At 50.3% G+C, this 60,948-nt stretch overlaps 4 protein-coding genes across 5 annotated transcripts; 3 read left to right on the forward strand and 1 right to left on the reverse strand.

Annotated features, from left to right (window-relative positions):
• Positions 1-21,516: 21,516 nt before the first annotated feature.
• LOC4349186 (LRR receptor-like serine/threonine-protein kinase FLS2) lies at positions 21,517-24,455 on the reverse strand. The gene has a single exon (XM_026020698.2). The coding sequence runs from the start codon at positions 24,397-24,399 to the stop codon at positions 22,096-22,098; it is 2,304 nt and encodes a 767-aa protein (XP_025876483.2). The 5' UTR covers positions 24,400-24,455; the 3' UTR covers positions 21,517-22,095.
• A 10,736-nt stretch (positions 24,456-35,191) lies between these two features.
• On the forward strand, positions 35,192-38,736 carry LOC4349188 (uncharacterized). Its single transcript, XM_015758236.3, has 4 exons — positions 35,192-35,594; positions 35,682-36,050; positions 37,682-38,017; positions 38,145-38,736. Exons 1-4 carry the CDS (start codon positions 35,268-35,270, stop codon positions 38,523-38,525), a joined length of 1,413 nt encoding a protein of 470 aa, XP_015613722.1. The 5' UTR covers positions 35,192-35,267; the 3' UTR covers positions 38,526-38,736.
• A 1,642-nt stretch (positions 38,737-40,378) lies between these two features.
• LOC4349190 (uncharacterized) lies at positions 40,379-44,596 on the forward strand. The gene is made up of 4 exons (XM_015758237.3): positions 40,379-40,790; positions 41,019-41,402; positions 43,585-43,965; positions 44,063-44,596. Exons 1-4 carry the CDS (start codon positions 40,458-40,460, stop codon positions 44,435-44,437), a joined length of 1,473 nt encoding a protein of 490 aa, XP_015613723.1. The 5' UTR covers positions 40,379-40,457; the 3' UTR covers positions 44,438-44,596.
• A 14,173-nt stretch (positions 44,597-58,769) lies between these two features.
• LOC4349191 (probable glutathione S-transferase GSTU6) lies at positions 58,770-60,037 on the forward strand. Of its 2 annotated transcripts, none has more exons than XM_015758597.3 (2): positions 58,770-59,234; positions 59,326-60,037. In XM_015758597.3, exons 1-2 carry the CDS (start codon positions 58,905-58,907, stop codon positions 59,689-59,691), a joined length of 696 nt encoding a protein of 231 aa, XP_015614083.1. In that variant the 5' UTR covers positions 58,770-58,904; the 3' UTR covers positions 59,692-60,037. The 2 variants fall into 2 exon arrangements, with proteins under 2 accessions (XP_015614083.1, XP_025876545.2); XM_026020760.2 differs by having other exon boundaries at positions 58,789-59,234; positions 59,347-60,037.
• The last annotated feature ends 911 nt before the right edge of the window (positions 60,038-60,948 follow it).

Raw genomic sequence — 60,948 nt, forward strand, 5'->3', positions numbered from 1 at the left:
TGCTGGGCCTTCGCCGCCCATGTAATAAAGTAACTATTTATGCTTCCGCTTGATAAACTCTGAAATGTATCATCTTTTGGTGTACCTTGCCTCCTGGGACAAGGAATAATACACGCACGTAAGGAATGCCCGTTGGGTTATTTCCGGTCGTGACAAGTTGGTATCAGAGCCAGCTTGACCCTAGGACGAGCCTTAGATCCCAAGCCTTAGCAATATTTTCAAAATAAAAATCCTTTCTTATTTGTGAAAATCCTCTAGTCTCTCTCTGTCCTGCTGCTTCATTTATCGTCAAAATCTGACCTTTAAAATGTTGCTTTTCTCTTTTGTTTTTGTTTGTAGATGGCCGGCAGCATCAACCGTCGTGGTCTGGACCTGACTGGTTTCGTTTTGGAGCTGCGGGGCATGTGCGTTGTCTTGGGGTATCCGCATGGAGTGGACTACCAGGGCAAGCAGCTCCTGGAGCAGGAAGGTGACGATGCAGAGCCCCACGCTGCCTAGGAGGTCACTGCAGTGATCCTCACTGGCTCACCCGAGAGGACTTCGTTGGCAGTCACCGCGGGTGGAGATTCCTTCTCCGCCGCTTGCCAGAACGCCGCACTCCTCGCCATCGGCACTCTTCACCAGCGCTACCCGGACGAGTTGCAGCACTCGCCCTACCGCTACCACCCTCGTCGCGGAGGAGCCCGCGACTACGCCACCTTCCAAGATGCTAGCTCGGAGGATGACGCTACCATCATGCACCTGGCGCGCATGGTGGAGGCGTACGACGCGGCCCGTATCGACTTCCACCAGATGGTGCGCCGTGGGTTGGTCAAGAACAACATGAAGATCCTGGAGCTGCGTCAGGAGAATCTGCAGCTGAAGAAGGACCTAGACGCGGTGGAGGCGCAGCTGTGTCAGCTCAAGATCGCCCAGGGAGAGGTCTGTCGCCCCAAGCGCCGTCGCGTCTGCCGCAGCCAGAAGATCACCGCCCGCAAGAGTACCTCCAGGCCCAAGCTTGTTCGTCAGTCCTTGGCATGGACCTGTTTCGTCGAGACCCCTCGTGCCGAGCCCGCGCCCGTGGTTCCTCAGGAGGAGGGAGCCTCTGGCGTTGGTAGCACGGAGGGTGCGCTGCTGCTCACCTTCCGCCCTGGCCCGTCGCAAAAGTAGACGAGCAGTTAGTAGGCTTGCGCGTGTGTTCTTCTCGTTTGTTTTTCTGCTAGAGTCGTGTGGGGCATGGTTATACCGGTGTGTGGTATAACTGTGTCGGAGCCTGTCTTTATTTTATTGGCTTAAGCAACTTGAACCTTAATGAACCAATTTAATAGCAGTATTAAATTCAAGAATTTTGGTAGTCGTGGGTGATTAGCTTTAATAGTCTGTTCTCTCTCTTGGCTGGTTCTGTATGGGATATTTCAGATGGTGACAACCAGGAGAAGTGCTGCTACCGGTGATGGCAACCAACCCGAAGGTAGCAACCCCAACATCCAAGGCGGCCCACCTCCACCTCCTCCCCCGCCTCCACCACCACCACCAGACACCAACTCCATCCTCACCCAAATCCTCGCCCAGCAGGCCAACATGATGGCTGCTTTCCTCCATCACATCCAAAATCCGCCACAGCATAATGCTCCACCTCCACCACCACCCCCACAACACTCTAAACTCGCCGAGCTCCTCCGCATCCGTCCGCCTACCTTCTCTAGCTCCAATAACCCCGTGGATGCTTTGGATTGGTTGCATGCCGTGGGGAAAAAGTTAGACACCGTGCAGTGCAACGATGAGGAGAAAGTCATCTTTGCCGCTCACCAACTGCAAGGGCCCGCATCTCTATGGTGGGACCACTTCCAGGCTACGCAGCCAGAGGGGCAGCCTATTACTTGGGCCCGCTTCACCGCCGCTTTCCGGAGGACCCATGTGCCCGCCGGAGTCATGGCCCTTAAGAAAAGGGAATTCCGAGAGTTGAAGCAAGGCAACCGCTCTGTGATGGAGTATTTGCATGGGTTTAACAACCTGGCCCGGTACGCCCCGGAGGATGTTCGTGAAGATGAGGAGAAGCAAGAGAAGTTCTTGGCAAGAATGGACCCTGAGCTGTCCGTGCGTCTGGTCTCCGGGGACTATCCGGATTTCCAACGTCTGGTGGACAAGAGCATCCGCTTGGAAGCCAAGCACAAGGAACTGGAGTCGCAGAAGCGTCGCTTGGCGAATCTCCGCAATCAACAGGGGGCTAACCAAAGGGTCCGCTACACCAATCCATATCCAGGGGGATCCTCCTCACAGCCGCAGCAACAGCAGAGTCAGCAAGGGACCCGTGTGCCCCGTCCTCCTGCGCCCGTTGTGCAGCCTGGTCAAGGCCGCAGAGAAGTTCAAGGTCAGCAGCGTCTGTGCTTCAACTGCTTCGAGCCCGGGCACTTTGCGGATAAATGCCCAAAGCCGAGGCGCCAGCAAGGCCAAGCGCCTCCCCGCCCCAACAATGGTGGTAAGGATGTCATTCGGGGTCGTGTGAACCACGTGACTGCCGAGGATGTGCTGACAACTCCAGACGTCATCGTTGGTACATTCCTCATTCATTCCATCCCTGCTACCATTTTGTTCGACTCTGGAGCTTCCCACTCGTTTATATCTGTGCCATTCGTGGGGAGAAATCAGTTGGGGGTCGAAAGGCTTAGGAACCCTCTGCTCATCACCACCCCTAGAGGGGTTATGACAGCAAAGTATTATAGCCCTGCCGTCCCAATAGAAATCCAGGGAATTCCTTTTCCCTCGGATCTGATTCTTCTAGACACTAAGAACTTGGATGTGATCCTTGGGATGAATTGGTTGGCTGAATTCCAAGGAGTAGTGGATTGCGCAAGACGCACTGTCACTCTGTACCGAGGGCCGGAACAACCGGTTGTTTTCTTTGCACCCCCAACTTCTATCGGCAGTTCAGAACTTCATCAGATAGGACTGTCAGAAATCCCCATCGTCAGTGAGTTCGGAGATGTGTTTCCGGAAGAACTACCCGGTATGCCGCCCAAGCGAGAGATTGAGTTCCGGATAGATCTTGCTCCAGGAACCACTCCTCTGTACAAGCGACTCTACCGTATGGCAGCAAATGAACTGGCCGAAGTCAAGAAACAGTTGGAAGAGTTGAAAGAAAAGGGGTATATACGGCCGAGCACTTCCCCCTGGGGTGCTCCCGTGATTTTTGTGGAAAAGAAGGACAAGACAAAGAGGATGTGTGTTGACTACAGAGCTCTCAATGAAGTTACTATCAAAAACAAGTACCCTCTTCCCCGGATTGATGATCTGTTCGATCAGCTTAAAGGTGCCACTGTCTTTTCTAAAATCGATCTTCGTTCCGGATATCACCAATTGCGTATTCGTGAAGAGGATATCCCGAAGACCGCATTCACCACGCGATACGGACTGTATGAATTCACGGTAATGTCGTTCGGTCTGACCAATGCTCCTGCCTTCTTCATGAACTTAATGAACAAAGTGTTCATGGAATACTTGGATAAGTTTGTTGTGGTTTTCATTGATGACATTTTGGTGTACTCACAATCAGAGGAAGACCATCAGCAGCATCTCCGTCTGGTGTTGGGAAAGTTGCGGGAACATCAATTGTATGCCAAGCTTAGCAAGTGTGAGTTCTGGTTGTCCGAAGTCAAATTCTTAGGGCACGTGATATCTGCTAAAGGAGTTGCTGTGGACCCCGAAACAGTGACCGCCGTCACTGATTGGAAGCAACCCAAGACAGTCACTCAGGTTCGCAGCTTTTTGGGTTTGGCAGGATACTACCGGAGGTTCATCGAGAACTTCTCCAAAATCGCTCGACCCATGACACAGTTGTTGAAGAAAGAAAAAAAATTTGTGTGGAGCCCGCAATGCGAGAAGGCGTTCCAAACTCTCAAGGAAAAGCTGGTTTCCTCGCCAGTTTTAATCTTACCGGATACTCGCAAGGACTTCATGGTGTGCTGTGATGCTTCGCGCCAAGGATTGGGGTGCGTGCTCATGCAGGAAGGTCATGTGGTAGCCTATGCCTCACGCCAGCTACGACATCATGAAGGCAACTACCCTACCCATGATTTGGAGTTGGCCGCTGTGGTTCATGCTCTAAAAATCTGGCGGCATTATCTCATTGGGAATCGCTGCGAAATATATACCGATCATAAGAGTTTGAAATACATCTTCACCCAGTCGGATCTGAATCTTCGGCAGAGAAGATGGTTAGAACTCATCAAGGATTATGATGTGGGAATCCTTTATCACCCTGGTAAGGCCAACGTGGTCGCCGACGCTCTAAGTCGAAAAAGCCGTTGCAACACTCTTGGCGTCCGTGGCATTCCACCGGAACTTCATCAACAGATGGAAGCCCTGAACCTAAGCATAGTTGGTCGTGGATTCTTGGCTACACTGGAAGCCAAGCCTACCTTGCTCGATCAAATCCGCGAGGCTCAGAAGAATGATCCAGATATGCATGGGATCCTCAAGAATATGAAACAAGGTAAAGCCGCTGGTTTCACAGAAGATGAACATGGAACCCTATGGAACGGAAGTCGTGTATGCGTTCCGGACGACAAGGAACTTAAACAGCTGATAGTTCAGGAAGCTCACGAAAGTCCTTATTCCATCCACCCTGGCAGTACGAAGATGTACTTAGACTTGAAAGGGACATACTGGTGGGTTAGTATGAAGTGGGAAATTGCAGAGTTCGTGGCCCTTTGTGATGTGTGCCAGCGTGTCAAGGCAGAAAACGGCCGGCCGGACTTCTCCAACCTCTACAAGTACCAGAATGGAAATGGGATGAAATTGGGATGGATTTCATCACCGGACTTCCAAAAACCCAAGGCGGTTATGATTCTATATGGGTAGTCGTGGATCGACTAACCAAGGTAGCTCGGTTTATTCCTGTGAAGACCACCTATGGAGGGAACAAACTAGCTGAACTCTACTTCGCTAGGATCGTGAGTCTCCATGGCGTTCCTAAGAAAATTGTATCTGATCGGGGAAGCCAGTTCACCTCTCATTTCTGGAAGAAGCTCCAAGAAGAGTTGGGTACCCGCTTAAATTTCAGCACCGCGTATCACCCGCAGACAGATGGACAGACCGAGCGTCTAAATCAGATCCTAGAAGATATGCTCCGCGCATGTGTCCAAGATTTTAGGAAGACATGGGATAAGAGTCTCCCCTACGCCGAGTTCTCCTACAATAACAGCTACCAAGCCAGCATACAGATGGCACTGTACGAAGCGTTGTATGGCCGCAAATGCCGGACACCACTATTGTGGGACCAAGTTGGGGAAAGCCAAGTGTTCGGGACCGATATCTTGAGAGAAGCTGAAGCGAAGGTCAGGACCATTAGGGAGAATTTAAAGGTGGCCCAGTCTCGGCAGAAGAGTTATGCAGACAACCGACGCCGTGACCTGGAATTCGCAGTGGATGACTTTGTGTATCTCCGGGTCACGCCGTTGCGAGGCGTACACCGGTTTCAGACGAAAGGGAAGCTCGCACCTCGGTTTGTGGGTCCTTTCCGTATCATTGCTCGACACGGAGAAGTCGCTAACCAGCTGGAGCTGCCTGCCTCCTTGGGCAACGTGCATGATGTGTTCCATGTGTCGCAACTCAAGAAATGCCTTCGAGTGCTGTCCGAGCAGGCCGACTCAGAGCAGATTGAAGTTCGCGAATACTTGACCTACGTGGAGAGGCCAGTGAAAATCCTGGACGCCATGGAGCGCAGGACCAGGAAACGGGTAATCCGTTTTTGCAAGGTCCAATGGAGCAACCACGCCGAGGAAGAAGCTACTTGGGAGCGTGAAGACGAGCTGAAGGCAGCCCATCCCGATCTCTTCGCCAGTTCTTCCGAATCTCGGGGTCGAGATTCCGTTTAAGGGGGGTAGGTTTGTCACGTCCCATAACGACTCTAAAATACATCCTCTAAATTATGCCTAGAATAATTAAAATCCGTGTGAAAGCCTGCAAAAATTAAAATGTGCAAAGTTAAAAGTCAAATAAGGCTTAGAGGATTTTTGTATATTTCCTAAAAGCCTAAAATGTGTAAATAAATTTTAGTGGAATTTTCAGAGCACAAATAGTAATTATTAAGAAATAAACAAAGTTGAAAAGGTTTTATAAAAAGAAAAACCCTAAAAATCCCCCTTCCCTCTCTTGGGCCGAATCCGGCCCATCTCCCTCCCCCTCTCTCCTCTCCCCCGCGGCCCATCCGGCCTTCCCCCGCGCGCGCGCCGCTGACGGGTGGGCCCGCCCACCACCCTCGCTAACGGGTGGGGCCTACCCGTCATTCCCTTCCTCCCGCCGCTCCCGCCGCTCCGCCCGCGCCAAGCGCCGCCGCCGCCGCCGAATCCGCCGCATCCCGTCCTCCCCGCGTGCAATCAATAGGGGGGAATTATTCCCCGTGATTCCCTCTATCTTTCCCCCCAATTTTCCCTCCCTCTCTCCCTTGGTTTCGTTTGGAAACCCTCCCCTAATCCCGCCGGCGCCATTGATGGAGCCCGAGAGCGCCGCGCCGGTTTCCTTCCCCTCCGGCCGCCCTCTCCCCCTTCCAACCCTATATAAACCCTCCCCGCGCCTCCCTCGCCCGTTTCCGGCCGGCCTTCTCCGCTCGCCGGGACCGTCTCCCGCCCCGGCGTCGCCTCCTCCGGCTTCGCCGCACCACCGTCGACCCCGTCCACCCCCTCGCCGAGCCCGCGGACCGCCGGAACTCCGTCGACCCCGTCGACCCGAGCCGCGCCGCCGCCTTCCTCCGCTCCGGCCGCCTTTTTCGTCGTCGTCGTCGACCTAGGGTGAGCCGTGGACCACCGCCTCTTTTCCCCCTTCCCTTCCCCTCTCTCGGCAGCCGCTCCGCCGTGCCTATGGCCGCCGCCGGCGACCATAGGGGCGCGGGCGCCGCCTCCCGCCGGCCGCGCCGAGTCGCCGCCTTCGGGCGTGCCGAGTGGCCGCCGCGTGGGGCCCGACCGTCAGCCGCCCGCGCCCTCGGGTGCGGCTGACGCGTGGGGCCCACGGCGCTGGCCGGTGCGAACCCGGGTGCGCCCGGTCCACCGTGGACCGTGAGGCTTCCGCGTGGGCCCCACTCCCGTGGACCCGGTCCGCGCGCCCCCTCCCCTCGGCTGACGCAATAAACCTTTTTTTTAAATTAAAATTTAAATGAAGAAATTCGCAAATATTCATTTAAAGAGCATATAAACTTCAAATGGCCATAACTTGGCCATTTGAACTCGGAATTGGACCGTTCAAGTCTCTAATTTTTCCTTAAGAAGTCAAGAACCCATTTTTATGCTTTGTTCATGCTGTTATATGGAGTTTATTATAGTAAAAGCCCTTTTATTTTCCGTTGGTCGTGTAGACGTTGCAGCTTTGGAAGATCCGCTCTTCGTGGAGGTTGAAGCCGACGTTTGGGAAAGTGAGCAAGGCAAGTCACATCGTCCTTGAACATATTGAATCCTAGTTTATAAAATTATTTTGATTTAAATTATTTCATTATCGCTTTATTTAAATTCCCGCGTTATCACTGTTTTATCTAGCCATGCCTATGTACCTTTGTTATGACCTTATTATTGTTATTGTTATTATTACCTTGTTCACCCTAGAATAAACAAAACACCAACTAGTGGACACTCTACTCATGGTACCACTAGTATGATTTTAGGTAGATGCTTCGCTTGTTAATTAGGCAACATTAGGTGGTTTTACAACTCTAGACTTTGGAAATACTCTTATCACCTGGACACTATGGAATAGTTGGATTATTGTGGAATTGGATTCACACCTCCCCCTCTATTCAAAACCCTCAAAATGGTTTTAGGCTGGGCTCGGGGTGCATGGTTTTGACAGTAGCACCTCGGCCATATAAGGACCGGTCTTCGGGCCTCTGTTGCAAAGCACTACCGTACTTCCACACGTCTAGTGGGTAAGGCTTAGTTTTTGGCTCAGTCAGGTTATAAACAAAAGTACACGGATGGAGATGGACGAAGTCGGGAGTCGATGGACATCTCTAGGGCAAATGAAGGCTACACGAGCTGCGGCCCGGTAGTCGAGATGTCATGGCACAGGGCCGGTGTCCTGCTGCTAGGGGCTCAGTCCTGCCTACCTGTCCCGGGGGTTCCGGCCATAGGTGGGGTTGGGTCGGTACTCTTGTTTATGGCTAGGATGGGTTGGAAACTATGTCATGTCTTCCGTCCGTATACCGTGGTGGTATGTGGCACGTGGTTACACATGAGGAAGATGTGTCTTGTGGGTAAAGATGTACACCTCTGATCAGAGTATAATCTATTCGAATAGCCGCGCCCTCGGTTATGGGCAAGCCGAGCAATGTACCCAAGTTAGTGTTTTTAATTCTTAAAACCTGCTTAACAACTAAAATATGGAATGGTTGGCCTGGGTTGGCTTGGGACGAGTTGGGACCCAGGGTCGGGTTGCCAGTTCGGTCTGAATCATCGTAGGCCTTGGGTTAAGGCAGGTTCGTGTGGGTTCACGGCCTTGTTTAATAATATTGTATAGCTCTAGGACCGTGTTTACAAAATAGCTTTGAGCAACTAAGTGTCTTTTAGTGCTGTTTACTGCAAACCCTAACCCTTTATATTATAACCCCCTTGTACTCCCTTGCATTTATTCTGCACATATGGGTGTGTCTTGTTGAGTACGGTGGTTGTACTCAGTCTTGCTCAATTTTTCCCAAACCCAGAAGAGGACTTCCTGGAAGATGAAGGCATCTAGCTCGTGCCTGCCGTCATGCGCCTGTGGTCGTCGCCCTAGTCTTCCGCTGTTTCCCGTTTGTCTTTGTGTGTGCTGGGCCTTCGCCGCCCATGTAATAAAGTAACTATTTACGCTTCCGCTTGATAAACTCTGAAATGTATCAACTTTTGGTGTACCTTGCCTCCTAGGACAAGGAATAATACACGCACGTAAGGAACGCCCGTTGGGTTATTTCCGGTCGTGACACGCGATCTGGAGAATGGGCCTGGCCACAGTGAAGTGGTGTGGGCGAAGACCAGCTCCGTGTATACCTCCACGAGGGTAAAGGTACACAGAGAGCTCACAGCGAGTGGGAACGCGGTCCACGGAGTACCCCGTGTACTCGGGACACGAGAAGCCAAGGAAGCGGGCGAGGTCACGAAGCTGAGCGACGTGGTGACCCTCACCAAAACCATGGGAACTGAAGCTGGCGTTCACTGCCATCTACAATTTTGAAACAGGGAGAAAAGATCAGTAACCATTTTAGCAACAAACTATTGAAAATAAAGAATCCAAAAGAAAAAAGGGCCTTAGCTTTTCGCAAGTAGTTTTGAACTTAGTATCCTTTGGGTCGTCCTAAACGTAGAGTTTCGCCCTAGGGCCAAGCCTGTGCTCTGATACCATCTCTTGTCACGCCCCGAACTAGCCCCGAGCGGAACTAGCCCGTGATGCTCCAAATTAACCTGTTCATCGATATCAGTCCCAGGAAACAGTGCTGGTATCACAGGAAGACAGAATATCACAGCAACAGAGGTCTCTTTATTATAGAGTAGGGGTACAATCATGTTGGGCTGCGGACAGATCCCGAGCTCACAACTGCATTACAAAAGGGAAGCGAAAGCCAAGACTTGGACCAAACATCATAGGCGCGACTTGGGAACTAGGCCGAAACCCTAAAACTCATCGTAGCCGACTTGCTCCTGGAAGAACTCCTCGTCAGCGGGATCCGCTTCATCTTCTTCAGCAACTGGGAGGGGGATTATTTATATAGAGCAATGGTGAGTACGGGAGTACTCAGCAAGCCATGGGAAATAAGTGTTTAATGCAGGCTTCAAGGAAAGGCTGTTGTTTTTGCAATTGATTTTATTTAAACTCTTTTCTGAAACAACTAAGTGAGTGCTTCTCAAACGACACGGATGAGACAGTGCATCTCGTCCGGTCGGAGTATGTGCAAGGTATCAGTCTTTTGAATTGGTCAAGGTTGGCACCCGGCCAACGGCTTTTAAACGGCCACCCGGGCCTGGCTGATCCCATCAGCCGCAGGTTTTCCAAACATCGAACCCAAACCACATCAGCAAATTTCACAAAACAGTAGTCAAACAAAACTACGCTAGGAATCACCTCACATCCGCCCATGACCGTGGGCACGGCTGTTCGAACAGTTTAATAACCTCTGCAGAGGGGGTACACTTTACCCACACGACATTACTAACCCGGATCATCCAGCCCGTGCAGAATGGCCACGACTAGAGACCTTAAGGTTTTCATGACAAGGCATTTCGAAAGCCGACACAGGTTCACCATATGCCAACGAGAGGGGTCCCAGACCAACACCAGATTAGGTCTCAGACCATACTGTGCCAGGAAACCCGGGGGTTCTCCCCGACACCACCCCGTTGAATCCACATGTCTCTTGGCATCATGGCTCCCCCCGTTTAGCTAGTTACTCAGCCAGGGGTGTCCCATTCCACCCATGTGGTTGCACTTGTCTTATGTTCGGATGAAATTCCAAGGAAACGGTCCTTAAGTGCAAGAGCGGGAAACCGTACACCCGGTACATTCCCCGGTCCGCGATTTTGGAAATTCATTTAGTTCGTAAGCACCGACCCACGTGTCGGGTTTTCCATGTCTTTTGTAAAACCCAAGTTTTACCCAAGGTGTTTCTCAGTTTTTAAGTTTGAAGGCGACCGTTGATACTCGTGCAGAGTGCACGATTACCGAGGCTCAACTAGGTGGTTACAAGGGAACATGATATAACGATTAACAAAGGAAGGATCAGATGCAATAAGCTAGGTAGGCCCATCGGTCTGCCTTGCAGACGGGGCAATCCTATCAATGCATAATATTTTGCAAGCAATATAATTAAGTTCAAATATAGGCTCAATATGTTGAAAGGTGGCTTGCCTTGCTCGAGATCTTGAGCTTGATCCTCGAAATCCACGCACTGCGGGTCTTCGGGCTCCGAAACTACACGTGAAACGGGACAACTCAACAAACGGCGAAAATAAAGCCCTATTATTAACCTCTAAGCGTACCATTAGATAGATCTCGAGATTTGAGGAATTTTGGAAGTTGAACGGAGTCAAACGGTCATACGGTTGAGAAGATATTGAATTTCTAAGATTATTGGATTTTTGATCTAAAGGAAAAGGATTTAATTAAACCCTTTTGGAAAAGAAAAAGAAAGAGGGAGGAGAAATAGACTTCCCTCGGGCGGCTAGGGCGCGTCCCGAGAGAAAAAGGCGCGGCTCGGCTGAGCTTAATGGGCCGGCCGGCCCAAGAAGGCGGCCCAAAGCGCGCGCGCGGGCGGGGAGGAGAGAGAGAGAACCGGTGGGCCGGGTCCATCCCGCGTGGTCCCGGGTGGGACCCGCTTGTCGGCGACTCGGTTCACCGTGAGCGAGGTGCACGCGGGGCGTGCTAGGGATTGGGGAGGGGAGGCGCGGCGCATGCGTGTGGTTCGCGAAGCACGCAGATGCGGCGGGCCCACGCGCAGCCTCATGGCTCACCGTGGACCATGCGCACGGGGGAGGGGGGGAGGGGGGAGGGGGGAAGCGGAGGGGGCGGCTGGCCGGGTCAGCTCGACCCGGTCTTAGCCGAGCTGGCGCCGACGTGGTGCCTACGTGGCTGCCACGCGGGCCGGCGGGAGGTTGAAGAAGACGCCGGCCGGAACGGACGACGGACGGTGGCTGCGAACGGCGGGGCGAACCACGGCGATACAAGCGAAAGCGAGCACACCGGAAGGTTGCACGGGTTGAGGGGAGACGAGCCAACGGCTTGGATTCGCCGGAGGATGCTCGACGGCGGCGGATTGCGGCGGCGGCAACCGGCGGCGAGAGAAGGGGGAAACGGCGACGACGCGACGGGAGACCGATTCGGGCGAGCTAGAGCATCTACGCGGCTCCGGGAGTACGTTGCTAGCGTCGGATTGGGCGGAGCTACGCCGAGCGAGGCCGGCGACGAGCGGGTGCTACGGAGCACGGGCGGCGACGGCGGCGAGCACACAGCGAGCGGCGGCAACGGTCGGGGCGGCGCTAGCTAGCTACGGGGAGGCTACTCGTGCTACTACCCGAGTCTAAGGGGAGGAGATGGAACGAGGAGGGAGAACGAAGGGAGGCACTACCTTGCGGGGGTGATGGGGCGCAGTGACGAGAGGCCGACGGCACGGGAGTGATCTCTCCGGCCTCGGGCCGGGGAAGAGGAGGAAGACGAGCACCCGGAGTCCCCTTTCGCGTCCTAGCGCGCACCGATTCCTCCGGCACACGCGACGGCGGCGGTCGGCGAGAGGGACGGCAATGGCGTGGGTGAAAAATGGGGGAGATTGGGAGGAGAAAAAGGAAGGGAGAGCGCCTAGGTTTATAGAGCGGCAATGTCGATTTGGAAACCGACCTTGGGCGGTCAAGGGAGCGAGCCAGCGCTCGGCGGTCGCGGCCCAAACGGCGACAGGGGGAGGGGAGGATGACGCCGGCGGGAGGAAAAAGGGAAAAAGAGGGAGAGAAAGGGGGCTTGCCCCCTTGCCACTATGGCGAAAAGGAGGAGGGAGAGAGGGCGATGCGGCAGAGGGGGAGGGAGCTCTGCCTCCGTCCCTTGGAAGCACGCGCGAGGAGGGGCGGGGCCAAGTCGATGACGATGGCGATGACGGCCGGGCGGTTTGGAGCGGAGCGACGACACGGGCAGCAGGCGCGGGCAGGCGCTGACGGCGGCGGCAACTGGCCGGTCGGCCACCATGATGCGCGCGCGCGTGGGAAGCAATGGGCGGCGCGGCGATTTGGGCGGCGTCGGCGGGAAACGGCAACGAGGGCAGAGGGCGCTCGGCTCGGCGCGGCTCACGCGCACGCGTGCGCAGCGCACGGGCAGAGCGGGGGAGAGGGAGAAAGAGAGAGAGAGAGAGAGGGAGAGAGAGAGAGAGGGATGGGGAGGGAGGGGGAGATGGGCCGAGAGGGATTCGGCCCAACGAACCTGAGGGAGGCGAAATAGACTTTTGCGGAGGGATTTGATTTGGGAAGGATTTGGATTCGGGATTGAACTTGACGATCGATCGGGGATTTGAGATCCGGAATTGGCACGGATACTAGACAATAAGCAAGGAAACATATTTCGAAATTTGGGTTTTTAGGAATTACATTTTCCCTCTAGGCGCCACGACGGAACGGGCGCTACACGTGGCGAAGTGGCTTATCAGCTTGTGTTACCTGAAGGTCTCGCAGATGTGCACAACGTGTTTCACGTGTCTCAGTTGAAGAAATGTCTTCGTGTTCCAGAAGAACAAGTTCCCCTAGGCAATATCGAGCTGGAAAAGAATCTGACCTACAAAGAAAGGCCGATCAGAGTTCTTGAAAAGGCAGAACGTCAGACTCGACGAAAGACCATCAAGTTCTACAAGGTCCAATGGAGCAACCATTCCGAAGATGAAGCAACCTGGGAACGAGAAGATCATCTTCGCGCCGAGTTTCCGGAGCTGCTCCCTTACGTGCTGAATCTCGGGGTCAAGATTCTTGTTAGGGGGGTTGGTCTGTAGCGCCCGTTCCGTCGTGGCGCCTAGTGGGAAAATTTTAATTCTAAAAACCCTATTTGCGAAGATTGTTTCTTTGCTTGTTGTCAGTTTCCGTGCCAATTCCAAATCTCAAATCCCCAATCCATCGTCAAATTCAAATCCCTAATCTCAATCCTTCCCGAAAAGTCTATTTTGCCTCCCTCAGGTTCTGTGGACCGATTCCCTCTCGGCCCATCTTTCTCTCTCTCTCTCTCTTTCTCTCTCTCCCCTCCCTCGCTCTGCCCGTGCGCCGCACGCGCGTGCGCGTGAGCCGCACCGAGCGCCTCTCCCTCCCTCTCCGCTATCGCCGCCGTTCCCGCCGACGCCGCCCAAATCGCCGCGCTGCCCGTTGCTTCCCGCGCGCGCGCGCACGCTGTGGTGGCCGACCGGCCAGTCGCCGCCGCCGTCAGCCCTCTGCCGCTCCTGAGCCCGCGCCTGCCGCCCGTGTCGCCACTCCGTTCCAAACCGCCCTCGCCGTCATCGCCGTCGTCACGACCCGGCCCCGCCACTCCACGCGCTAGCTTCCAAGGGATGGAGGTAGAGCTCCTCCTCCCTCTGCCGCGTCGCCCTCTCTCCCTCCTCTTTTTCCCAAAGTGGCAAGGGGCAAGCCCCCCTTTCTCTCCTTTTTCCCTTGTCTCTTCCGCCGGCGTCACCCCCCCTGTCACCGTTTTGGCCGCGACCGCCGAGCGCTAGCTCGCTCCCTTGACCGTCCTAGGTCGGTTCCCAAACTGACATCGCCTTCTATTTAACCAAGGCACCCTCCCATCGATTCCTCCTCCCGTTTCGCTCGCCACCACCGCGCCATTGCCGCCCCTCAGTCTCGCCTCCGCCGTTCATCGCCAAGCACCGGGAGAGCCGGTGCGTGCGAAGGACGCGTGAAGGGGACTTCGGGCGCATCGTCTTCCTCCGCTTCCCCGGCCCGAGGCCGGAGAGATCACTCCCGTGCCGTCGGCCCATCATCACTGCGCCCGTCCCTTACGGTAGTGCTTCTCCCCGTTCTCCCTCCTTGTTCCCCCTCTTCCCCTTAGCTTTCGGTAGAAGCTTGTGTAGCCTCCCCGTAGCTAGCTGGCGCCGCCCCAAGCCTTGCCACCGCCCACTGTGTGCTCGCCGCCGTCGCCGCCCGAGCTCGGTAAGCGCCTCTCGTCGCTGGCATCCCTCGGTGCGTTTCCTCCTAATCCGGCGCAAGGAATGGATTCCCGGAGTCGCGTAGATGCTCTAGCTCACCCGAATTGATCTCCCGTCACGCCGTCGCCGTTTCCCTCTTCTCTCGCCGCCGGATGCCGCCGCCGCAATCCGCCGCCGTCGAACTCCCTCCGGCGAATCCGAGCCGTTGGCTTGTCTCCCCTCGTCTCGTGCAACCACCCGGTGTGCTCGCTTTCGCCTGTATCGCCGTGGTTCGCCCCGCCGTTCGCAGCCGCCGTCCCCCGTCCGTTCCGGCCGACGTTGTCTTCTACCTCCCGCCGGCCTGCGTGGCAGCCATGTAGGCGCCACGTCGGCGCCAGCTTGGCCAAGACCGGGTCAAGCCGACCCCGGTCAGCCGCTCCCTCCGGCCCTGCTCGCGGGCGCGGTCCACCGCGAGCCATGAGGCTGCGCGTGGGCCCGCCGCATCCGCGTCCTCCGCGAACCGCGCGCGTGCACCGCGTCTCTCTCCCCGAACCCTAGCGCGCGCCGCGTGCTCCCTCCGCACGGTGAGCCGAGCCACCGACAAGCGGGTCCCACTCGGGACCACGCGAGAAGGACCCAGCCCACCGGCTCCCTCTCTCCTCCCCTCTCGCGCGTGCCTTGGGCCGCCTTCTCGGGCCGGCTGGCCCATTAAGCTCGGCCGAGCCGTGCCTTTTTCTCTCGGGCCGCGCCCTAGCCGCCCGAGGGAAGTCTATTTCCCCTCCCTCTTTCTTTTCTTTTTCCAAAAGGGTTTAATTAAATCCTTTTCCTTTAGAACAAAAGTCCAATAATCTTAGAAATTCAATATCTTCTCAACTGTATGTCCGTTTGACTCCGTTCAACTTCCAAAAAATCCTCAAATCTCGAGATCTATCTAATGGCACGCTTAGAGGTCAATAATAGGGCTTTATTTTCGCCGTTTGTTGAGTTGTCCCGTTTTGCGTGTAGTTTCGGAGCCCTTAGACCCGCAGTGCGAGAATTTCGAGGATCAAGCCCAAGATCTCGAGCAAGGCAAGTCACCTTTGATCATCTTGCACCTATAACTTAAATCTAAGTATTTCTTTTCCGCAAATATTGCATGAATAGGATTAACACGAGTACTTCGGCCACGGCTTGCGAGATAGCCTACTGGCCCCAATCCTAATTGCTGCAATTACCCTCCTTGAATTATTGAACACTTAAACCTCCTTTGTCAACTGTTGTGCTTCGATGCACGGGCCTCCTGGTACGCGCATCGGAACACCTTCCCTCAAATTTAAAATATCCAATGATGGGTAAAACTTGGGGCTTTACAAAAGACTTGAAAAACCCGACACTTGGGTCGGTACTTGCGAATTAAATGAATTTCCAAAACCGCAGACCGGGGAACGTACCGAGAGTACGGTTTTCCGCTCTTGCACTTAAGGACCGTTTTCCTTGGAATTTCATCCGAACATAAGACAAGTGTGATGATTGGTCCAAGTCTTGGCTTCCGCTTTCCCCTTTTGTGATGCAGTTGTGAGCTCGGGATCTGTCCGCAGCCCAACATGACTGTACTCCTACTCTGTAATAAAGAGACCTCTGTTGCTGTGATATTCTGTCTTCCTGTGATACCAGCACTGTTTCCTGGGACTGGTATCGATGAACAGGTTAATTTGGAGCGTCACAGGATAGTTCCGTTCAGGGCTAGTTCGGGGTGTGTCCGGTGGAGCCGGTGCGGGAGGCTGCGGGTGAGGTAGGGGACCGTGAACGGCTCAGCGGGCGACGCAGCGCGTCCACCAGCGGCGCCACCGCCACGTGCTGCAGCGCTGTGGTCTTGCCTCGTGCGAGCAGCGGCCGCGGTGGCCGGCGGTGACATCTCTCCGCCTCAAGTGAAACCGAGATGCTCTCGTTCGCTCTCTCTCTTGGGGTACCACGCTTGGTACTCAGGTACCAAGATTTGATACCTAGGTACCAATTTGACACCAGGGTACCAGGTACCAGGTTTACGTCGGCGCACCTCCCGCTCGTGGAAGCGCCGCCGCTCGTGGACGCGCTGCATGTGATGCGTCGCCCGTCGAGCCGCTTGCGCTCCCCGACCTTGCTCGCCGCCTCCTGCTCCGGCTCCACCGGCGAGGCGTGCTCCACTTCCTCTACTGTAACGCTCCACTTTTCGTGAGACGTTAAAAACTAAATTACAAAAAAATCCTATATGCGAAAATTTCGTTCCTTGAGTGCTGAGTTTAAGTCGTGCCGTGGATCTCAATTTAAATCTCCTTGATCCCTCTGTGTCCATCAATCGATCTATCCACTTATCTAACCTATCTATCCATCTACTTCTCGGAAGAAGTCTATTTTACCTCCCTATATTTTTGGATGGACCGGTTTCCTCCCCCGGCCATCTCCCCTCCCAGCCCATCACCGCCCCCCCTCTAGCACGTGCGTTGCACGCAACCGAGACGAGAGAGAGAGCGCCGCTCGCTCTCTCTGTTTCTCTCTCTCCCTCGTCGAACTCCCTCTCCCCGGCGCCGATTTCCCGCCGCCGCCGTTTGAAATCCGGCCGCGCCCTCGTATTCGCGCGCGCGCTCGCCGACCGCCCGGTCGTCGCCGCGTTAGTCCTGGCCGCCTGCGCCACGCAGCCGCCCATGCCGCCCTGCCACTCGCTCCACCTGTGCGCGCGTGCGTCCAAGACATGGAGGCAGAGCCTCGGCTCCCCTCTCTCACGCTCTCTCCCTCCTCCCTCTGCTCGCCCAAATCGGCAAGGAGCCGAGCTCCTTTCCCCTCCCCTTTTGCTTTTTCCCTCTCAGCCCGGCCACCCGTGACCACCTCCTGCCACTCCTTGACCGCAAGCGCCGCGCCAGCCGAGCTCCCTTGACCACCTAAGTCGGTTTCCTCCCCCCAAAACCGACTTCCCGTGCCTATAAAACCGCAGCCGAGCCCCTCCTCTCAACCCCTCCCGCTTCACTCTCCACGCTGCCGCGCCATTGTCGCCCCTGCCCTGCAGTCGCCCTCGCTGTCCGTCGCCGAAGCTCCAGGAAGACCGATGCGTGCGAAGGACGCAAGAAGAGGACTCCACGTGCCGTCATCTTCCCCTTCCCCGGCCCGAGGCCGGAGAGCTCGCTCCCGCGCCGTCGGTCACCCATCACAGCGCCCGTCTCGACTCGATAGTGCCTCTCTCCGTTCTCCCTTCTCACTCGGCCTCTCCCTCTTTTGGCTCGCACGTAGCTTGGTAGCCTTCCCGAACGCGCGTAGACGAAGCCCCAATTCCCGCCACCGCCCGGCATGGCCTTGTCGCCATTGCCGCCCGTTCCGGGGAGCCGCCGCTCATCGCCGGCCTCCCTCGGGGCCCCTCCGTCCCATCCGGCACCGGAAATGAATTCCTTGCACCCCGGAGATACTCTCGCCACCTTGAATCGACCTTTCATCGCCCCACCGCGATTTTCACTTTTGCTCGCCGCCGGCCGCCGCCGTCGCAATCCACCGCCCTTGACCTCTCCCGGCGAAATCCGAGCCGTTGGCTCGCCTCCTCTCGCGCCTATCTTCGCTCCGGTGGTCTCCCCTCCTTCCGCCGTGCCTCGCGCCGCTCCGCCGACGCGCGCCGCCGTCCGCCGTCCATCCGGCCGGCCTTCGTCTTCCTCCTCTCACCATCCGACGCGGCCGCCACGTAGGCGCCACGTCGGCTAGGCCGAGTCAACCCGTCAGCCTCCCTCCCCCATCCCGGTGCGCGTGGTCCACGGTGCGCTAGCCGCCGACGCGTGGGCCCGCCTCTTCCTAGTCCATCCGGCGCATGCGGCATGAGCCGAGCCCACTAACCCTAGCACCACACCCCGCGTGCACTCCCCCCCACCGTGAACCAGGCCGCCGCCAAGTGGCCCCCGTCCTGGGACCCCCACGCGGTGGATCCGGTCCACCAGACCGCCTCCCTCTCCCCACCCGAGCCCTAATGGGCCAATCTCCTTTGGGCCGCGCCTCACGCTCGGCCTAAAAAGTCTATATTTCCTCCCTCCACCAAATCAATTCTCATACACAAAAGTCCATCTTTCCCCCTTGTTGGACCCACATATCAATGAGTAATTAAAGAATATTCTTGGGAATATTCTTTTCCATAAATTTAATAGATCATTTCTTAAACCATTTCTCCTATTCCAGAAATTCCAATTAAGCTTCCGAAATTCTTATCTTCTCAACCGCTCATCCGATTGACTCCGTTCCACTTCCAATAATTCCGTAAAATTGAGATCTATTTAATGGCACTATTATTTAGTCTAAATAGGGTCTTTTTCTTGGTCTTTTTTTCTAGGTTTTCGATTGTTTGCGTATAGTTGCGGTTACCGGATTTTCGTCGATCGTGGATTTCTCGAAGATTCGTGAAGCTCAGTGAAGACCTTGAGCAAGGCAAGTCACCCTTTGACCAATTGCTCCTATAATTGAAAAATCATTATTATTTTGTTTGCAACTTGCATTATTAGAATCACACACTTAACTTGCTTGGCCTCGGTTTGCATGCTAAACCGACGGACCTATCCAGTAGTCGCACTACTTCCTGTAGGCTGACATACCCTGATCCCTTGTCGCTCCACCATTGTGGTACTTCAGTATCCGTGCTCTCTAAGCCTGTATGCCAATTATCCCACATACACCGTTGTTTGTCGAAAATTTGGGCAATGGGTTTGAGAAGCCTTGAAAACCCGACATGTGGTGTCGGTGTGATTGAAAATAAAATGAATTGTGAAAACTCGCGATGCGGGGGTTGTGCCTATGTGGCACTGTCCCGTATTCGCATATAAGGACCGATTCCTGTGGGAAACTCATCGAACATGATCAAAGTGCAACCACAAGGTGGAATGGGACACCCTAGCTAAGTAACTAGTCGGTTCAGGGAAACCTCGCATGCCAATAGTTGGGAACGCCGGGGCGGGGTCGGACAAACCGGGTTCCTGGTAAGGCAAGGACGAGAAGCTTGCTCACTTACCGATCAAGGTGGTTGGAGTTGATTTGTGAATGCCTAGAATGGCCTGTATTTATGTGAGGATTTGATCCTTCTATGTGGCATGAGGTAACCCTGGGTCGGCTTGAGAAAGGCTTTGTCGCGAACCTCTGATACCGGCCAGTGTCTGGACTAAGTTCGTGTCTTGTGGGTAAAGTGTACCCCTCTGCAGAGGTTAACTAACTATTCGAACAGCCGTGCCCACGGTCATGGGCAGATGTGAGGTGGTTCCCGTTGCGTAGATTTTATTGCCTGTGCTTTGTGAAAAGTTGTTGTGGTGTGGGAATCGTTACCAGAATCAGCCTATGTGGCAAATGGATGACCTGAGTGGTCGGAAACGAATCTGTGTGATTCGGGATGTCTGCGGGCATCATAGACTAGGCTTCCTGAGTGGAAGCGGATTGTTGTGCTGCTGGGCAGCTGGACTCTGGGAGTCCGAGAAAATGAAAAAGGCTCTGGGAGCCGATTAATCAAGTGAAATGGCTCTGGGAGCCGATAAGTAATGATCTGACCCGGGAGGTCGGTACATTACCATTTGAGTTGTTGAAAAGCATCTCTTAAGTCAAATCGAGACGTAAGTCTCTTTTCGATCCAAACTCAAAAAGAAATAAATCACTTAGTGACTTCAAAAATGATTTCAAACAAAGGATTTGCAAAACAACCTTGCCTCTCTTCCAAGCTTGCATTAAACACCTAAATTCCCGTGACTTGCTGAGTACGAAATTACTCACCCTTGCTCTATATATATATATATATATATATATAGTACATTTGTTTGGTGCTCCATGGTGCCCGGGCACCATTGTTGAAATTGAGTATATAGTTCCTCTGCCTTGAAGTGAAGATGAAGTGAAGTGAAGATTAGGGTTTCGTCCTGGTTCCCAGCCGTCGTCTGTGGTGTTGGGTGTTAGCCCGTTGGTTCCGCTGCTGCTGCTGTTGTTGGTGTTTTCTCGTCCGCGTCGTCGGTTGCATTCTCGGCTGTTCTGAGCTGCAACCTAAGTTAAGGTAAATAAGTCCTCTATTTATTTTAAGGATTGCAATGATTCATATTTGTCACCGTGGGTACCAGCGCTATGTCCTGGGACTGGTACTGAGATCGCGGTTTCGTAAGAAGCGGTTCGCGCCGTTATTCCTATGACACGCTCCTGTCAGGTGCCGTTGTACGGCGGTGCTGGATTGGGGTGTGACATCCACCTCTTCCCTCACGTGTTCGACCTCCGCGGCCCGCCCCGCTCCCGCTCTCCCTCTTGCTCACCACGCCCGCCGCTGAGCTCCTCGCCATCGCTGCCTCCCCCGCGGCAGCGGCCGCCGGCTACAGCGAGCGGTGCGGCGACGGTGACGGGCCGGGGAGGGCTGTACCTCAGGTGCCATCTGATTTGGGGGAGGAGTGAGGTAGGAGGAGGGGATCCGGATTAGTATCCTGTCTCCATGGGATACCGGTGTATAGATTTTCTCCTAAATATATGATAGCGCTGACCTTTTGATTTATGCAAAAAGAGACTATGACTAAAATGTATTAAAATAAACCTGCACTTTTAAACATAAGTCTATGAAAATATATTAAAATCGGTGAGTACGAAACATTGCACTTCACATCTCCTCAAAAAAAAAACATTGCACTTCACATGTGCATCAATAACCTTACACATATGCCACTCATTTAATATTTTGATATTCAAAATTGATAATTAGGGAGTATGTAACGAACATGAGCATTTTTTTTAATTTAGCCTGTTATAATTCAAAATTAAACAATGTACTCAATATATATTAAAATTTAATATCTATTCTATAATGACTGGTGCGACGTATTTGTTGATGATCAGTAATTTTCAATAATACAGAAGTTAAGTCTGAAAGTTAAGGGTGTCAAATGTCTGGTTTTGTAGTTTAGGGGTGTAAATTCGAACTGTCAAAATAGTTGAAGGGGTTATTTGGATTTTTTTTTCCTATACTAGGTATTCTCTGAAATGTTTCTTCCAATTACATTTTTCTTAGTCATAATACAAAGGAAGCATGTCCTTCTGTCCTTCGGTGCCAATTACAGAACAATGGAAAAACTAAATATAGTTCATCATAAGAAGGTACATTAAGAAACCACAGCTTACAGATACTAAGCAGTAGTTCCTCTTGAAAGAAATTGATTAATACAGTACACCTTCTGCATAACCTTACACTGTATGCAATCAACAAAGCCGAAAACAGCATACCTTAAGGTTCCACTGAAAAAGAACATTCCAAACCATACCCAAAACCCGAAAACCACTCCAGCCATTACACAGAAGGATAGATACTGGTCCTCGCATTTTCTACAAAATCTCTCATCCGATGCAAGTGAAGAACTTGTGCATGAAATGTTCAATGGAAAGCCACATAGACCATAATTGTTGTGGTATATTGATGGGTCACTGAGGGTTTGAAGTTGATTCCCAGTGGGTATCTTACCTGATAGATGATTATTCGAGAGATTTAGAATGTCAAGAGTAGATATATCAGCAAGGCTTGGAGGAATGGCTCCTGAAAGTTAGTTCAATGAGAGGTCAAGGAACTCTAGATTTTTCGTATTACCAATGTTTTTAGGTATGCCGCATGACAGATGGTTTCTTGACAAGTTCAGAAATAGAAGGCCTTGGAGGGTTGTTAACTCATCAGGGATACACTGCGACAATGAGTTACCTGACAAATTGATACCCGTTAGTAATTCAATTGTTTTTTCGAAAAATTGCTCTTGCCCCTTCCAGATTGTATCGATTCCATCCGAGTAAAGCAGCCAATTTATGTAAGAAGACCATTCTAATGTTTCTTGAGCAGATAAAGTATTTGGATTCTTCATGGAAGTTAGGTTGCCAAAAGATTTGGGAATCAATCCTGTCAAACCGTTGTTGCTTATGTCTAACAGTTGAAGTTGAGAGAGATTCGACAACTCTGAAGGGATTTCACCTGTGAAGTTGTTTGATTTCAGGCTAAGAAACTTCAACGACAGAAGGCCTTTCCCAATCCAAGGAGGAATACCTCCAAAGAATCTGTTGTTCCCAATATCTAGGGTGATCAGCGCCTTACACATCTCTAACGATGATGGAAAAACACCGGTGAAGCCGTTGTCGGCAAGATGAACCGATTCAAGAGAACAGTTGTAGTTCGTCTGGACTGTAGGGATTTCACCTGAGAATGCATTGTTGGACAAGTCGATGAACTGCAGATTTTGCAGGTTCCACCAGCAGTCGGGCAGCTTACCAGTGAGCTTGTTGTTTGACAGGTACAGGATCTTTAGGGAGAGCAGTTGACAGAAATCCGAACCAGATCTGCTGTTAGAGGAATTCCCTGACGAATGATCAACTCCCTGCATCTTGAAATTGTTTCCCATATTTCCCGGAATCGGTCCTGAAATGGAGTTATGGCTCAGCTTCAGGAATGTCAAATGGCTGAGATGACCCAACTCAGGTGGAATACCTCCTGTCAGATCATTATCTGACAAATCAAGATCCTCCAAGCTTGTCAAACTCCCTAATGCTGCGGGTATGCTGCCTGATAATCTATTTCCAAACATGAACAACACTATCAGTTTCCCTGCCTTTCCCAGCTCCGGCGGAATCTTGCCGGTGAACAAGTTGTTCTGCACTTGGAAGGATATGAGCTCGGGCCAGCTCGTGAACAACGCCGGTGGGATCTCACCGGTGAGGTTGTTCGTTGAAATGCTGAACACCCGCATTGCTTGCATCCCGGCGAACTCCGGCGGCAATCCACCGGAGAGCTGGTTCATGGACAGCTCCATGACAGTGAGATTCTTAAGATTTCCCAGCTCAGGCGGCAGAGTTGAAACGAGCTCGGCGTTCATGATGCTGAGCTGCTGCAGCATCTGGAGCTGGCCAAGAACAGGTGGGATAGTACCGCCCAGCGGGTTGAATCCGAGATCAAGAACCTTCAACTGCGACATCGACCCCAGGAACACCGGGACGCCACCGGTGAGGTTGTTGCTGTCAATCCGAAGGTCCAGGAGCTTCGTCAACCTCCCGATCGACGCCGGAATTTGACCGGAGAACGCGTTGAAGGACAAGTTGAGGTACATCAGATTCGGGAGCTTTTCCGGCAGCATGTCTGGTATGGACCCAGAGAAATTGTTGTGCGACAGGTCGAGGAAAGTGAGGTTGCCGCTGCGGATGACGAACTCCGGGAAGCTGCCGTTGAGGGAGTTGAGGAAAAGAGACAGGAACGTCATGGTGGGCATCGGCGAGAACTTGCGGAAGTCGAGCCCGGTCAGGTAGTTTGCTCCCAGGTCGACATGGGCGATCTTGGGGAGCCGGCTGAGCTGGTGCGGGATGGCGCCGACGAGGTTGTTGTTGTAGAGGCGGAGGTCGACGAGGCCGGAGAGGTCGCCGAACTGCGGCGGGATGGAGCCGTCGAACCAGTTGCTGCCGAGGTCGAGCGAGGCGAGTGAGCGCAGCCGCGAGATTCTGGCCGGGATCGCGCCGACGAGGTAGTTGTCGTTGAGGTCGAGCTCAGTGAGCGCCGGGAGCGCCGCGAAGTCGAGCGCGTGGATGCCGCCGCGGAGGCGGAGGCTCCGGAGCCGGAGCGAGGCAACGCTGCCGGCGGCGTCGCAGGCCACGCCGCGCCAGGTGCAGACCGGCGCGGCCCGCGTCCAGTCGGACAGCGAGGCCGCGTCGTCCAGGCTGGCCTTCCACGCCAGCAGCGCGTCGGTCTGCGACGACGACGCTGCCGCTTCGGCCGACGCAGGGATGGCAGCGGCCGCGGCCGCGGCGAAGAGGACGACGACGTCGACGAGGAAGAAACGGTGGACGACGGGAGCCATGTGCGCAGTCGGTTCCTTCATGGCTTCATGGCAGAGGCGTAGTAGCTCCTAGTAGTAATCCAGTTAGCTGACTAACGAGCAGAACGGAGGAAAAACAGGAGCTGGTTGGCACGACGTGGCGATCTCGCGTTGGAGTCGTCTCCGACTATGCAGGTATGTCAATCTATCTATCTACTCGGGAAGCTATTTTAATCCATCTAAGTGGATGTTCAAATGGTTATAAAAATTTCTTAAAAAATTTAACAATGCCCATACAACATATATATATATATATATATATATATATATATATATATATATATATATATATATATATATATATATATATATATATATATATATATATATATATATATATATAGTATATGCTCACTACACAAAATCTTAGGATAAAATTAACTCACGCATCGAAGATATAAAAAGACAAATTCAACGTACAAATAGCAGCATTCTGTTCGCACCTGAATTTATCTTTTTCTTTATGTGTAGGTCGAATTTCAAGTTGATTATTGATAGACCAATAGATGTCACTGTACTTTATATTGTCATTTTTTTTCAATAATTTTTCACAACTATTTGTGTTGGCTTTGAAAAAAAGTATAAAGGGGACATCTAATGAAGGTACTAGAATCCATTCCCTATCTACTCATGTTTTACTCCCTCCGTATCAAATTTTAAGGCTATATTATTTTACACGGTTTTCAGAGACATATTTGGGGCTTTCCAAAGCCCTAGTTCAAAAAAAAATTATTCCATATCATATTCCTAACGAATATGAACTTAGCAACACATGAAAGCATAATACTTAGCATATATATGTTTAGTATGATTATGAGTCCAAAAGTTATCGAGTTTGATTTTTCTTTAAAAAAGAGGGCGCCCTATAATTTGGGACGGCATATTATATATTTTTTTCTAAATCAAACTTACGTTTGACTCAGATTAAATTTAGTAACTTTATAACACCAAATTAGTTTTATCGAATGTAACATTGATTATATATTTTGATAGTATGTTTGTGTGGTGTTGAAAATGTTACTATATTTGTTTATAAACTTAATTAAATTTAAAGAAGTTTCACTAAGTAAAGAATAAAAATGATTTATAATATGAAATAGAGAGTGTTAATTTATTTGTTATTAAAGTAAAGTAGTAGGTTAGGTCAATCATGGACCATATCCTATGCATACAAGCTTTCCATTCACACCAACTAGCAAATATCATAAAAAATTCTAGAAGAAAATGGACACATACTTTAAATTGTATTACACTTATATGTGAAACCTTATCTTTAAATAAATTATATTTTAGCCATAACAAAAGAGAAAATTCTGATAGATTTTTATTCTTAAAAATATTAGATTTTTCTTTTTTATGGTTAAAATATAATAAATTTGAATATCAGACGTTGCAAAGATGTGTAATATTATTAGGAGCACAAATCCAATTTTTTTCAAGAACTTTCCATGATAATTGTTAGTTGGTGTGCACGGACAGTACACGGGAAGTTTGTGTGCCAGAATATGCTTTTGCGCAATCAAGTGGCTAGCATCTATATAAATTTATGATGTAATTGTGCGGCTAGCATCAATATAATTTTATATTATGATGTAAATTCATTTGTATTTTCTACACATTAATATATATAAAATTTCTTAAGTAGTCAACTGTCACACTCCAATCTGGCACCGCCGTACAACGGCACCTGACAGGAGCGTGTCGTGGGGAAAACGGCGCGAACCGCTTCCTACGAAACCGCGATCTCAGTACCAGTCCCAGGACATAGCGCTGGTACCCACGGTGACAAATATGAATCATTGCAATCCTTAAAATAAATAGAGGACTTATTTACCTTAACTTAGGTTGCAGCTCAGAACAGCCCGAGAGTGCAACCGACGACGCGGACGAGGAAACACCAACAACAGCAGCAGCAGCAGAACCAACGGACTAATACCCAACACCACAGGCGATGGCTGGGAACCGGGACGAAACCCTAATCTTCACTTTACTTCATCTTCAACTTCCGGGCGGAGGAACTATATATATATTTATATAGAGTAAGGGTGAGTACTTTTGTACTCAGCAAGCCACGGGAATTTAGGTGTTTGATGCAAGCTTGGAAGAGAGGCAAGGTTGTTTTGCAAATCTTTTATTTGAAGACATTTTGAAATCACTAAGTGATTTATTTCTTTCTAAGTTTGGGCCGAAAAGAGACTTGCTTCTCGATTCGACTTTAAGAGATGTTTTTCAACAGCTCATTTGATAATGTACCGACCTCCCGGGTCAGATCATTACTTCTCGGCTCCCAGAGCCATTCCACTTGATTAATCGTCTCCCAGAGCCTTTTTCATTTTCTCGGACTCCCAGAGTCCAGCTGCCCAGCAGCACAACAATCCGCTTCCACTCGGGAAGCCTAGTCTATGATGCCCGTAGACATCCCGAATCACACAGATTCATTTCTTGACCACTCAGGTCATCCATCTGCCTCATAGGCTGATTCTGGTAACGATTCCCACACCACAACAACTTTTCACAAAGCACAGGCAAACAAATCTACGCTACAGGAAACACCTCACATCCGCCCATGACCGTGGGCACAGCTGTTCGAACAGTTAGTTAACCTCTGCAGAGGGGGTACACTTTACCCACACGACATTACTAACCCGGATCACCCAGCCCGTGAGATCAGCCACGTCGAGAGACCCTAAGGCTTTCATGACAAGGCATTTCGAAAGCCGACACAGGTTTACCATATGCCAACAAGAGGGGTCCCAGACCAACACCAGGTTAGGTCCCAGACCATACTGTGCCAGGAAGCCCGAGGGTTCTCCCTGACACCACCCCGTTGAATCCACATGTCTCTTGGCATCATGGCTCCCCCGATTAGCTAATTACTCAGCCAGGGGCGTCCCATTGCACCCGTGTGGTCGCACTTATTATATGCTCGGATAAATTTCCCACAGGAATCGGTCCTTATATGCGAATACAGGACAGTACCACATAGGCACAACCCCCGCATCGCGAGTTTTCACAATCTATTTTGTTTTCAAACACACCGACGCCACATGTCGGGTTTTCAAGGCTTCTCAAACCCATTTCTCAAATTATCGACAAACAACGGTGTATGTGGAATAGTTGATATACGCACTCAGAGAACACGGATACCGAAGTACCACAAAGGTGGAACGATAAGGAATCAGGGTAGTACAACCTACAGGAATTAGTGCGACTACTAGGTAGGTCCGTCGGTTTGGCACGCAAACCGAGGCCAAGCAAGTTGAGTGTGTGATTCTACTAATGCAAGTTGCAAACAAAATAATAATGATTTTCCAATTATAGGAGCAATTGGTCAAAGGGTGACTTGCCTTGCTCAAGGTATTCACTGAGCTTCACGAATCTTCAAGAAATCCCGCGATTGACGAAAATCCGGTAACCGCAACTATACGCAAACAATCGAAAACCTAAACAAAAGACCAAAAGAAAGATCCTATTTAGACTAATTAGTAGTGCCATTATATAGATCTCAATTTTACGGAATTATTGGAAGTTGAATGGAGGCAATCGGACAAACGGATCGAGAGATATGAATTTTCTAAGGATTATTTGATTTTCTGTCTAAAGGAAAAGGAATTATTAATTCTCTTGGAAAAGAAAAGGAAGGAGGGATCGGATTTAGACTTTCTCGAGCAACTTAGGCGCGGCCCGAGGGATTCACAAGGCTTGGCCGGCCATTGGGCCGAGCGTGGCCACGGGGAGGCGGCCCATTAGGGCGCGCGGGGAGGGAGGGAGGCCCGACGGGGTGGGCGCGGTCCGCCGCGCGGGGTCCCGAGATGGGCCCGCATGGCGGCGGTCGGGTGTATGGTGGGGAGGGCGCACGCGGGGACGGGCGAGACGGACCGGTGGATTGGGTGCGGATGCGGTGCGCTGGTCGACAAGGAGGCGGCGGGCCCACGTGCAGCCTCATGGCTCACCGGGGTCTGCGCGCACGGGGATGAAGGGACGAGGGCGAGCGGCTGACCGGCTTGACCGAGTCAAGCCGACGTGGCACCTATGCCAGGCCACGTGGGCGGCGAGAGGAGGAAGAAGGGGGATGCCAAGATGGACGGCGGACGGTGGCCGAGTTCACCGGAGTTTGATGCGGAGGTCTAGGGCCAAGGGGAGCACACCAGAACGATGGCTAGGATAAGAGGGAGTGAGCCTCCGGCTCGGATTCCCCGGGGGGGGGGATTCAATGGCGACGGATTTCGACGGTGGCGGCCGGCGGCGATCAAAAGGGGAAATCGCGGTGGGGCGACAAGAGGTCGATTCAAGGAGGAGGGAGCATCTCCGGGGCGCGGGGAACTCATTTCCGGCACCGGATGGGGCGGAGGACTGCCGAGGAGGGCTGGCGACGGCGGTGGCCTCCGGGAGCGGGCGGCAACGGCGGCAAGCCTATGGCGGGCGGCGGCGAGACCTGGGGCAGCGTCCATGCGTGTTCAGGGGGCTAGCCGAGGTACCACGCGAGCTAGGGAGGGAGAGGACAAGCGAGAAGGGAGAACGGAGGGTGGCACTACCAAGCCGAGACGGGCGCAGTGACGAGCGGCCGACGGCTCAGGAGCGAGCTCTCCGGCCTCGGGCCGGGGAAGGGGAAGAAGAGAGATGGCCGGAGTCCTCGTCTCGCGTCCACACACGCACTGGCCTCCGACGCGTGCGACGGCGAAGAGACGAAGGCAAGAGGTGGGAGCGGCGGCAAGGCGTCAACAATGGCGCGGTGAGTGTGAGGCGAGCGAAAACGAGAGAAGAAGGGGTTTGGGGTGGCTTGGGTTTTATAGTGGAGGCGATGTCGGTTTGGGGAGTGAGGGAAACCGACCTTGGTGGCGGTCAAGGAGAGCGAGCTGGCGGTGAGCTGGTGCAGTCGCACGACCAGCGTCCGCGCTTTGGCCGCAAGCGGCTGGGACCATGGATGACATCGGCGGTGGTCGGGAAAAAGGGGAAACGAAGAGGGAAAGGAGGGCTTGACCCTTGCCGAAACGGGAAAAGGAGGAGGGAGAGGGGAGTGAGACAGGGGCTGCCTCTCTCGGCCTTGGAAGCTAGCGGCGTGGAGCGGCGGAGCGGCAGCGCGGCAGGGCACGACGCAGGCGGTGCCAGGGTTTGACGTAGCGGCGACCGAGGCGTTGGCCACGCGCGAACCCGCGCGGGAAGGGCGAATGCGGTGGGAGCGGCGTCCTTGCCGGTCGACCATGCGCGAGCGCACGGGAAACGGTGACACGGCCGGAATTTTGGGGCGGCGTCGGCGGGAAGCGAAGCCGAGAGAGAGAGAGAAAAAGGAGACGGCGCTGTCTCTCGCTCCCGAACACGTGCGACGCACGCGTGAGACGCACGCGTGAGAGAGCTGGGCCGAGAGGAGGGGATGGGTCGGGAGAGAGAGGAATCAGCTGTAGCGCCCGTTCCGTCGTGGCGCCTAGCGGGAAAACTATCTCTTAAAAAACTCTATTTGCGAAATCTGTTTCTTTGCTTGTTGTCTAGTGTCTGTGCCATCTCAGATCTCAAATCCCCGATCTATCGCCGAGTTCAATCCCGAATCCAAATCCTTCCCAAATCAATTCCTCCGCAAAAGTCTATTTTGCCTCCCCGGGGTCGATGGGCCGAATCTCTCTCGGCCCATCTCCCCCTCCCTCCCCGGCGCCCTCTCTCTCTCTTTCTCTCCCTCCCCCTCCGCTCCGCCCGCGCGCTGCACGCGCGTGCGCGAGAGCCGCGCCGAGCGCTCCCCCCCTCCGCTCTGCCCGCGCGCGTGCGCGTGAGCCGCCCGCGCCGAGCGCCCTCCCTTCCCCTCGCTCTCCTTCTCCCCGCCTCCATCCCTGGCGAGCTCCCCGCCCGCGGATTCGGCCCCGCGCGTCATTGTTCGCGCGCGCGTCCGCGTGGTCGTCGCCCGCGTCGCGCCTGCGCCGTCTGCGCCGCCCGGCCCCGCTGCCCTGCCGCGCCTGCTACCGCGCAGCCGCTCGGCCCCGCAAGCCAGCGCGCGTGCCCGAGCTGTGCCGCTCAAACCGCCACGCCTCCCGTTGCAACCGCACGCGCGTGCCGTGGTGGCCGACCGCCTGGTCGCCGCCGCCGTCAGCCTCTGCCGCGCCTGCCGCCCGTGTCGTCGCCCCGCTCCAAACCGCCCCGCCGTCATCGCCGTCGTCATCGCCCGGCCCCCCGCCACTCCGCGCGCAAGCTGCCAAAGGACGGAGGCAGAGCTCCTCCTCCCTCTGCCGCGTCGCCCCCGCTCCCTCCTCCTTTTCCCGAAGAGGCAAGGGGACAAGCCCCCTTTTCTCTCCCTCTTTTCCCCTTTTTCCTCCCGCCGGCGTCATCCTCCTCCCTCCTCCCTGTCGCCGCTTTGGCCACGACCGCCGAGCGCTAGCCCTCTCCTTTGACCGCCCTAAGTCGGTTCCCAAACCGACATTGCCATCCTATAAACCCAAGCTTCCCCCTTTCCTTTCCTCTCCCATTCGCCTCCACGCCATTGCCGCCGCCTCCCGTGCTCTGTTCGCAGTCGCCGTTCGTCGTTGCGCGTGTCGGAGGAGCCGGCACGAGCAAGGACGCGGAAGGGGACTCCGAGCGCGCCCTCTCCTTCCTCTTCCCCGGCCCGAGGCCGGAGAGATTACTCCCGCGCCATCGGCCTCTCGTCACTGCGCCCGCCCGCACGGTAGTGCATCTCCCCGTTCTCCCTCCTCGCTCCATCTCCTCCCCTTAGACTCGGGTAGTAGCACGAGTAGCCTCCCCGTAGCTAGCCGGCGCCGCCCCGACCGTTGCCGCCGCTCGCCGTGTGCTCGCCGCCATCGCCGCCCGAGCTCGGAAGCGCCGCTCGTCGCCGGCCTCGCTCGGCGCAGCTCCGCCCAATCCAACGCTAGCATTGGATTCCCGTAGCCGCGTAGATGCTCTCGCCGCCGGGAATCGGCCCCTCGTGACCTCGTCGCCGTTTCCCCCTTCTCCCGCCGCCGGTTGCCGCCGCCGCAATTCGCCGCCGTCGGGCATCCTCCGGCGAATCCGAGCCGTTGGCTCGTCTCCCCTCGTCCTGTGCAACCACCCGGTGTGCTCGCTTTCGCCTGTATCGCCGTGGTTCGTTCCGGCCGGCGTCGTCGTCTATCTCCCGCCGGCCCGCGTGGCAGCCACGTAGGCGACACGTCGGCGCCAGCTCGGCCAAAATCGGGTCGGGCCGACCCCGGTCAGCCCCTCCCGTGCGCGCGTTCCACCGCGAGCCGTGAGGCGGCGCGTGGGCCCACCGCATCCGCGTCCTCCGCGAACCGCGCGCGTGCACCGCGTCCCTCCCCCGCCCGCGCGCGTGCGCCGCGTGCTCGCTCCGCACGGTGAACCGTGTCACCGACAAGCGGGTCCCACCCGGGACCACGCGTGGTGAGCCCGGTCCACTGGCTCTCTCTCTCCTCCCCTCCCGCGCGCGCGCCTTGGGCCGCCTTGGGCCGCCTTGGGCCGGCCGGCCCATTTAGCTCGGCCGGACCGCTCCATTTGTCTCGGGCCGCGCCCTAGCCGCCCGAGGAAAAGTCTATTTTCCCTCCCTCTTTTCTTTTCTTTTCTTTTCTTTTTCAAAAAGGATTTAATTAAATCCTTTTCCCTTAGACCCAAAAATCCAATAATCTTAGAAATTCAATATCTTCCCAACCGTAAATCCGTTTGACTCCGTTCAACTTCCAAAATTCCTCAAATCTCGAGATCTATCTAATGGCACGCTTAGAGGTCTTTAATAGGGCTTTATTTTCACCGTTTGTTGAGTTGTCCCGTTTCACGTGTAGTTTCGGAGCCCGAAGACCCGCAGTGCGAGGATTTCGAGGATCAAGCTCCAGATCTCGAGCAAGGCAAGCCACCTTTGAACATCTTGAGCCTATATTTGAATTTAATTATGTTGCTTGAAAAATATTATGCATTGATAGGATCGCACTTAATCTGTTTGTCCCGTCTGCAAGGCAGATTGGCGGACCTACCTAATTTGTTGCATTTGATCCTTCCTTTGTTAATTGTTATATCATGTCCCCTTGTAACCATCTAGTTGCGCCTCGATATTCGTGCACCCTATGCTAGTATCGACGGTCGCCTTCAAACTTAAAATCTGAAAAACTTCTTGGGTAAAACTTGGGTTTTACAAAAGGCTTGGAAAACCCGACACCTGGGTCGGTGCTTGCGAACTAAATGAATTTCCAAAACCGCGGACCAGGGAACGTACCGGGTGTACGGTTTCCCGCTCTTGCACTTAAGGACCGTTTCCTTGGAATTTCATCCGAACATAAGACAAGTACGACCACATGGGTGGAATGGGACACCCCTGGCTGAGTAACTAGCTTATCAGGGGAGCCTTGATGCCGAGAGACATGTGGATTCGCCGGGGTGGTGTCGGGGAGGACCCCTGGGCTTCCTGGCACAGTATGGTCTGGGACCTAACCTGTTGTTGGTCTGGGACCCCTCTCGTCGGCATATGGTAAACCTGTGTCGGCTTACGAAATGCCTTGTCATGAAAGCTTGGAGGTCTCCCGACGTGGCTGATCCCCATGGGCTGGGTGATCCGGGTTAGTAATGTCGTGTGGGTAAAGTGTACCCCCTCTGCAGAGGTTAACAAACTGTTCGAACAGTCGTGCCCACGGTCATGGGCGGATGTGAGGTGATTCCTAGCGTAGTGTTGTTCGACTACTGCCTTGTGAAATTGCTGTTGTGAAAAGGGGATCATTGTTTGGAAAATCTGCAGCTGATGGGATCAGCTAGGCCCGGGTGGCCATTTGAAAGTTGTTGGCCCGGGTGGCCATTTGAAAGTTGTTGGCCGGGTGCCAATCTTGATCAATTCTAAAGACTGATACATTTGCACATACTCCGACCGGACGAGACGCACTGTCTCATCCATGTCGTTTGAGAAGCACTCACTTAGTTGCTTTCAGAAAAGAGTTCAAATAAAATCAATTGCAAAAACAACAGCCTTTCCTTGAAGCCTGCATTAAACACTTATTTCCCATGGCTTGCTGAGTACTCCTGTACTCACCCTTGCTGTACATAAATAATCTCCCCCCCAGTTGCTGAAGAAGATGAAGCGGATCCCGCTGACGAGGAGTTCTTCCAGGAGCAAGCCGGCTACGATGAGTTTTAGGGTTTCGGCCTAGTTCCCAAGTCGCGCCTATGTTGTTTGGTCCAAGTCCTGGCTTCCGCTTCCCTTTTGTAATGCAGTTGTGAACTCGGGATCTGTCCGCAGCCCGACTTGATTGTACTCCTACTCTATAATAAAGAGACCTCTGTTGCTGTGATATTCTGTCTTCCTGTGATACCAGCACTGTTTCCTGGGACTGGTATCGATTAACAGGTTAATTTGGAGCGTCACGGGCTAGTTCCGGTCGGTACTAGTTCGGGGCGTGACATCAGCCCATCGACAAGGGAGGCAAAATAGATTTTTGCTGAAAGATTTTGATTTGGAGAGATTTGGAGTTTGGGTTTTGAATCTAAATTTGATACTTTGTACACAAGGGTTCAAGGAGTCAAGGAAGGAAACAAAACATGAGTTTGGATATTTTGGGATTTGGAAATTTATTTGGCGAGGATTCAAAGGAAGAGATTGACTTTCGGAATTAGATTTTAGAGACTTGAATTGGAAGAGGAAATTTGAGGCGGAGGATTTTGATTTCGATGAGAGGGAACAATGGGATTTGAAACCGAGATCCATGGCACGACTTAGACTCGCACTCAAAGGACAAAATTTTTCACATTTAGGATTTGCCGAATTAGTTTTTAACGTCTCACGAGAAGCGGAGCGTTACATCAACTCGTCTCAGTATCTTAATATAGGATATCTTTACATATAACTAATGGCTAACATTATCTTTCAGTTGATAATGTGAAGTAATTTATTCATGGGCTCAAGTCAAACATGATGCTAGCTGATTTTGGTGCATACGAGTGGAACAACAAACATAGCATGTATAGTAAAAAGAAGGGTGAATAGCTAATACGATCCCTGAAGTTTCGCTTCGGGCTTAATTTAGCCCTCGATATTTCATATCGTCCAAGCAAGTCCTCCAAATTAATTATTTGGGTTAATATAGTCCTTAGACCCAAAAAAATACCACATGAGTATGTCAAGTCATCCTTGCATGCAGCGGTTTGAATGAAATGACCATTCTACCCTCATATATCATGTAGAAAAGAAAGAGATTTGTCAACATAGATGGTGATATCAATAGGATTGGAAGAGATTTGTCAGCCTATGCTTCCTTTGCAATGAAGTCTAAGGCTTGGTTTAGTTCCCAATTTTTTTTCAAACTTTCAATTTTTTTCATCACATCAAAACTTTCCTACACACAAACTTTCAACTTTTTCATCACATCGTTCTAATTTCAATCAAACTTTCAATTTTGACGTGAACTAAACACACCCTAAGACAAGTGTCATCGCCTACTAAATTTATATGGTTGTTTGAGTTAGCAACTTAGCATCGGCCAATATACTAATACCTCGGTCCCACAAATACTTGTACTGGTAGAAATGAAGTTTTTTGAATGGAGGGTAATTAATTACCGAAGGAGAAAAAAAGAGAATGGCTTGGCTCGACTATGATCACACTTTTCAAACCAGAAAAGTATATGAATTCCCGCAAAAAAAAGAAAAGTATATGAATTCTTGTCCAAGTATATGAATTTGACTATCCAAACCAGAAATTTCATCCAAATATAGCTTGCCAATCAAGTCAAACAAAGAAAAATCGCCCTCTTCAGGCAAACTGCTGAGTTCAAGTGCAGACTAATCTCATACGATTTGGGGGGGCCTTAGCTCCATAAATACACTTCGTCTCCTTCGGTCCTTCCTCCTCAACACCAACCAGACAGAACAGAGGACACCGCTCACAAGCAAATACAGAGTCGAGAGTGAGACTTGAGGCAGAGGCCATGGCCGGAGGAGGAGACGAGCTGAAGCTGCTGGGCATGTGGGCGAGCCCGTACGTTCTGCGAGTGAAGTTCGCGCTCAGTCTCAAGGGCCTCAGCTACGAGTACGTCGAGGAGGATCTCATGAACAAGAGCGACCTCCTCCTCAGCTCCAACCCGGTGAACAAGAAGGTGCCCGTGCTCATCCACAACGGCAAGCCCGTCTGCGAGTCGCAGGTCATCCTCCAGTACCTCGACGAGGCGTTCCCCGGCGCCGGCGCCACCCTCCTCCCCGCCGACCCCCACGAACGCGCCGTCGCTCGCTTCTGGGCCGCCTTCAACGACGACACGGTACGTCGGTACCATGTCACCTCACATCGCGATCATCCGCATCGTCTCCGACTCTTCCGTTTTTGATTCAATTTGATTTGTTCGCAGCTGGTGGAGGCGTCGCAGGCGGCGTCGTGGGGGAAGACGGAGGAGGAGAGGGCGGAGGGGGAGAAGAAGGTGGTGGAGGCGCTGGAGAAGATGGAGGTCGGGCTGAGGGAGTGCTCCAAGGGGAAGCCCTTCTTCGGCGGCGACACCGTCGGGTACCTCGACGTCGTGCTCGGCGGCTTCCTCGCGTGGGTGCGCGCCACCGACGTGATGCGCGGCGTCAAGAGGTTCGACCCGGCCACCACCCCGCTGCTGGCGGCGTGGGCCGAGCGCTTCGTGGAGCTGGACGCCGCCAAGGCCGTCATGCCGGACATGGACAAGATGATCGAGTTCGGCAAGGTGCTGCAGGCTCGCGCCGCCGCCGCCACCAACTGAAGTGACAGTTGACTTGTCGTGTCATGCCGAAGACGAACGGATGTTGGGATTGTTTCCATCTGTTTCACAGTCGAGTGTCGTGTACGTTACGAGTTCAGATGTGTTACTACAGTAGTAGTAACTTGGGTTGAAAAAATATCTAGGGAACAGTTTGTCCAAGGTAAAATGTTATAAACCGAAATGAATAGTGTTAATTAGAGAAAAGAAACTAGTACAAGTGGCGTCTGGGTGAGAAAGGTCTTTACAACTTAATAACATGGCCCAATGAAAATAATTACAGATTTGGCTGTGAAAAAAAAAGAGAGAAGACTATACTGTGCGGGACAATGAAAAGGTACACCAATAATATATTAGCGGTCATAATCTAATAACAATGCCTATTCGTAAATAAATTTTACCGGCATTAAAAAGAAGGTACCGAGAGATAATAAATTTGATACGTGGGATACTGAGAGGCATCAAATTTTACCAGAAAGGCTATTTCTCTTTGGTACCTTTTTAAGAGAGTATCGAACATTTTAAGATAAGTTTATGCATATGTATGCATTTAAAATAAAATTGTAACAATTATTGGGGAATGCTATACAGCACGAGATTGTGCTATTTCACTAGATATAGGCGTAAAAAAAATACATCCCCTAGAGGCAAAAAAGAGCTGTACAAAATTACATAAGCGTTGTGGTTAAGTTGGGAGGAATTCTCCAAGTCACCTTGTGCCTGCCATTATTCAGGTTCTTGACTCTTCCTTTATTTTTGCCATAAGGTTGGGGGCTACCGTTTCCTTGTGCTCGAAGATCCTTTAGTTCCTTTCTTTCTAGATTTCTTAGGCTATGAGTAGGATTAAGGATCGCAGCCCTTTCTTGGGCACTTTCTTTTTGTTGGCTAGCATTTCCCACCATTCATGTACGCTTTGGCATGGCTCCCAATTGCTCAGGTCCAATTACTGATAAGCCACCCAGCCGACCATCAGTCTCCAGATCCTTCTGGTGTATCTAAAGGAAGCTAATAGGTGGCATGTCGTCTCGTTCGTCGTACGGCATAGGGGGCACACTCCGCTATTTGGCCATCCTCTTGTAGCTAGTCGATCGGAAGTCCAGACTCTATTTTGAATTACAAGCCACGCATAGAATTTGCATTTTGCAGGAGCCCAAGATTTCCAAATTAGGGGATTAAAGTTTGTGCCGACTATTCCTAGACACTGAGCCTTGTATGCCGAAGAGGCCGAGCATTCTCCATGATTCGAGAGCTTCCAGACGATGTGGTCTGACTCATTTTGGTTTAGTATGATGTCCTGGGTTGCGCTCCATAGGGACACAAGTTGGCTGATCAGGTCCACTGTAAAAGTAGTGTTCCTATTTAGCTCCAGGTCATCGATCCAGGTGTCATTTTCAATGCCTTCATGTAGTGATTTACTTCTTTTCAATATGCCTTCGTTTAATTTTTTAGACCAGGTTAGCGGATCACATGTTTCAATACATCTGAATATGGGAGCGCGCATTCAACGAGCCACGCAATCAGTATACTAGCTACCCCGTCCACAGAACACGAACCAAAACCATTTATTTAACCATCTCAAATCTCAAAACCTCACTCACACGATTCACAGTTCACCACCAAGCTACAGCTAGAAGAAGCTAATGGCCGGAGCAGGAGATGAGCTGAAGCTGCTGGGCATGTGGACGAGCCCGTTCGCTCTGCGAGTGAAGCTTGCGCTCAGCTTCAAGGGCCTGAGCTACGAGTACGCCGAGGAGGACCTCAGCAACAAGAGCGAGCTGCTGCTCAGCTCCAACCCGGTGCACAAGAAGGTGCCCGTGCTCATCCACAACGGCAAGCCCATCTGCGAGTCGCAGGTCATCGTGCAGTACATCGACGAGGCGTTCCCCGGCGCCGGCGTGCCCCTCCTCCCCTCCGACCCCTACGAGCGCGCCGTCGCTCGCTTCTGGGCCGCCTACATCGACGACAAGGTGATTCACAAATTGCCTCAAATCAATCGCAACGCCCTGTCTTGAATTTGCATCGAATCAATACCAAATGACGATGTTTCTGGTGATTGATTAACTGTCAACTGCTGCGCTTGGTGCGTCGTCGCAGCTGTTGAAGTCGTGGCTGCAGGCGTCGATGGGCAAGACGGAGGAGGAGAAGGCGGAGGCGTTGAAGGAGACGTTCACAGCGGTGGCGAACCTGGAGGCGGCCTTCGAGGAGTGCTCCAAGGGGAAGCCCTTCTTCGGCGGCGACGCCGTCGGGTACCTGGACGTCACGCTCGGCGCCCTGGTCAGCTGGGTGCACGCCGGCGAGGCCCTGTACGGGATGAGGCTCTTCGATGCCACCAGGAGCCCGCTCCTGGACGCGTGGGTGGACCGCTTCGCCGCACTGGATGCGGCCATGGCGGTCTTGCCGGACGCCGGCACATTAGCCGAGTACGCCAAGAAGAGGCAGGCGGAGCGGGCAGCCGCCGCGGCTGCGAACAACTGAACTGGCATGCAGGGGCCGTGGTTCGCGACGTGGTTGGGCCTCGACGATGAATTTGGTGTCATGGTGTGCCACTTGTAGTCCCGTCACATGTGGCGATGTGGGCTTTGTTTGCCACGTGAATTTGTTGTCTGTCTGCGTTCTTACGGTTGGATATTGTTCGTGTGGTTTTGGTTAGCCCGTTTCTTCCAATAAATGGAATTATTAATTTTTAGAGGAACAAGAGTGAACATTTTTTTTTTCAAAGATGACGAAAATTATTACATCCTGGGCTTTTACATAAGGAAAAGTGTAGTTGGACTAAATCCTAGTTACCCTTAAGTAATAAAAACAACTGAAAGCCAAAAAAATCACACAAATTTTAAGGATTTAGCAAATATATGTTAGCTACCTGAGCCAATTATTAAAACATTTTGGTTTATTATTAAAATTGGTAGTGAATATGTCTCTTGCATATTGCGAAAACAATATTTCTCTCGCTAAAATTTATTGAAATGGCTAGAAATCAAGTAATTTTAAAGTGGCCAGACGAGACAGTCGTGCCCGCTACAGGACATGGGTGCCTCTGTGATGGCACGACAGAGCCTGAGCTGGAGCCACGGATATGATGTGGCGAGCTAATGGGCACTCGCCATGTGCCCCCACTGTAAATGGCCTTATTGCACCATTTCTTATGTTTCCTCTTTTATTTCTCCAAGAAAGGATGGAAGACATGACTTTCTCGGTTACTTACTAAAATGCTTTTAGAAAAGAAAGAAAAATAAGTAAGTTGTAGTTTGTAATTAAACAATTAGCCCGATCAAAAGTGTCCACACAATATTTCTGAGTATATGTCTTTTTTTTTCCTTTTAGTTAGTATTCTCTTTCTTTTTTTTCAAACTTATTGTTTGAATTCATTTTTAATTCATCAAGTGGGCCACATGGATAGGGGAGCAATGGGAGACGCGTTCGGCACAACAATTGTGTGCAGGTCCCAGTTGGTGAGGATCTTCTAGCATAATTTTTTATTTTTGAGAATTTGTTTTTTTTTCAAATTTGACCAAATTTTGTTACAAAATTCCAATAATTTTGGACTGAAATTTTTCAAAATTTTGGAAATTTCGCCGTACCCCACCTCTGGATACAAATGCCAAAAACGAAATATTGAACCCTGATCCCGGCATGGTACAAACCACCTATTAGAGTTAGGTACCCCATGCAGATGCATTTTAAACAGCCCAAATTCGGCTAAACCATACCACACGGATGGGAGAATTTGGGGAAAAGTGAATCAACCGATTGTTCCTTTACAGTTTACAGTCATCTCTATTGTAGTATTGCATCACAGTATAAATGATCCAAACCTATTGACAATTTCATCTTTTGATTATGTGGCCAACTATATATTAATAACTTTGGGGAATCCACATAAATGACACTTCCTCTAAATTTTAATATATGATGTCGTTTACTTTTTGACATATGTTTGACGGTTAGTCTTATTGAAAACTTATGCACAAATATGTGAAAATGTAAGTAATGAGTAAAGTACACTTAATGGTAAAGCAAGTTATAATAAAATAAATAATAATTATGTAAGGTTTTTAATAAGATAAATGGTGAAACATCTGTAAAAGAAAATCAACAACATTATCATTTGTTTAGAACCTGAGGTAGTAAAATGGAACCTAGTCAACTTAATTCCCAAAACAGCAGAATCTATTCGTTTCTGAATAATCTCAGTCTGCATTCATCGATGACATCATGGATGATGCATTGGCACGCCGCAGGCATCATGGATGATGCATCGATCACCCGCCACCCTCCACTTCAATCTGGAGCACCATATATACATCACCACCCTGCTCTGATCAAGCATCCAAGTATACGCAGCAAAACACAATCCAAAGCGTGTTCATCCAATCATTCTCTGTTCCGCTCTCTCACCCCAGCGAGATGGCCGGATCAGGAGACGAGCTGATGCTGCTCGGCAAATGGCCAAGCCCATTCGTCACCAGGGTTGAGCTCGCGCTCGGCCTCAAGGGCCTCAGCTACGAGTACGTCAAGCAGGACCTCGTCAACAAGAGCGAGCTCCTCCTCGCCTCCAACCCGGTGCACAAGAAGATCCCCGTGCTCATCCACAACGGCAAGCCGGTCTGCGAGTCGTCAATCATCGTGCAGTACATCGACGAGGCCTTCCCCGACGCCGGCGCCGGCGCCGCCCTGCTCCCCGCCGACCCCTACGAGCGCGCCGTCGCTCGCTTCTGGGTCGCCTACGTCGACGACAAGGTAGGATAGCTAAGCTACCTTTCCTTCATTTGTGTCACAGTTCGAGCTGTTATCTCAAAACACAAATATTAGGGAATGATCTAATATCAAATAATTCGAAGGATGATGCTCTAAACCCAAATCGGCTAGCCCACTACCTTGTGAAACTAGCCAGAAAACTCCCGGGCATTTCTCTCGAGGTTTTTATCTCACTGATGCGATGATGTGTTGGGTGGCGCGTGCGTGCAGTTCGTTCCGGCATGGGTGGCGACGTTCAGAGGCAAGACGGAGGAGGAGAAGGCGGAGGGGATGAAGCAACTGCTCGCGGCGGTGGAGACGCTGGAGGGAGCCCTGAAGGATTGCTCCAAGGGGAAGCCCTTCTTCGGCGGCGACACAGTCGGGATCGTGGACGTCGCGCTTGGTGGCCTCATCTCGTGGGTGAAAGCGACCGAGGTGCTCGCTGGCTCCAAGATCTTCGACGAGGAGAAGGCCCCTCTTTTGGCCGCGTGGGCGCAGCGCTTCGGCGAGCTCGACGTCGCCGAGAAGGTGTTGCCGGATGTCGACGGGGTGGTCGAGTTCGCTAAGATGAGGCTGGCAGAGGCAGCTGCGGCTGCCGCGGCGGCTTCAAAAAACTAAGATGGATATGTTTGGTTATGTCGTGGTAACTCCCATTGTTTGGGAGAAAATAATGTGCTTGTTGGAAAAATTATTTGGGAGAAACTAATGTGCTTGTTGGAAAAGAATAGATTTAGTTGATTTAGTGTTTTTTCTGTATCAGTATCTTGATTTATGTCTGAATAATGCAAGGAATATTCAATGAAGTCATGAAGATGCTTGTCCTCTGTTTATTCAGTAGTTAGGGGATCTTTTTCTTCTGTTGGTGTCTATTAGTTTGTGTTTGCTTAGCTTTGTTTATACTATCGTGAACTTTCTATATAAGTTTTTTTCTGTGTGAGTTCTAAAATAATTGACTATAACTCTTTAAGTAAAGGCCGGAATGTTTTATTCTATTATTAAAAAAAAAATGAAGATGCTTGTCCTCTGTTTTCTCTGTTACTCGCTGTTGGCCCTGTTGCCCTTCAGAGATTTTGCAACTTGCACGGTTGTTTTGTTCTCCTGTATTTATCCATTTCCTTCATTGAAAATTCGGCAGTGTGTAGTAGGAATTTTTTTTCCATCACTTTGTCTTTTTTTACCATTCAAAAGTTTATTGGTTGGGTACCTACGACAGAGACAGGGACGTAACCCATTTTTTTTCTTTATAAAAGAGCCTATAGGGTGAAGTTTTATCTCAAATATTGTGGATTCCGCCCCCATTCCTTTTAGCTTGTTTATCATATCATTGTTGCGATTTATTTACTCCATATTTCTAAAAGTATGATTTCTCAAAAAAAAATTCTTATATGGTGTTAGCAGATCACTTGTTGTTACGAGCTATTTATTAATTTTATTTTTTATTAAAGTACTTAATTATCCTGATAGATATCTGTGATACTAATTCGGTGAATAATTTGTTCCAAGCATTGCAACTACTCATACCATTTAATTATTCAGATGAATCGTATGTTCTATGGTGCTTGTACCTTTAATTTTGGGAACTTTTACAGTATATAGTGGTAAAATATATCACCAATATAAATAATCCAAGAGTTTAGATTGATTTGTTCTCTCACTTAAATAGTTTGTAGTATAAAATTAAAAGGGTAAAAATATTTTCACTATTGGGTGTAAATTCGTAGAATATAGTGTGAAACAATACTACGTGTTTTCACTAATCGATCTCATTCCTTATTCCTCATCATCCTTCACCACGATGAGACGCCAGCAGCCACCATGAGTCCACGCGCGCCAACACCTTCATAGCCAAGTAAGCCAACCACCACATTTTTAATCTTGTGGCAAAATTTTAAAATATTTATATTATATTGACGGTATATATTTTCTTGTAATTTTACACTAGGGATGTATGTTGACATCTTTAGTGATACTCAGGGCCGGATCCAGGAAAAAAAATTAGAAGAGTTCAGTTACATAGTTTATTCAATCTCCAACCATTTAGAAACCTTTAATTTATCAATTATGGTGAAAAAATCGAAGGGGGTGTTACGGAGATATCCATGGGTCTTATGAGTATAGGGGAGACTCCACGTTGGATCCACCCCTGGTGACACTCTCTTATTCCCAAAAGCCAAAATACATGCATGCGGATAATTGTGAAATAATTTGCGAAAAATATTACTAAGGTTTTGTAATCATTTCTTGTGCCCCAATGCACAAACACCCACAAGTGCCCGCGATGTCCATGTCATCCACTGCCACTGGTTTTGTTCTTGGGCTCTCAAAACTCACAGGTCAAAGTAAACGTACTTTAACTGGTAAAGCAAAGCGATACTATGACGGGGAGCAGCGCCATGATCTGTAGGTTTGTTTAATTTAATGCCCCAGATCCTAAGCTTCCTCTTCTCCAAGAAAGAGTAGAAGACGCATCTTGACAGTCTCAGAGATGCTGACTGGAGTATTTTCAGGAAAAAAAAAAGTGTACTCCAGTTTGAAAACAATCAGCCTGGTCAAACGTGTCGGTGTCACCATATCCGTTTATTATTGATTTATCTGCACATGTTTTGACTAAAGTTACTGATCGCATGTTTTTGAATACATCTGAACACTGAAAAGAGCTTTCGACGTGTTAAAGAGTAGTTGTGGAAACCCCTATTTCAATTGTGCAATCAAGCATCACTCGTGACGCACTACTAGTCTTCTATAGCATATACAAATATTCACGGTTCGTGTTGTGCTCCGATCAAGTGCTAGCTAGCTAGCAAAAGACAACTCAAGCCAAAACCATCTCAGAGCTTCAGAGAGGAAGACAATGGCCGGTGGAGGAGATGAGCTGAAGCTGCTGGGGATGTGGGCGAGCCCGTTCGCGCTGCGAGCGAAGCTCGCGCTCAGCTTCAAGGGCCTGAGCTACGAGTACGTCGAGGAGGATCTCAAGAACAAGAGCGAGCTGCTTCTCACCTCCAACCCGGTGCACAAGAAGGTACCCGTGCTCATCCACAACGGCAAGCCCGTCTGCGAGTCGCAGGTCATCGTGCAGTACATCGACGAGGCGTTCCCCGACGCCGGCGTTCCTCTCCTCCCATCCGACCCCTACGACCGTGCCGTCGCTCGCTTCTGGGCCGCCTACATCGACGACAAGGTAATCGACGAATTGCCTCAACCCAATCGTCTTGAATTTGCATCGAATCGAAAATGACGAGATGAACTGATGCGTTGTGTGTGCATCGTTGTTGCAGCTGTTGAAGTCATGGCTGCAGGCGTCGATGTGCAAGACGGAGCAGGAGAAGGCGGCGGCGATGAAGGAGACGTTCGCGGCGGTGGCGAACCTGGAGGCGGCGTTCAAGGAGTGCTCCAAGGGGAAGCCCTTCTTCGGCGGCGACGCCGTCGGGTACGTGGACGTCACGCTCGGCGCCGTGATCGGGTTTGTGCGCGTCGGTGAAGCCGTGCACGGGATGAGGCTGTTCGATGCGAGCCGGAGCCCGCTCCTTGACGCGTGGCTGGACCGCTTCGCCGCGCTGGACGCTGCCAAGGCGGTGTTGCCGGACACCGGTAGGCTGGCCGAGTACGCCAAGATGAAGCAGGCAGAGTGGGCAGCAGCTGCCACCAACTGAGCCAGCATGGCCACGTCTGGTACTCTCGTGGGGAGATGAAGTTGGTGTTGGTGTGCCACCCGTACCGTACGTAGCTAGTCCTGTCACACGATGTGACGACTGTGTGAACTTTGCTACTATACGCAATAAAATTGTGAAGTCGTTAAGTTTTCGTAAGTACACACCGGCAACGTGTAATGGAATTATCTCTACTGGTCGTCCTCCTTAATTAGTCCTTCACTCCTACCACTACTTAGAAAATGCATTTTTCAAATGTGGGGTTTTTTTTTTCACAGGCGAACATAACCATTGAAACCAAATGACCGCATACAAAAATATAAACCGGGCTGAAGCTTATTGTCTTGCAGGCGGACCATTCCGCCTGCAAATACCCTTTATTTTCACAGGCGGATAGTCCGTCTACGAAAATTAGTGTACAATATAAATAGAGGCGACATCGGAGCGGTTTTTTTTCCAAGTCCCATTTCTCCTCTCCTCTCCCGTTCCCCGTTCCCCCTCCCCTCCACCTGTCCTCTACTCTCCCCTTCCCTAACCTCTCCTTTCCCCGGCCGTCGGCCGGAGGCGGCTACAAGGCAGTGGTGGCGCACCCCAGCGAGGGCAGTGGAAGGAGCGGACGCGGGACGGCCAGCGGCGGCTCTCCTCCCTCCCTCCCTCCCAGATCTGGCCGGAGGGAGGAGGGGGGAGGCCGGTGGCCAGCGGCGCGGGGCGGACCCGTGTCGGGGCGTAGCGTGTGCTCGCTGGCCGGCGACGGTTCGCCTCCCTCCCTCCCAGATCTGGCCGGAGGGGGGAGGGGGGAGGCCGGTGGCCGGCGGCGTGGGGCGGACAGCGGCGGGGCGCAGTATGTGCTCGCCGGCCGACAGCTCCCCTCCCTCCCTTCCTCCCAGATCTGGCCGGAGGGAGGAGGGGGGAGGCCGGTGACCGGCGGCTCGGGTTGGACGGCGGCGGGGTGTGTGGCTGCGACGGCGAGGAGGGCGGAGGCTGCAGCGTCTTCCCTCCCTCCTCCTAGATCTGGCGGCGCAGAGGGCGGCAGCGGCATCTCCCCTCCCTCCTCCCAGATCCGGTGGCACGGAGGGCGGTCGCGGCGGCAGCTACCGGCTGTGATGGTGGAGGCGGTGGCGTTTGTTTTGATTTTGAAAGTTAATTTGTGATGCGTTTGATTTGATTGTGAACTACTATGATTCTTCTATGTTAACTTGTGATGCTTTTGTGAATTTGATTTGGTTTGATGGGGAATGGAAACTGGATTGGATGGGGGAATGGGAGGAAAACGGAGAACAGGAAGCTGCTGCTACCGGTCGAAACGGCGGTGGGCGGTGGCTGCCCTTTTTTTTAATGCTGGGAGCTATTTTCGCAGGCGTTCATTTGTAAGCGGACCAGTTGTCCATCTACAAAAACTTGTTTAGTCCGCCTGAAAAAATGTTTTTTTTCCAGTTGTTGACGAAAAAATCGAACACACCGGCCTGGGAGATCTGCTTAGCTCCTGTGCAGGTCCAAATCTTGATGAGATGCGGGCGTGCCAGTCAGTTTGATCCTGCAACTGACAAGATATGCAAATAGTAGACCAAAACAGCCGATCGGCTGACAAGCCGATGTAGTAGTTCCAGCCGATAGTGATAATAGCTGATGCCGATGCCAGCAGATAGCGATAGGGTTTAAGCAATCGGTTATATGTCCAATGTAGATAATGATATAAAGGCAATCGGCTGATGATGATGTAATAAAATAACAATATAATCCAGTATAAACCAATCGGCTAGTAATAATATGATAAATAAGCATCGATCCGAAGGTTAAAGTACACATCGGCTGGAGGTCTGATGTCATGAAATCCACAATATTAGATTAAACAGTAAAACCTTTGTTGCGATAAGCTAAATCCAATATGTATGCAATCCTTATAAGCCGATGCAACATCCAGATAACTCATCGGCTGAAACCCCGATGAAACCCTTATTGGCAATCAAAAAGTAGGCTAGAGATTATGGTTCTAAACACGACTTAGTAGATCAAACTTAACTGATGCAGCACTAAGTATGAAAAGAAACATAATATCTAGACAATCAAGCCGTTGACTGAGTTTTCAGGGTGGTAGATGTCTAAGCTAATCTAATCTAGCAACACGATTTAGCCGATACCGGCAGAAACCCTAAAGCGAGAAGCAGCCGATAGAGGTAAATTGATATGCTAAGACTAGATTAACAGAGACATATGATAAATAGGTAGACAAATATATCATCCAAACCGGAACAATCCAAGAGGTCGAATGTATTGATGCAGCCTTGAACGACGCTGATGTAGATGATACAATTTCCTGGACCGGCGGAACATTGGACTTATCCCTTCGCCAGAGATCGAAGACGATGCAGCCCCGCGTCGGGTGCCAAGTCCCGCCGGACGATAAAATAAAGTAGAAAAGGTAAAAGGTGGCGATGCGCCGAATTGTATTGATCGTGAAGATAGATTACATAGGTCCCGGGTGCACATATTTATACCCGTGGGTTGATACAAATCCTTGTCGGAGAAGAAAGAAAAATTCCTAAAGATAAAAGGAAAAGATAAAGTCCTTATAGGACACTAAACACACTTTCCTAACGGTAAAAGGAAACTAACAAACTGTTCTTAATTAATAGATAACTTGCCATGCCGCATCCTCTTTGAACTTGGTCTCTTCTTGATAAGCTTCCTTTAGTAGATCAATTTCCTTAACCGAATATAGCAAGAATCCGACAACTGACGACTTGACAACTCTCATCGGCTAATCTAAGGACTTCGAAGCCAATGACTACTCCGGGCTTACCAAATTTCACTGTTAACACATGCCCCCCAGTTTTGGAGTATGAGAATTCATGCTTCAAAATTTCTTGTCTTGATAACTCCAAAACCGATCTTCCTTCGCTTCTTGCAATCGGCTTTCATGAGCTAATACTGATGTGCTTCACCATGCTGAAACTTATACGCTTGCCCCCCGAGCCGAGATTGAATGATCTTGGCATTGACTTCTTCTTCAGACATGTGGATATAAAATTCGTGGTCCCACCAGGCGTGCCAATCTGTGTTGACGAGAAAATCGAACACACCGGCCTGGGAGATCTGCTTAGCTCCTGTGCAGATCCAAATCTTGATTAGATGCGAGCGTGCCAGTCAGTTTGATCCTGCAATTAACAAGATATGCAAATAGTAGATCAAAACAGCCGATCGGCTGACAAGCCGATGGAGTAGTTCCAGCCGATAGCCGATAATAGCCGATGCCGATACCAGCCGATAGCGATAGGGTTTAAGCAATCGGCCATATATCCAATGTAGATAATGATATAAAGGCAATCGCCTACTGATAATAAAATATAACAATAATATAGTCCAGTATAAATCAATCGGCAAATAATAATATGATAAATCAGCATCGATCCGAAGGTTAAAGCACACATCGGCTGGAGGTCCGATGTCATGAAATCCACAATATTAGATTAAACGGTGAAACATTTGTTGTCATTGGCTAAATCCAATTCATATGTATATGCAATCCTTATGAGCCGATGCAACGTCCAGATAACTCACCGGCTGAAACCCCGATGAAACCCTTATTGGCAGTCAAAAAGTAGGCTAGAGATTATGGTTCTAAGCACGACTTAGTAGATAAAATTTAACTGATGCAGCACTAAGTATGAAAAAAAACATAATATCTAGACAATCAAGCCATTGACTGAGTTTTCAGGGTGGTAGATGTCTAAGCTAATATAATCTAGCAACGCGATTTAGCCGATACCGGCAGAAACCCTAAAACGAGAAGTAGCCGATAGAGCTAAATTGATATGCTAAGACTATATTAACAGAGACATATGATAAATAAGTAGGCAAATATATCATCCAAACCAGAGCAATCCAAGAGGTCGAATGTACTGATGCAGCCTTGAACGACGCCGACGTAAACGATACAATTGCCCAGGCCGGCGGAACATCGGACTTACCCCTTAGCCGGAGATCGAACACCGATGCAGCCCCGCGTCAGGTGCCAAGTCCCGCCGGACGATAAAATAAAGTAGAAAAGGTAAAAGGTGGCGATGCGCTGAATTGTATTGATTGTAGCGATAGATTACATAGACCCCGGGTGTACATATTTATACCCATGGGTTGATACAAGTTCTTGTCGGACAAAAAAGAAACTTTCCTAAAGATAAAAGGAAAAAATAAAGTCCTTATAGGACACTAAACACACTTTTCTAAAGATAAAAGGAAACTAACAAACTATTCCTAATTAATAGATAACTTGCCATGCCACATTCTCTTTGAACTCGGTCTCTTCTGGATAAGCTTCCTTTAGTAGATCAATTTTCTTAACCGAATATAGCAAGAATCCGACAACTGACGACTTGACAACTCTCATCGGCTAATCTCTGGACTTCGAAGCCAATGCTGTCTCTAAGCCGATGACTACTCCGGGCTTATCAAATTTCACTGTTAACCGATACATCTAGATAGCTCGACTATTGTTGTTCAGAGTATTGTCATAAAATAAATGATATTGCATAATGCAAGCAATCGATCATATCAAACATGAGTCACCAACCGACGACACCTTTTGTGTGGATAGTTCTAGAATTAAGTAGCCCCACAAATAATGCAACAAAAGAAAGTAGCCCCACAAGCAACCTAGCAGGATCCACATTAAAAGTGCCTCTGGACAATGTAGCTCTCACACAAAACAACTGTAGCGATTGAACTACAATGGGCTATTGAACTGCTAGATCACAAAATAGATGTTATTCTCTATTCCTTTAACTAATGTAGGATTGAAATTTGAAAACTTAAGCCTACTAGAGATGGTGATAGGGGAGAACAAATAAAGATTCACACCAAATAAAAGACAAAAAGGGAACTTTTTTCTATTGTTTTGTCACTGTTTTGAAATATAAAATCAAATAAAACTAAAACAAAAACTAAGCAAAACTAGAAGAACACGAAAGAGAATGAGATTACCACATTTTCCTTTGTGTAAAGATGGTATTTATTACATCAAAGTGTTTATAGTGTGTATCCAATTACTCATCCACTATACTAGAGAAAAGCACTTTGGTGTTCGTTGGGAAATTTAAGTATGCATAAATGTGGATACAACACAGCCAACTGCTACAATATTGCACCTATAATCACTACGACATAGGCAGCAACACAACTACTGTAGTATGGCAGCCGAACAAGCCCATAGATGCTGGGATTTCCTATCTAGTACCACTCAGGCAGGACTAATGACCTTGGATAATTGGTGTGGTTCCACAGCAAACACCTTTGAGGCACACATGTGGCAAAAAAAGTCTCAAATTCTCAATGCATGCATCGGCTCGATTCCAACCGATGCATTGAGTTGCTCCCCGTAACCCCAAAAAAAAATCGAACAAAAAAAACTTATGTACAAGCTGAATCACAAATTAAAAAAATAAGACCTGTTGTACATTCTAAGTCATGACTAAATAACAAATCCAACAAAAAAACTCATCGTCATCGAAGGGATGGGCGGCAACGATTGGGAAAGGGAAAGGGAACACAACGAGATCTGGTGGTTATCGAGCTCGAGACGGCATCGTCACGTCGCCCTGGTGAGCGGGCCCAGGGGGAGGGGTTGTGCTCTACTTGTTGTACACGGCGAGGTACCTGATCTTGTTGACGGACCATGCAGCAGCACCCCCACCAACTGTAGCATCTGCTTCCCCTTTCCCTTCTCCGCCTCCTCTCCGCCCCTCACTGCCTCCCTCCCACCTCATGCACGGTGTGCGACGTGAATGCTGCGCCATGGTGCCCTGTCACACCCCAATCTGGCACCGCCGTACAACGGCACCTGACAGGAGCGTGTCGTGGGAAAAACGGCGCGAACTGCTTCCTACGAAACCACGATCTCAGTACCAGTCCTAGGACATAGCGCTGGTACCCACGGTGACAAATATGAATCATTGCAATCCTTAAAATAAATAGAGGACTTATTTACCTTAACTTAGGTTGCAGCTCAGAACAGCCCGAAATTGCAACCGACGACACGAACGAGGAAACACCAACAACAGCGGCAGCAGCGGAACCAACGGACTAACACCCAACACCACAGGCGACGGCTGGGAACCAGGACGAAACCCTAATGTTCACTTTACTTCATCTTCAACTTCCGGGCGGAGGAACTATATATATTTATATAGAGCAAGGGTGAGTACTTTCCTACTCAGCAAGTCACGGGAATTTAGGTGTTTAATGCAAGCTTGGAAGAGAGGCAAGGTTGTTTTTGCAAATCTTTTGTTTTGAAATCATTTTGAAATCACTAAGTGATTTATTTCTTTCTAAGTTTGGGCCGAAAAGAGACTTGCGTCTCGATTCGACTTTAAGAGAGATGTTTTTCAACAGCTCAATTGGTAATGTACCGACCTCCCAGGTCAGATCATTACTTCTCGGCTCCCAGAGCCATTCCACTTGATTAATCGGCTCCCAGAGCCTTTTTCATTTTCTCGGACTCCCAGAGTCCAGCTGCCCAGCAGCACAACAATCCGCTTCCACTCAGGAAGCCTAGTCTATGATGCCCGTAGACATCCCGAATCACACAGATTCATTTCTTGACCACTCAGGTCATCCATCTGCCACATAGGCTGATTCTGGTAACGATTCCCACACCAGAACAACTTTTCACAAGGCACAGGCAAACAAATCTACGCTACAGGAAACACCTCACATCCGCCCTTGACCGCGGGCACAGCTGTTCGAACAGTTATTTAACCTCTGCAGAGGGGGTACACTTTACCCACACGACATTACTAACCCGGATCACCCAACCCGTGAGATCAGCCACGTCGGGAGACCTTAAGGCTTTCATGACAAGGCATTTCGAAAGTCGACACAGGTTCACCATATGCCAACGAGAGGGGTCCCAGACCAACACCAGATTAGGTCCCAGACCATACTGTGCCAGGAAGCCCGAGGGTTCTCCCCGACACCACCCCGTTGAATCCACGTGTCTCTTGGCATCATGGCTCCCCCGATTAGCTAATTACTCAGCCAGGGGCGTCCCATTGCACCCGTGTGGTCGCACTTATTATATGCTCGGATGAATTTCCCACAGGAATCGGTCCTTATATGCGAATACAGGATAGTACCACATAGGCACAACCCCCGCATCGCGAGTTTTCACAGTCTATTTTGTTTTCAAACACACCAACGCCACATGTTGGGTTTTCAAGGCTTCTCAAACCCATTTCCCAAATTATCGACAAACAACGGTGTATGTGGAATAGTTGGTATACACACTCAGAGAACACGGATACCGAAGTACCACAAAGGTGGAACGACAAGGAATCAGGGTAGAACAACCTACAGGAATTAGTGCGACTACTGGGTAGGTCCGTCGGTTTGGCACGCAAACCGAGGCCAAGCAAGTTAAGTGTGTGATTCTACTAATGCAAGTTGCAAACAAAATAATAATGATTTTCCAATTATAGGAGCAATTGGTCAAAGGGTGACTTGCCTTGCTCAAGGTCTTCACGAAGCTTCACGAATCTTCGAGAAAACCCGCGATCGACGAAAATCCGGTAACCGCAACTATACGCAAACAATTGAAAACCTAAACAAAAGACCAAAATAAAGATCCTATTTAGACTAATTAGTAGTTCCATTGAATAGATCTCAATTTTATGGAAATACTGGAAGTTGAACGGAGTCAATCAGAGCTACGGATTGAGAGATATGAATTTTGGAAGTTTAATTGGAATTTCTGGGCAAAAGAAGATATTTGTGGAACAAGGGGAAATTGATTTATGAAATTTATAGAAATAATATTCTCAAGAATATTATTGACCGTCACTGACGTGCGGGACCAAGGAAATGATTTATGGAATTTTGGGAATAAGGAATTGATTTATGGAATAGGGGAAAAAGGGTTTATTAAATCCCTTGAAAAAGAAGGGAGGGATGCCATATAGACTTCCTAGGGCGGCTCAGGCGCGGCCCGAGGGGTTTATGCGGCTTGGCCGGACCTAATGGGCCGGCGCGGGCACGGGAGGGGCGGCCCAAGAGAGGGGGCGCGGGGAGAGAGAGGCCGACGCAGGTGGACGCGATCCACCGCGCGGGACCCACATGGCGGTGGTTGGGTTCACGGTGGGGAGGGCGCACGCGGGGGCGGGCGCTAGGGTTTCGGATGCGCGCGGTTCGGGCGCGGCGCACCGGGTGGATGGATGGCGGCGGGCCCACGTGCAGCCGCACGGCTTGCCGTGGACCGCGCGCACGGGAGGGAAGACGGAGGGAGGAGGCTGACTGGGCGCGACTTGACCCAGTCAAGCGGGCCCAGGGCTGAGGTGGCTGCCACGTGGTCGGCCACGCGGGCAGGGGTGAAAGGGGAGGAGGAGGAGGAGGAGGCGCCCGGGATCAGACGGCCGACAACGCGTGAGGCGTTCCGGCGAGCGGTGGCTAACCGGAGCGAGCGGCTACCGCCGGCAGCTAGAGGAGGTCAGGGGGAATCCATTTAACGGCACGGATCTGAGAGGGGAGGTACGACAGTGGCTGGCGGCGGTGACCAAGCTTGTCGGATCGGGGATGTGGTCGCGCAAGGGAAGGGACAAGGGGGCGCAAACTCGGGCCTAGCCGAAACGGTACGCGACCGTGATGCGCACGCGGTGACGCGGGACCCGATGGTCACCGGCGATGCACGCGCGGCGTTGTTATGCGGCGGCGGAAACGGCGACACGACGCGGAGACAAAGGAGAAGGCCGGCGGCCTTGGGGCAGCCAGGGGGAGGTCAAGGGGATCCCCGGGAGCGTGGCAGCGAGAGGAATCGGAGCGAAAGGAGCCGACGGTGGTGGATTGCGGCGGCGGCCATCGCCGGCGGAGAGAAGGGGAAATCTCACCGGGGCAACGGGAGTTCGATTCAAAGGGGTGGGAGCATCTCTAGGACTTAGGGATCCCGTTTGTGGCGTCGGATGGGATGGGGAGGCGCCGTGGAGGTCCGGCGACGAGAGGCGGTCTCCGAGAGCGGGCGGCATGTCACGCCCGGAATTTCTATCCAAAATTCCAAACGCTTACATGTGTGTGAACCCTCGTCCAGGAATCAGCCGAGGCACACAATAACAAATTGATAATAGAGTACAATTATTACTCTAATTAATAAGCGAATAAAATGTCATTACAGAGGTAGATAGTTCCTCTCAATCAATAAAGATCTAAGCAGCGGAAAAAGATAAACGGCGCAGACGGCTCCACTCCACAGGCAGCTTGACCAAGGCTACACCTAATCCTCCACACCATCAGCATCACTGTAGAACTCTTCCTCTGATGAATGATTGCAAGGTGAGTATATGACATACTCAGCAAGTCACGCAGCAAATATGCAAGTGCACAAGGATACCAAAGGATGGCATAGTAGGGTTTCATTTGCAAAAGCAGCATTTAGCAAACATTTCAGAATTTAATAAAACAGTTAAGTATTAAACAATATTAATCCAACGCTATACAACATACCCTGTTGTATAGGCCCAACCATTCTGAACAACCATCCCGGCTGCACAGTTCTATCTCCAAACCAGGAGCTAATCAAATTATTACCAATTAAAGCACCTTTTATTATGGTGAGAAGGGTGAGACTAATCACGAAAGATATTGTTAGACCCGCCCATAACCGCGGGCACGGCTATTCGAATAGTTTTACTCTGATCAGAGGTGTACCACTGTACCCACAAGACACAACCCCACATCATGTCACCATGTGCCTCAATACCACCACGGTACCTCGGAAAGGAGTTGTGACAATACCTCTCGTACAACACAATCCACTGCAGCGCACCTTTCCTGGATCATAATCACCCCCTTATAAACAAGGCATAGACTCCCCAGCGACCCCCGTGGGCTTATCTCCGCCACTTCTCAGTCTGGTGCCCCGCAATGAACCATGCTATACAAAAGATAAAGCCGTTGCCCATGCTGGCTTGTGGTTGGCACGGTTAATGTTTCACAACCGAAACTCGTGAACCAGTCCTTAATTGTCATGAGCACGACCATCAAAACCATGTGCTCACAACCCACCATTATCAGGTTTTAGTTGGCACATTAATTAATTAACCAATCATGATAGAACATCGTGAACTATCATTAAGCCATCATTAAGTAATAGTGAGTCATAAGTTATCCCAATAGTGTGCTAATATTTCTAAGCATGGCTAAGCAATCATATCTAATATCTAGCTGAACCAATATATATAAAGTTCAACTAGTCAAGTTATATTACCCCAAGGTATCAAGGAATAAAGTAATCAAGAACAAAAGGGCTATAACAAAGAATAGGTTAATTCCACCCAATGACATTCGAAAATAAATGCAATAATTGAATAGAAACAATAGCTTTAAATAGGATCAACATGCTCAAAGGGTTGTTTGGGATCTGTGTGACTTGCCTTGCTGGCCTTGGAACTCTTCAAATTCTTCTTCTGCAAAAACGGACTCTCCGGTAACGACGGAATCTAAGAAGAAAAGAGCAAAATCACCAAAACAGCACATAAACAAGCATGAACAGTACATGTGGATATTTTTAACATGTAGATCTCAATTTTAGAAAAATTTAGAGACTTGAACCAACTAAATCCGACTAAGATGAATTAGTTATGAATTTTTGAAGATTTAATCGGATTAAAACACTTATATTGATTTTAATTGAATTATGACGCAATAATGAATTATTTTTCAAAAGGAAAAGAGGATTTATTGCGTCAGCGGCTAGGGTTTCGGTGGACCGGGCGCATGGGCGACGGTTCACGCGAACGGACGGCCGAGATCGACTTGATCCAAAACGGACGGCCGGAAACGGAAAGGATCGATCGAATTTTGAAGGGAACGGCGGCGGCGCGAAACTAGGGTTTCGGGCGGCGGCGGCCGGAGGTTGACGACGACTGACAAGCGGGACCCACCTGTCAGCGACAGCGAGGGCGCGCGCGGGCTGCGGACTGGGCCGGACTGGGCCGAGGAGAGAGAGAAAGGTTTTGGGCCGACTTTCGGCCCAAAGCCAAAAGAGACTTTTTAAAACCTTTTTCAATTTAAATTATTTCTTAAATGCAATTCCATTTATTAAAAATACTTCCTTAGCTCAAATAAATCCCAGAAAAATCTAGGAATTATAGAATTAAGCAAAGTATTTAATGAAATTTTATCTGGCCCCATTTTATATTGGAATTTATTAATTAAAATTAGATCTTCTCTTCTAGGCTTTTAAAATAAATTCTAAAAATTCCATTTAAACAACAATTTATATATTTTGAATTTTCAGGGTGTGACACGGCAATGGCGGCGAGGCTGTGCCGGGCGGCGACGGCGCTAGGGAATGGTTTGGGGAGGTCCTAGGGAGCTCAAGGACGGTGGTGGCGCGAGGGATTGGCGAGGGGGCCCATGGCGGCGCACAGGCGGGCGCGGCGGCGGCGAAGCAGAGCAACGGCGGGGCGGCACGTTTAGGGGGACGAGCGAGCAACCGAACGGCTCGGGGCTTATCCAAGATGATGCAAATGGCAAGAATTTGGGCGAGGAGCTCACCGGCGTGCGGAAACGGTATCGGCGGCGCGGATGGAGTCGCGGCGAGGCGGACGCGACGGCGGGGCGGCACAGCGCCGAGAGGGCGTGGCCGGGGAAGAAGAGATGGAGAGGCGCGAGGATGGGGGCGGCGCGGAGCTCCTCATCGACTCCTCGTGCTCGCTAGCTCCCCGACACGCACGACGGCAGAGGAGGGCGAGAACGACGACGAACGGCGAGGCGGCAGTGGTGTGATGGAGGAGAGGAAGCGAGAGGTATGGGAGGGGGGTGTGGGTTTTATAGGTGGCGATGTCGGTTTGAGAGAACCAACCTTGGGGCGGTCAAGGAGATGAGGCGGGTGGTGCGAGCGGTCAAGCGGCGCAGAGGTGGTGACGCTGGCGGTGGTCGGGGAAAGGGAAAAAGAAGGGGGGAAAGGGGGTTGGTCCTTTGCCATATTGAGGAGAGGGGAAGCAGCTGCTTCTCCCATTCTTGGACGATGCGGCGTGGAGTGGCGGGGGCCATGGATGACGTCGGCGATGACGGCGGCAGTTAGTTTGTCATGGAGCGGGGGCAAGGCGGCAGCACGTGGCGTCGGCGGCGCAAGGGCTGATGGCGGCGGCGTTCGGCCGGTCGGCCACCTCGCGAGCGAGCGCGCGCGCGACGCGGGGGTGCGGCCGGATTTCGAACGGCGGCGGCGGGAAATCGGCGCCGAGGAGAGGGAGATCGAACGAGAGAGAGAGAAACAGCGAGAGAGAGGAAGAGAACGAGAGAGCGAGAGAACTCTCTCTCGGCTCGGCTCACGCGCATGCATCGCACGTGCGAGAGGAGGGAGGAGGACGGCAGAGGGAGGAAATGGGCTGGGGAGGGGCGTTCGGCCCATAGAACTTGGGGGAGGCAAACTAGACTTTCACAGAGAAAACTGATTTGGATAGAATTGGAGAGATTTAGGGTTTGGATTCGAATTCAAATTTGATATTCGAACTCGAGGGTTTAGGGATGTATCAAGGGAAACTCAAGGAGAAGTCATGGAAAAGATTCAAAAGGAATACTTGGGTATTTGTTCTCGGGAACATAGGGTGGAGTCAAGGAAATGATTTGGATGAGGATCGATTCTCTCGAAATCGGGAGAAAGATTTGGCAACGAGTTCAAGGAAGGGAGAGATTGACTTCAAGAATTGGGATTTGGATGAGAGGGAGTCGCCAACGGGATTCAAAAAAGGGGATTTGAATCTAAATTTGATACTTGTACACAAGGGTTCAAGGAGACGAGTAAGGAAACAAAGTGGGAGTTTGATACTTTCGGGAATGGGAACAATTATTTGGAGAGGATTCAAGGGAAGGGATTGACTTTCGGAATTTGATTTCGGAGACTCGAATCGGAAGAGGAATTTTCGAGGTGGAGGATTTTGATTTCAATGAGAGGGAACAACAGGATTAAATTGAGATCCTTGGCACAACTTAGACTCTCACACAAAGAACGAAAATTTTCGCGAATAGGATTTTGCCGAATTAGTTTTTAACGTCACGCAAAAAGCGGAGCGTTACATGCCCGCGTTCCGCGTGGGAGCCGCTAGGAGTCGCTCACCTAGGATTCGCGAGAGCACGCACACTGCCACCTCCACTGGCGAGTTTAAGTTTGAGAGAGAGAGAGAGAGTCGTGGGAGGGGAGGAGAAGGTGAGGAGAGGATAAGGACGAAAGGACTCGGTCGATCGACTCGGCTCAACAGTTTAGGGTGTCGTTTTATTTAAAAAATCGGCACCTATAAGGTTATTATATGTGTCGATTTTTATAAAAGAAAAACGGTACATGCGACTGACAATATTTGGGTGTCAGTTTTGTTTTTATTAAGAACCGGCGTTTTGTAGTAGTGATATGTCATCTCACCAACTAAACTCTAGATGAAAAAGTAGAAATTCTAAAACCCATTCTATTTCTCCACATAAGTATCTTAGGTACGTAATTGCTATCTTTTTCTAGTAGTATTTATATAGTCAAAACCAACCACATCAGTTAGGACAACCAATCCTATTAGAAATCCCTGACGCATTTATTCTAACTATTTCCTAATCTTCTTAATTTTGCACTCTCTCCAAATTTTGATTTATTAGCTAGGTCTCTCAATTCTACTGGCGTTCCCTCACACATTTATTCCAATTCATTCATCAATCTTCTCAAATTTAGACTACCTCTAAATTTGACCCCTTTCAATATACACATACAACATACATCATATCATACGTAAATCTGAATTTTATATGCACCGGTCCTTCTCTTAACTATCTGAACCTCATTCCTTTAGGGTTTAGTTTCGATCTTATCACCAACCATGCTCCTCAGACCCTCAAGCAACATTCAAAGCAAATACATGAAACTCGCACTGTCTTGTGCAGTTTGTTTCAAAAAGAAAAAAATTCAAAGAAAAAAAACATATTCAAAGCGAAAATTCATAGTCCTTTCCACGCCGGTCAAACCAAAGCTGCCATAGCACCTCGAAACACCAAACTATTGCTATTAACATTTTATCTAATTATCTGTTGCAATATAGTCATCACTGTGATTTCACACTTACTAGGTAGGTGGTCTGGTGGAATGATGCTGTTATACTGTCACCACTCATCGATGCATGAGTCAGGCGGTCACCATCACACACACTTACATTCGACGATCACAGGATTTGAGGACATCTCAACACTCAACAGTGTGATCGAACGCATTCAACAGGCCGTCCATTAAGCAATACAGTACATATCTCGTATTCTCATTATGTGGTTGTTTAAATCCACGTAGCCATCACGCATGAAGCTTACTGGTTACCCTCCATCAGACAAACATATATATTCGATCTTTCTCCGGTCAAGTTCTAGCACAACAAAACACAAGCCAAAACACCATTTAACCACCTCCAAGCTTCGCATTCCAAGAGACCGAGCGACTGTTCAGCCAGAGATTAATCAGAGAATGGCTGGAGAAGGAGATGATCAACTGAAGCTTCTCGGATTGTGGGTGAGCCCATACACTCACCGAGTGAAGCTTGCACTCAGCTTCAAGGGCCTGAGCTACGAGTACGTCGAGGAGGACCTCAGCAACAAGAGCGAGCTGCTTCTCAGCACCAACCCGGTGCACAAGAAGGTGCCCGTGCTCATCCACAACGGCAAGCCCATCTGCGAGTCGCAGGTCATCGTGCAGTACCTCGACGAGGAGTTCCCCAACTCCGGCGTCTCGCTCCTCCCATCTGACTCCTACGATCGCGCCATTGCTCGTTTCTGGGCTGCCTACATCAACGACAAGGTAATCGTCAAATTGCCTCGGTTAATCGATCTGAATTTGCATCGATTGATGTGATGTTGTGTGCGTGTGCTCGCGTGTGTCGTCGTTGCAGCTGATGCCGTCGTGGCTGCAGTCGTCGATGGGCAAGACGGAGGAGGAGAGGGCGGAGGCGCTGAAGCAGACGTTGGAGGCGGTGGCGAACCTGGAGACGGCGTTCAAGGAGTGTTCCAAGGGGAAGCCCTTCTTCGGCGGCGACACCGTCGGGTACCTGGACGTGTCGCTCGGCGCCATGATCGGATGGATGCGCGCCGGCGAGGCTCTGCACGGGAGGAGGACCTTCGATGCCACTAGAAGCCCTCTCCTGAACGCGTGGATGGAGCGCTTCGCCGCGCTGGACGCCGCCAAGGCCGCCATGCCGGACAACAACAAGCTGGTCGAGTTCGTCAGGGTGAGGCGGGCTGCCGCTGCGAACAACTGAAGCCGAAACAATACTGTATTGGTCAGTTCCCAGTTGGTACGAGATTTGCTCTGCTCCAACAAAGAGTATCTTAAGGTATTGATACCTCACGGTACCAAATCGTTTCTAACCGTTGAATCTAACAATGTCCATCGATGGGAAACGATTTAGTACTGTAAGGTACCGGTACCTCAATTACTTTTTGCTGAACCGAAACAAATCTCATCGTCACTGCTTTGGGCCTTTGGCCAATTGTCATTTTTCAAGTTGCAAAAGTGTGATGTTCTTCCGGGTCATCCGTTCGATCGGATCTCCTTGTTACCGGGACATCATTTCTTCCAATAAAGGAAAATGTTGAATTTTGGTATTTAAATTGTTTAGTAGTATGTGATATAAAAACTGAATTTTCTATTTCAATTGCGTGCCTAGACGTCAGATTGTTCAACCAGATGCATATGCTCCAGATGAATACATGTTATTTAAATAGTTGCATAAGAAATTGAACAAATATATTACAATGATATAGATCATTATATACGGACACATAATTAGCTAGGTTTTCTCTGGAGTGATTTTACATTTCTTGAGGAGGTAACGGGATATACAATATTTTCTAATATAAAATTTATTATCTCTTAGTACCTCCAGTAAGGAATGGAAATTTGCACAGTACTACCTCTCAAGGACCGTAAAATTTCTCTTTTCTCTAAGTGCATATCAAATTTAGCGTATATGACTCGTGTCATCATAATTTATCCTATAAAAATCTTTGATTTTTCTATCAACATTTAATCTGCATGGAAATAATTAATGTATATATGCATTACTACCTCTCCTTCGTAACTTCAGGAATGGATGGTATGTATGTCTCAATCTTTATTGGCCCCTGTATTTTAGTTGGTGATGAGAGTGTATGATGGCAAACTCATCGTCACCAACACCAACTGCCTCTTTTAAATAAAAAAATTGATGTAGCAGAGACTTTTTTTTCTCATTATCATATATTGTATATGATGTTTGGACAAATGATTTTAAGCCTGCAATGGCGAACTATATCATTTCTCACATGCCGTTTAAATAGTTATAATAAAATTGAAACAAAATAGGCAACATACGGATGTAAAATGCAGATGTTATTCTGAAAAAGAAAACATAAGGGGGGCAATAAAGAGTGATGCTAAGTGTTCTTTTGAATGGTAGTGTGCAGTTGTTATTTTTTCAACATGTATATGTTTTTGTACAATGGAGTTGCACATGTTTCATGGAAATTAAATGTGC

This window comes from Oryza sativa, chromosome 10, assembly GCF_034140825.1.
Source record: "Oryza sativa Japonica Group chromosome 10, ASM3414082v1".
In the NCBI taxonomy this organism is placed as follows: Eukaryota; Viridiplantae; Streptophyta; class Magnoliopsida; order Poales; family Poaceae; genus Oryza; species Oryza sativa.

Coding starts and splice junctions, on each gene's coding strand:
- LOC4349186 (XM_026020698.2), bottom strand. CDS start 24,399: ATGAAGGAACCGACTGCGCACATGGCTCCCGTCGTCCACCGTTTCTTC.
- LOC4349188 (XM_015758236.3), top strand. CDS start 35,268: ATGGCCGGAGGAGGAGACGAGCTGAAGCTGCTGGGCATGTGGGCGAGC. Junction 36,051..37,681: donor GCGCCGCCGCCGCCACCAAC/TGAAGTGACAGT, acceptor AGCTACAGCTAG/AAGAAGCTAATGGCCGGAGC. Junction 38,018..38,144: donor CCGCCTACATCGACGACAAG/GTGATTCACAAA, acceptor GCGTCGTCGCAG/CTGTTGAAGTCGTGGCTGCA.
- LOC4349190 (XM_015758237.3), top strand. CDS start 40,458: ATGGCCGGATCAGGAGACGAGCTGATGCTGCTCGGCAAATGGCCAAGC. Junction 40,791..41,018: donor TCGCCTACGTCGACGACAAG/GTAGGATAGCTA, acceptor GCGTGCGTGCAG/TTCGTTCCGGCATGGGTGGC. Junction 43,966..44,062: donor CCGCCTACATCGACGACAAG/GTAATCGACGAA, acceptor TCGTTGTTGCAG/CTGTTGAAGTCATGGCTGCA.
- LOC4349191 (XM_015758597.3), top strand. CDS start 58,905: ATGGCTGGAGAAGGAGATGATCAACTGAAGCTTCTCGGATTGTGGGTG. Junction 59,235..59,325: donor CTGCCTACATCAACGACAAG/GTAATCGTCAAA, acceptor TCGTCGTTGCAG/CTGATGCCGTCGTGGCTGCA.